The sequence below is a fragment of the Mobula hypostoma genome, chromosome 2 (genome assembly GCF_963921235.1).
Source record: "Mobula hypostoma chromosome 2, sMobHyp1.1, whole genome shotgun sequence".
Taxonomy (NCBI): Eukaryota; Metazoa; Chordata; class Chondrichthyes; order Myliobatiformes; family Myliobatidae; genus Mobula; species Mobula hypostoma.
Window position 1 is genome coordinate 155,652,630 of NC_086098.1, and position 61,399 is coordinate 155,714,028.

At 43.9% G+C, this 61,399-nt stretch overlaps 1 pseudogene; it reads right to left on the minus strand.

The window, feature by feature from the left end:
* Positions 1-24,481: 24,481 nt before the first annotated feature.
* Positions 24,482-54,763, minus strand: LOC134357573 (uncharacterized; annotated as a pseudogene).
* Positions 54,764-61,399: the final 6,636 nt, after the last annotated feature.

Genomic DNA, 61,399 nt, shown 5'->3' on the forward strand with positions numbered 1-61,399 from the left:
CAGAACAGCCCCCAGACCGTCGTGGCTGGCATCAGTGTGTAGAACATACGGCTTCCGGGGATCAGCAAAGGCCAACACTGGGGCCTGTGTCAGCGCCCTTTTCAGAGATTGGAACGCCTCCTCATATTGAGCATCCCACCTTAAAATCTTATCTCAATCCATCTTCACACCACTTACCACAACGACAAGTACAACTTTCCCGAAAAGTCCAAATCCCGGACGGTAGTCCCCACTTGTAATGTTCCGTTATACTGGCTCGTGTATGTCTAGGGGAAATCCAGCCCAGCAGCCGCCTCAACACTCCCCACAGGGTCGGTTGCCGTCCGAATCAATCCCAAACATCAATCATCAGCCAGCACACCCAGTAAATTTTAACAAATACACTTTATAGATATTACTAATTCTATGACATCAATATACATTTGATCCAGAGAGGAAAGTAATGAAAAGAAAAAGGCGCCAACACTTATCAAAGTCCAAGTTCTTTGCGCGCTCCGTTGGAGCTCAATTCGACTTCAGACGACCACCCGAATTCCGTCGACTCACGGCTCGGGACCACCCTGAGTGATCAACCGGAGCCTCTCCACACGTCCGCGGTCTTCAACTGCTAGCGCAAACTCTCTTCAGCGTTAAAGTACAACAAAGCCGCATTCCCCAGATTAACATAACAAAGTCGCCATTTTAAATGTAACAAAAGAAAGACCCCGTACATTTATATTAAATGAAATATATTTTTATATATTCATTATATTATATAGATATATAGTACTATCATGCTCCAATGCTCTGTAATTTTCTGAACTCACTGTTAAATTTACTAACAATATTCTAGCCATGTTAGGTAGTTTATATCAGGTTACATATATAACTGCCATGAAATCGTCCACCTTATTACAAATGCTGTGTGCATTCCAGTAAATAGTTTTGGCTTGCTACCATTTCTCCGTTTCTGGCTATGTTTCTATGTTCTGTTATCATTACCAAATTTGTTAACCTGAACCAGTGCCTGCTTTTCCATCTTATAAAGGTAAAAAAGGTAAAGTTTCTCCCCGCGTCTTGTTTGGCAGCAACCGTGCCGTTTCTTTAGCGGTTGTCTGCTTTATGGGGCCGAGTCGCTTGCTTGATGCTCAACTCTGCACGATGGAAAGCGCGGAAGGAGCCGGCCGATTTCCAACCCGGAGCCTAGTATTCTGAAGTCCGGGTGCGGATATCACTATACCACCGTCCCAGACCTGTTCCTTCAATACTTGCAGCAAAATAAGACCCACCTTCAAAAATTTATTGCCACTCACCCCATCCCCGCCACCAACACTACTCCAAGAATTTAATTTACAGCATAATCTAGAGTTCTTGTTAATTAATTTACTATGAAAAAGATCATAGCCCAATTCAAGCTCTTCATTTATCTGTCCATCTATCCATCTATCTATCTATCTCTGTCTGTCTATCTATTTATCCATCCATTCATTCATTCATTCAGCGCAGAACAGGCCCCTCTGGCCTTTCAAACCGTACCACCCAGTAACCTCCGACAATCTCGATTTAACCCCGGAGCACCCAGGGGATATCCACACATTCTTCGGGGAGGACGTAGAAACCTCTTACAGAGGACGCCGGCAGCTCTCTCCTTTCCTTGTACTGATACCAGTGACCCCGGAGATGAAAGCCACTGCTGTCTGTGTGGAGTTTGCAAGGTCTCCTTATGATCGCGTGAGTTTTCTCCGGGCACATCGGTTTCCCGCCATATAACAAAGACGTCCGTTACTTGTAGTTTACTAGGCCTCCGTAAATTGCCCCAAATGCGTTGGTGGATGGTAGTATGAACGGAAGCTGTGTGAAGAATGATCATTGGATCAATGTAGAATTAACAAAAGTGTGTGGTTGTAAGACGGCGGGGACTTGATGGGCCGACAGTTTGTTTATGTCTCCTTGACTCTTCAATACTCTTCAGACGGAGTAGACGCTTTTAACTTAGGCAACAGTTATGTGGGGACTTGCGTCTGTGTTGGAAATTCCTACAGCACTCATCCACATGCCTCTACACTTCCTGAAGTTGTATGAAGTCTGTGCCGTGTCCCGTTTGCTCATTCTTTCTACAGACCTATCTCCATAGATAGTAAGGATATCACAACTGTTAAATTTAATTGCAGGATGAATGCACCTGCCTCACAGATAGTCAAATATTCCTCTCCTTCTTGCAAGTCTATTTCTGCATCGCTAGAATCTAACAGCCGTGAGAGACTCTCGGTATAAAACACCCACCCGGAACTCTCCGCATTGGATTCCCTGGTTTCAGTTTCTCAGCTCTGAGCCCAAGTAAGCTGAACTGCAGTTACCTATCGGGGGTGTTGTAACCACAGGTCACAGTAGTTTTCGCCAACTCCCAGAAACGGTGGCCACGGCGTTTGAGCTATGGTACAATTGTATAGAAATGAAAAATAACAGAAGACAATTACAAACTGTGAATACAATTATGTTCATGTTATTATTAATCGGTTGGTAATCTGTGAGCTGAACATTAGCTATATGAAATTCACATAACTATCTTGTTCTCGAATACCATTTAGAGAGCAATATTACGGGTCAATCTGAAGGGCTGGGACAAAAAGTGCAAATCGATCAGCTCGATGCCCCTGAAAGAATTACAAAATGATCCATACTAACAGTGCAGATTCAATACCTATTTCAAAATTTCAACATGCCAAAAGGACGCCAATACAAAACAGTGCATTTATTTTTGTTTACAATTGATAGAACAAGACTCTATGGGAATGCTGAACAAATACAACACAACACCGCCATTTTAGGGCAGGAGTGAAAACTCTATTTTATTAGGCCATATTAGTGAAAATATAGTAATAACTATCCGTAGAAATTAACAGGGCAGAACATTCACTTTAAAGTAGTTCAATTACTTCAAAAATCCTTCTGTTTGTGTAGAATTAGTAGCACTCGGTGGAGTTATAGATACGTTCTGTCTTTTAAGGCTGATTCCGGTCGCGTTAGGCAAGATGCTGAGTTAATGGAAATAGTACCAAGGGAAGTATAATAGTGTCTCGTAATTTGGTGTTGTCTTCATGTACTATGGCTGCATAAATAGACGCTCTTTCTACCGCACATGTGGGCGAACATTTTGGAACCATTGTCTGAAGTAAAAGGATCCGCGATTCAGTATTGAAATGAAGACAATTTTCTTTAGTCAGAAGTTAGTGCATTTTAGGAATTCTCTATCCAAGACCGGTGCAGGTGCTCAGAAGTTGAGAATGTTCAAAACAGATGAATAGACATCAATAGAGCTGCATTTACTACTTTATCTTGAATGACAAGCGACTGAAACTTCTTGACCAACCTCCCAGAGGGATTTTGCCAAATCCCTTGCTAACTCCATGTAGACAAGATCTACTGGCTTGCCTTCATCAACGTTCCCAATAACTTCCTGGAGAAACTCGATAAGATTGATTAGGCCTGACCTATCACGCAGAAAGCCAAGCTGACTATCCTTATCCCGTCTCTGTCTATCCAAATTCTCATATATCCGGTTCCTCGGAGTACCTTCCAATAACTTTCCCACTACAAATGTCAGGCTCATCGGCCGATAATTTCCTTGTTAATTTTTAGAGACGTTCTTCAACAGTAGAACCATATTAGCTATTCTGCAATTCTCCAGTACCTCACCTGTCACTAAGGATGATTCAAATATTCCTGTTAAGCCTGTGTAGTTTCTGAAGTTGGTTCCCACAGGGTCCGAATGAATACATCGTCAGGCTCCGGGGATCTATTCACCCTAATTTGCCTCAAGACAGCAAAAACCTCCTCTTTTGTAATCTGTCTAAGGTCCAGGAACTCGCTGATGCTTTCCCTCACCCCCGTAGATTATGCGTCCGTTTTTCGAGTAAATACACATGCAAAAAATAGTCCATTTAAGATCTGCCTCATCCCTTTTCGATCAACGTATAGATTGCCATTCTGACTTTCCAGAGGACCAGCTGTAATCCCTTTGCTCATAACAGTTCTATAGAATACTGTAGGATTCTTCTTCACCTTGTCTGCTAGGACAACCATATGTCTTCTTTTAGCACTTCTGATTTCTTTCAAGTGTTCTCCTGCATTTCTTACACCACGTAAGCACCTCATATGTTTCCACCCGCCTATATCTGCTATGCACTTCCTTTTTGTTGTTAACCCGGGCCTCCCTATTTCTTGCAAGCCAAGGTTCCCTAGACCTGCTCCCTTTAACTTTTATCACGATAGGCACATACTCTCAAAATTTCACTTTTTTAAGACCTCACACTAACCAAGTACGCCTTTCCTAGAAAACAGCCTGTCTCATTCTACACTTGCCAGACCCTTTCTGATGCCATCAAAATTGGCCTTTCTCCAAATTAGGTACGCATGCTCAACAAACTGTAAAGATGTGAATAAGAGGAAGTAAGAAGAAACCAATGGGTGGACTGACTTCTCAAACTTCCGCTAATGCCCCAGCTCCCCCTCGTACACCATCTGTTATTTATTTATATACACATTGTTTCTCTCTCTCTCCTTTTTCTCCCTCTGTCCCTCTGACTATACCCCTTGACCATCCTCTGGGGTTTCCCCCCTCCCCCTTTTCTTTCTCCCTGGGCCTCCTGTCCCATGATCCTCTCATATCCTTTTTGTGAATCAACTGTCCAGCTCCTGGCTCCATCCCCTTTCCACTCCTGTCTTCTCCTATCATTTTGGATCTCCCCCTCCCCCTCCCACTTTCAGATCTCTTACTAGCTCTTCTTTCAGTTACTCCTGATGAAGCGTCTCGGCCCGAAACATCGACTGTTCTTCTTCCTAGAGATACTGCCTGGCCTGCTGCGTTCACCAGCAACTTTGATGTGTGTTGCTGGACTGCATGTCACTTTATGCTCACTTCGTCAATTGGCATGGATAATTCCACTTCAAGAGTGAATCAATAGTGTAAGTCTCTGTTACGTGGGGAATAGACTGAGATGAACAGTCAATCTTCTATGCAGATGATTCCGTGGTTTGGAGGATCATCGAGTTGCGAAGGCGTTTATAGCTTTACCTGTCTCAAATATGTTTCTGGCATTGAACGAAAAGTCTAGTTTCCAACGCCATCTCCCACAGAATGAAGTGCTGCAGTGTCGCTCCTTAATGCCGCCTTGCTTTGTCAGTGTCTAATGCGTACAAGTACTTATGCTATCAAAAATCACTTAAATAATTTCATAATAAGGGACATTTCTAGGTTTAATGTCTTTGACAAGCTTACTATTAAAGGTCTCTCTCTGAGCTAATTAATTGGTTTTTATCCAGTTTCTTTCAGCTAACGCGGGTATTAGTGTCAGGGGAATCAGACTGATTAACTCATGCTAATTTGAATATATTTAAGACCATGAGACCATAAGACAAAGGAGCAGAAGTCGGCCATTCGGCCATCGAGTCTGCTCCGCCATTTTATCATGAGCTGATCCATTTTATCCTATTTAGTCCCACTGCCCCACCTTCTCACCATAACCTTTGATGCCCTGGCTACTCAGATACCTATCAATCTCTGCCTTAAATACACACAATGACTTGTCCTCCACTGCTGCCCGTGGCAACAAATTCCATATATTCACCACCCTCCGTCTAAAAAGATTTCTTCGCATTTCTGTTCTGAATGGGCGCCCTTCAATCCTTAATTTGTGCCCTCTCGTACTAGACTCTCCCATCATGGGAAACAACTTTGCCACATCCACTCTATCCATGCCTTTCAACATTCGAAATGTTTCTGTGAGGTCTCCCCTCATTTTTCTAAACTCCAAGGAATACAGTCCAAGAGCGGACAAACGTTCCTCATATGTTAACCCGCTCATTTCCGGAATCATCCAGTGAATCTTCTCTGTGCCCTCTCCAACGTCAGCAAATCATTTCTTAAATAAGGACATCAAAACTGCCCACAGTACTCCAAGTGAGGTCTCACCAGCGCCTTATAGAGCCTCAACATCACATCCCTATACTCCTATACTCTATTCCTCTAGAAATGAATGCCAACATTGCATTCGCCTTCTTCACTACCGACTCAACCTGGAGGTTAACTTTAAGGGTATCCTGTACGAGGGCTCCCAAGTCCCGTTGCATCTCAGAACTTTGAATTCTTTCCCCATTTAAATAATAGTCTGCCCGTTTATTTCTTCTGCCAAAGTGCATAACCATACACTTTCCAACATTGTATTTCATTTGCCACTTCTTTGCCCATTCTTCCAATCTATCCAAGTCTCTCTGCAGACTCTCTGTTTCCTCAGCACTACCGGCCCCTCCACCTATCAAGGGCATACAAGGAAGCAAAAATTAGTGGGAAGGCAGAGGACTGGGAACTTTTTAAAACCTTACAAAAGGAAACCAAGAAGGTCATTAAGAGAGAAAAGATTAACTATGAAAGGAAGCTAGCAAATAATATCAAAGAGGATACTAAAAGCTTTTTCAAGTATATAAAGAGTAAAAGACAGGTGAGAGTAGATATAGGACCGATAGAAATGATGCTGGAGAAATTGTAATTGGAGATAAGCAGATGGCAGAGGAATTGAACGAGTATTTTGCATCAGTCTTCACTGAGGAAGACACCAGCAGTATACCGGACACTCAAGGGTGGCAGGGAAGAGAAGTGTGCACAGTCACAATTACGACAGAGAAATTACTCAGGAAGCTGAATAGTCTAAAGGTGGATAAATCTCCTGGACCAGATGGAATGCACCCTTGTGTTCTGAAGGAAGTAGCTGTGGAGACTGCGGAGGCATTAGCGATGATCTTTCAAAAGTCGATAGATTCTGGCATGGTTCCGGAGGACTGGAAGATTGCAAATGTCACTCCGCTATTTAAGAAGGGGGCAAGGAAGCAAAAAAGGAAATTATAGACCTGTTAGCTTGACATCGGTGGTTGGGAAGTTGTTGGAGTCGATTGTCAAGGATGAGGTTACAGAGTACCTGGAGGCATATGACAACTTAGGCAGAACTCAGCATGGATTCCTTAAAGGAAAATCCTGCCCGACAAACCTATTACAATTTTTTGAGGAAATTACCAGTAGGCTAGACAAAGGAGATGCTGTGGATGTTGTATATTTGGATTTTCAGAAGGCCTTTGACAAGGTGCCACACATGAGGCTACTTAACAAGATAAGAACCCATGGAATTACGGGAAAGTTGCATACGTGGATAGAGCATTGGCTGATTGGCAGGAAACAGAGAGTGGGAATAAAGGGTTCCTATTCTGGTTGGCTGCCGGTTACCAGTGGTGTTCCACAGGGGTCCGTGCTGGGGCCGCTTCTTTTTACATTGTACATCAAGGATTTAGATTATGGAATAGATGGCTTTGTGGCTAATTTTGCTGACGATACGAAGATAGGTGGAGGGGCCAGTAGTGCTGAGGAAACTGAGAGTCTGCAGAGATACTTGGATAGATTGGAAGAATGGGCAAAGAAGTGGCAAATGAAGTACAATGTTGGAAAGTGTTTGGTTATGCACTTTGGCAGAAAAAATAAACGGGCAGACTATTATTTAAATGGAGAAAGAATTCAAAGTTCTGAGATTCAACGGGACTTTGGAGTCCACGTACCGGATACCCTTAAAGTTAACCTCCAGGTTGAGTCGGCAGTGAAAAAGGCGAATGCAATGTTGACATTCATTTCTAGAGGAATAGAGTATAGGAGCAGGGATGTGATGTTGAGGCTCTATAAGGCGCTGGTGAGACCTCATTTGGAGTACTGTGGGCAGTTTTGGTCTCCTTATTTAAGAAAGGATGTGTTGGAGAGGGTACAGAGAAGATGCACTAGAATGATTCCGGGAATGAGAGGGTTAACATATGAGGAACGTTTGTCCGCTCTTGGACTGTATTCCTTGGATATAGAAGAATGAGGGGAGACCTCATAGAAACATTTCGAATGTTAAAAGGCATGGACAGAGTGGATGTGGCAAAGTTGTTTCCCATGATGGGGGAGTCTCGTACGAGAGGGCATGACTTTAGGATTGAAGGGCGCCCATTCAGAACAGAAATGCGAAGGAATTTTTTTAGTAAGAGGGTGGTGAATCTATGGAACTTGTTGCCACGGGCAGCAGTGGAGGCCAAATCATTGGGTGTATTTAAGGCAGAGATTGATAGGTATCCGAGTAGCCAGGGTATCAAAGGTTATGGTGAGAGGCGGGGGAGTGGAACTAAATAGGAGAATGGATCAGCTCATGATAAAATGTTGGAGCAGAGTCGATGGGCTGAATGGCCTACTTCTAATCCTTTCTCTTATGGTCTTATGGTCTTATGGTCTATCTTCGTATCGTCAGCAAAATTAGCCACAAAGCCATCTATTCCATAATCTAAATCCTTGATGTACAATGTAAAAAGAAGCGGCCCCAGCACGGACCCCTGTGGAGCACCACTGGTAACTGGCAGCCAACCAGAATAGGAACCCTTTATTCCCACTCTCTGTTTCCTGCCAATCAGCCAATGCTCTATCCACGTATGCAACTTTCCCGTAATTCCATGGGCTCTTATCTTGTTAAGTAGCCTCATGTGTGGCACCTTGTCAAAGGCCTTCTGAAAATCCAAATATACAACATCCACTGCATCTCCCTCGTCTAGCCTACTGGTAATTTCCTCAAAAAATTGTAATAGGTTTGTCAGGCAGGATTTTCCTTTAAGGAATCCATGCTGAGTTCTGCCTAAGTTGTCATATGCCTCCAGGTACTCTGTAACCTCATCCTTGACAATCGACTCCAACAACTTCCCAACCACCGATGTCAAGCTAACAGGTCTATAATTTCCTTTTTGCTTCCTTGCTCCCTTCTTAAATAGCGGAGTGACGTTTGCAATCTTCCAGTCTTCCGGAACCACGCCAGAATCTATCAACTTTTGAAAGATCATCACTAATGCCTCCGCAATCTCCACAGCTACTTCCTTCACAAGACGAGGGTGCATTACATATGGTCCGGGAGATTTATCTACCTTTAGACTATTCAGCTTCCTGAGTACTTTCTCTGTCGTAATTGTGACCGCGCGCACTTCTCTGCCCTGCCACCCTTGAGTGTCCGGTATACTGCTGATGTCTTCCTCAGTGAAGACTGATGCAAAATACTCGTTCAGTTCCTCCGCTATCTCCTTATCTCCCATTACAATTTCTCCAGCATCATTTTCTATCGGTCCTATATCTACTCTCACCTGTCTTTTACTCTTTATATACTTGAAAAAGCTTTTAGTATCCTCTTTGATATTATTTGCTAGCTTCCTTTCATAGTTAATCTTTTCCCTCTTAATGACCTTAGTTTCCTTTTGTAAGCTTTTAAAAACTTCCCAATCCTCTGTCTTCCCACTAATGTTTGCTTCCTTGTATGCCGTCTCCTTTGCTTTAACTTTGGCTTTGACTTCTCTTCTCAACCACGGTTGCATCCTTTTTCCATTCGAAAATTTCTTCATTTACCTGCCTTGCACCTTCCTCACTTCTCGCACAAACTCCAGCCACTGCTGCTCTGTCGTCTTTCCTGCCAGTGTCCCTTTCCAGTCAGCTTTGGCCAGTTCCTCTCTCATGGCACTGTAATTTCCTTTATTCCACTGAAATACCAACACATCAGATTTCGGCTTCTCTTTTTCTAATTTCACTGTGAATTCAATCATGTTATGATCACTGGCCCCTAAGGGTTCCTTCACCTCAATCTCTCTAATCACCTCCGGTTCATTACGCAATACCCAATCCAGTACAGCCGATCCCCTAGTGGGCTCAACAACAAGCTGTTCTAAAAAGCCATCTCGCAGACATTCTACAAACTCTCTCTTTTGAGATCCATTGCCGACCTGATTTTCCCAATCCACTCGCATGTTAAAATCCCGCACAATTATCATAACACTGCCCTTCTGACAAGCCTTTTCTATTTCCTGTTGTAATTTGTAGTCCACATCACTGCAGCTGTTTGGAGGCCTATAAATAACTGCCATCAGGGTCCTTTTACCCCTGTGATTTCTTAGCTCAACCCATAAAGATTCTGCACCTTCCGAACCTATATCACCTCTTTCTAATGATTTAATATCATTTCTTATCAATAAAACCACGCCTCCGTCTCTGCCTACCTTCCTATCCTTCCGATACACCGTGTATCCTTGGACGTTCAGCTCCCAGAGACATGCGTCCTTTAGCCACGTCTCAGTGATGGCCACAATATCATATCTGCCAATCTGTAGCTGTACAAAAAGATCATCCACCTTATTCCTTCTGCTGCGTGCATTTAAGTATAACACCTTAAGACCAGTATTTGGTACTTTTCGCTTTGATTTCACGGCAACTTTATTGCACTGCAACTCATCCCAATGGCTACAAATTTGCCCCATCAGCTGCCTGTCTTTCCTGACATCTTTACTGCTCACTATCTTAGATTTATTTCTGTTTTCCCCTTCCTCCGCTCTGTCATTCCGGTTCCCATCCCCCTGCCAAATTAGTTTAATCTCTCCCTAACAGCTCTATTAAACTTTCCCGCCAGGATATTGGTCCCCTTCGGGTTCAGATGCAACCCGTCCTTTTTATTTCATTTCTATGTTACATTGACTGTTCTATTTTAGAAACGTAGGAACATAGAAAACCTACAGCACAATACAGGCCCTTTGGCCTACAAAGTTGTGCCGAACATGCCCTCTATTTTTCTGAACACTGACAGGGCCAGGACAGCACGAGCTTGATAGAAATTAAAGCTCCTACCCTGCCCGTCAGTGAATATTCGTCCTCAACTGGCGATGGAGAATTCTGCGGCAGCACCCAAGCCTAAAAGTAAATATAGAATATGTTTAAGTGCTCCACTGTTTCTTTTCCAGCATCAGAATCGCTTTCCAATTAGAAAATGAGGCTTGGCAAGCAATTGAAGGGGCGCTTTGGGGCCATAATTCCATTAGATTTTAAAGGAATTTTGAAAAAGAGATAGGGGCAGTTCACAAGTTAAAGACCTAAATTGGAGCAGAGCAAAATTTGATGGGATTAGTCCGGAACTCTCTCAGAGAAGCTGTTAGCAAGTATAGCGAAGTTTAGCAAGTCGGAAGCTTTTGAAGGTGAGATACAGAGGATTCAGGGCAAACATGTTCTTGTCAGAGTGAAAGGCAAGGTGGGTGGGATTCACAAATGCTGCCTGATGGAGAAACATTGAGGTTCTGCTGATGAAGAATGTATAGCCAGCTGGGATCAATCAAATACTGTGTGGAAAATAAGGAGTGTAGCTCCAGTTAGTGAAGAAATCAAGAGCGAATAGAGGACATAAGATATCCTTACAGATAAGTTCATCCTAAAAGATCCTTTAAGTATATAAAGAACAGAAATGTAGCTGGGGAGATAAAAGGTCCACTTGAGGATTAATCTGATCATTAAGGTGTTGAGCCTCAGGTGACAGATGAGGACTTAAATGAATACTTCTACTCTACACTAAAGTGGAAAAGTCATGGAAGCAAGCAAAACCAAAGACGAGCACAGTGATGCCCTAAAGGATAAAATTATTGTACAAAATGGGCGGTTAGTGTTTTTGAGGAAGATAATGGTGACTAAATCCCGGGATCTTGCTATCTATGTCCCAAAACGTGTCGTAAGCTTGGGAACAACCTGCTGGGACCTTTGCAGAGTCTTTTGTATCTTCGTTCGCCACAAGTGTGGTTTCGGAAACCTAAGGTTGGCTGATGTTGCATCTTTTTATAAGGAAAACCACAAGGATAAGGTACGGAACAACACTAGCCGGCGAATTAGTGGTGGGAACGTTTCTGCAGGTGATTCTGCGAGACGAGATCTATATGCATTTCGAAAGGCAAGGAATGGATAGGAATAGTTATTATGTTTTCGTGCGTGAACAATCATGCCTACCGAACTTACATGGCTGTTTTGAAGAAATGACTAAAATTATTGACTTGGACAGTATTTGACCACATGGAACGGACTTTTGAATTATCATGAACGACTGGGATAAATTTGATCTGCTTTCCTTACACGCAACGGTATTGATGTAAGGTCAGACGGGAAAATTAAAGGGCATCTGTGGATAAATTTTAATCACAAAGGCTGTGAGTATGTGGATACACCTGCCAGAGAACGTGGTAGGCGCTACAAGTATTACAAAGTTTAAGAGACGTCTGGAAATTTTGCATCAATAGGAAGAGTTTGAAGAGATACAGGGCAAATATAGGTGAATGGGTCCGGCTCAAGAAGATACTTTATTCAGCATCGACGAAATGGGTCGAAGAATTTTAGAGTTGATCGCCATGGAGTGATAAATGCCTTCTGCATTGGTGGTTCTTAACGTAGGAATGCACACCAGAGTGCAATTGTTTGAAAGTCGCCTTTTCTGTCTTCATGGCATGGAATTGGGAGAGAGCTGAAGGTGGAAGGCCGAAGAAAGCGAATGCTCGTGTGTCTGATTGCGCACGAATTTCGAGGTGTGCGAACAGCACTCTGTCTTTGCTCAGGTATCCTGGGTCATCTTGTTAAAACCCACGCAGCAGAGTAACCTCCAGTCTTGTATGGTTATGTATTTAGATCACGCATCTGTCTGTGAAGACCACAAGGTAGTTGCTGCGCCACCGGTAATCCGGTAATAAATGTTATATAAGACGGACACAGAGTGAAACCAAACAGTAGTGTCTTCACAGACGTGCAGGTGCTTACTGGCAACGTAGAGTAGATGTATCCTCAGGGGCTGAAAAAGTGTTCTCGGAACTTGAGAAAGGCTAGTCAAGGAAGTGCAGGGGACCTAGCAAATATATTTAAAAGGTCCTCAGCCTCAGCCGCGGGTAGCTAATCTTGTTCCGTTGCACAATATGCTCTCCAAGAATATGATTGGCAATAATAGGCCGGTGAGCCTGACGTTATTTGTAGGCAGGTTGTTGCATTGGATTCTGAGGGATCAGATTTATAGGCATTTGGTGAAAAGCAGACACTAATTAGGAATAGTCAACATGGATTTGTGCTTGCTGGGTCAAACCTAACCAATCTTAGAGAGATTTTCGAGAACTTTATCAAGAGGTTTAACGAAGGAAAGACAGTGGATATTGCCTACATGGACTATGGCAAGGCCGATGACTAGGCTCCATATGGGAGGTTGTGATTAAGGTTAGGTCGCTTGGCAACCAGGTAGTAATCTGGATCAGACATTGGCTTCACTGGAAAAGCCAGAGAGTTCTAGTCGAAGTTTGCCTCTCTGAGTGGAGGCCTGTGACCAGTGGTGTACCACAGGGATGGGTGTTGTGTCCGTTGTTGTTTGTTATCTATATCAACGATCCGAATCATAACGTCATAAACTAGGCCATCAGATTTGTGGATAACAGCAAGACTGGGGACGTAGTGAACAGCGAGTAAGGCCATTGAAACTTGCAGCGGATTCTGGAGCCGCTGGAAAAAATAGGCTGAAAATGGCAGATGGTGATTATTGCAGACGATGTGAGGTGTTGTACTTTGTGAGAACAATCCAGGTAGGACTTTCAGGATGAGAGGTAGGCACTGAGGAGTACGGTAGAGCAGAAGGAATGCAGGTCCATCATGTCTTCAAAGTGGCGTCGTCGGTAAATAGGGCCGTAAAGAGAGATTTGGCATATTAGCCTTCGTAGATCAAAGTAATTATTGCATATAAGACGCAAACAAATTCACTACTGCGAAGCCTCTTCCGGTGAGGCCTACACCGAAGAAGTTTAGATCCTCTCTTCGACGGGAGTTCAGTGAAACCATCTCTCACTGCTCCCCATCTGTAATTTTTTCGGCTCTTCAACTTTTCGACCACACTTTTACTCAGACTCGCTATCGTTGCCATATATCCTTTCTTGGAACGTGCCTCCGTCGCCAACTTACTCCAGTTGGCTTTAGGATTCGTTTCCGATCCTCACAATTTGGACCTTCTGAGGATCCCAGGTACTCACATTTTATTGACTCTGCTTCTCGCCGCTTCTCCCGTCGAGCTCTGAAGGCGACTCTCTCCGCCATGAGGAGGTATTTGGTGTCCTTATCCCAGACCCTTCCACACCTTCGGGACACTTTCTTCGCCGTCTGTAATGGTCCTACCCGTTATTTCATCTTCCGTCGGATTCACGCCAGCAATCACCGTTTTTTTTGACTTTGTCATGTTAGGCAAAGATCGCAAGATCCTACATCTACGGACTCTAGAGCCTGCCGGCCCCGACGCTAGCAGGCATGAACTTCAGATTGCCTCTGCCATTGATCTCGCCGGCTCCAACACCTCAGGGCATATTCAAAACCCGGACTCTAGCAACGACCATCGATACCTTCAAAGTGATTGCGCAACCACCAACTGCGACTCCAGCTTTGAAATCCAGGCCGGGTCTTTATGTGCTGCTATTGTGACTCCCGTCTCCTCTTCCCCCACCAATACTCTGCAATCCCATCTCCTTCAGATCCCATCGTCAGCTCCTGGGTCCTCAGAGGCTCCATCTTCCTCTCACTCCAACCCTCCCCTCTCCATTGACACCCCCAGTCTCCCCCCTCCCCCCTCTGATCCCAGCTGTCATCCGTGCTGGGTCTTTACCATCCCCTCCGACCTTCAACTGTCGGAGGCAGAACGCTCTGTTCTCAGTAAGGGCCTCACCTTTGCCCTCCTTCGCCCACACCTCAGCGAGTTCCGGGTTCGCCATTATGCGGAACTCTTCTTCCGCCGTCTCCGTCTCCGAGCCTACTTCTTCGGCAAGGACTCTTCCACCCCCACCGATGACCCCTTCTCCCGTCTTCAACCCTCCTCTTCTTCATGGACACCCCGCTCTGGTCTTCTGCCTGCTCTGGATCTCTTTATCGCTAACTGCCGACGGGACATCAACCGTCTCGACTTCACCGCCCCTTGTCCTCATTCCAACCTCACTCTTTCGGAACGCTCTGCTCTTCACTCCCTCCGCACTAATCCTAACATTATTATTAAACCCGCCGATAAGGGGGCTGCTGTTGTAGTCTGGCGTACTGACCTCTACCTTGCCGATGCACAACGACAACTCGCGGATACCTCCTCTTATTTACCCCTCGATCGTGACCCCACTAAGGAGCACCAGGGCATTGTCTCCCACACCATCACCGACTTTATCCGCTCAGGGGATCTCCCATTCACTGCTACCAACCTTATAGTTCCCACACCCCGCACTTCCGTTTCTACCTCCTACCCAAGATCCACAAACCTGCCTGTCCTGGCCGACCTATTGTCTCAGCTTGCTCCTGCCCCACCGAACTCGTTTCTGCATACCTCGACACTGTTTTATCACCCCTTGTTCAATCCCTTCCGACCTATGTTCGTGACACTTCTCACGCTCTTAAACTTTTCGATGATTTTAAGTTCCCTGGCCCCCACCGCTTTATTTTCACCATGGATGTCCAGTCCTTATATACTTCCATCCCCCATCAGGAAGGTCTCAAAGCTCTACGCTTGTTTTTGGATTTCAGACCTAATCAGTGCCCCTCAACCACCACTCTGCTCCGTCTAGTGGAATTAGTCCTTACTCTTAATAATTTCTCCTTTGGCTCCTCCCACTTCCTCCAAGCTAAAGGTGTAGCTATGGTTACCCGTATGGGTGCTAGCTATGCCTGCCTTTTTGTTGGGTTTGTGGAACAATCTATGTTCCGTGCCTATTCTGGTATCTGTCCCCCACTTTTCCTTCGCTACATCGACGACTGCATTGGCGCTGCTTCCTACACGCATGCAGAGCTCGTTGACTTTGTTAACTTTGCCTCCAACTTTCACCCTGCCCTCAAGTTTACCTGGTCCATTTCCGACACCTCCCTCCTCTTTCTAGATCTTTCTGTCTATGTGTCTGGAGACAGCTTATCCACTGATGTCTACTATAAGCCGACTGACTCTCACAGCTATCTGGACTATTCCTCTTCTCACCCTGTCTCTTGCAAAAACGCCATCCCCTTCTCGCAATTCCTCCGTCTCCGCCGCATCTGCTCTCAGGATGAGGCTTTTCATTCTAGGACGAGGGAGAAACGATCGCTGTTTCGTGGTTCCATTTTTGATGCAATGGCAATCTTAATGATAGATTATTTCCACTGACTTACTGCCCGGTATGCCGCAGTCGTTCAGGCAACAGTAAAGATCGTCAGCCTCTGTCTATAAAAGCCGTGGCACGCAGATACAGAAGGATTCTTCAGTGCTATTTCGGTAACAAACTTTGACCTGCCAGGGTTGTTATCCCTGAGTTGAACCTCTGATCTTGGATGGCCGATGGACCACTGTTAGTCTGGCCTCTACCCTTTGAACTGCTGGGCATGGTTGACACTACCAAGCACCAAAGCACAAGCCCCGAACACTCGCTAATATAGCTCTCCAGCTCAATAAGCCATACATGTATTCAAACCTTACGATAAGTTTGTGGTCTTCTTGGAGGTTTATTTCCACATGGTGACCCAGATGCATCACGATCTTAAATTACCACAAAATTTCAGTATCACAATTGGCAGAAAGGTCTGTCTGCTATATTTGCACATATTGACATTCAAAAGTAAGAGAGAAAGAATACCAACAGTTGAGCACATAAAATACTAAAAGGCGTCTGCCAATAAAGATTGAGAATTTCCTTGTTAATATCTACGTTCTACTCTTCGAAGCCTGTTGTGGTCTTAGATGGCGCAAGTATGTTTCAGATTTCATTCAAGTTGAAATTTAATTCTGTACAGCAAAACACTCGAGGATTGTTTTAACATCGCTTGGCTGTTTAATTCAAACTTTTAACTGCTCAAACTGGCGATGAAAAGAAGTTAAATATAAAATACGCAGACTGGGAGACCGCTTTGCTGAACATCTACGCTCTGTCCGCCAGAGAAAGCAGGATCTCCCAGTGGCCACACATTTTAATTCTACATCCCATTCCCATTCTGACATGTCTATCCACGGCCTCCTCTACTGTAAAGATGAAGCCACACTCAGGTTGGAGGAACAACACCTTATATTCCGTCTGGGTAGCCTCCAACCTGATGGCATGAACATCGACTTCTCTAACTTCCGCTAAGGCCCCACCTCCCCCTCGTACCTCATCTGTTACTCATTTTTATGCACACATTCTTTCTCTCACTCTCCTTTTTCTCCCTCTGTCCCTCTGAATATACCTCTTGCCCATCCTCTGGGTCACCCCCCCCTTGTCTTTCTTCCCGGACCTCCTGTCCCATGATCCTCTCGTATCCCCTTTTGCCTATCACCTGTCCAGCTCTCGGCTCTATCCCTCCCCCTCCTGTCTTCTCCTATCATTTTGATCTCCCCCTCCCCCTCCAGCTTTCAAATTCCTTACTCACTCTTCCTTCAGTTAGTCCTGACGAAGGGTCTCGGCCTGAAACGTCGACTGCACCTCTTCCTATAGATGCTGCTTGGCCTGCTGCGTTCACCAGCAACTTTGATGTATGTTGCAATGATTAATCTAGCAGTTAGTCTTCCCAGTGAGATCTGAAAGCGTTTCTCCAGAATTGATGGACTAACTGATCCGTTGTTGCTGCCATGCTGTTTCTCCGGGCATTTAAACGTGGCAAATATGGCAGCAGCTCTGTAACTTTTAGGAAAATGTAAGGGAACACATAAATAACTTGCGCAGGATGGTGAATGATTAAAAATCATTTAAAATATGTTCAGCGTGACGGATATAATCAGATACAGTGGAAATTTTGGGAAGATTATACCTTATTGAAGGCGCAGTTTAGGAGGGATAACGGCGCCTACCAGCGACTCCTTTGCTTGCATCTTCGGAAACTGCTCTATTTCTACCTTCAATATAATTATTTTTCCCTTTCAGGGTTCTTTTCAAGACCCTGACCTGGAGTTACACTCAAGCTTCGATTCTTTGCGGGAATTGGGCCCGTTCTCGGTGTTCCACGAATGGACGTTATTCCACATGCCAAGGGTTTGGCCTAAGAGCCTCGATCGTGTTCGGAAGCCTAAGATCTCGGGGCTCTGGAGACCTGCGGATCGCGGGTCGGTATCACGACAGGAGACTCGTGTGTCATCGGGGAGGCCGGAAAATCTTTAGCTCTTGGCCCAAAGACCCGAAGTCTTTGCGATCTTCGGACACAGAGCTTGAAAAAAGCGATGAAATAGACTTTTAACATCGCAAACCAGCGGGTTGTTGTTATCTCTCCCGCTCGCTGTGAATATGGGGGACACCTCGCTTTCCCTTGCCAGGGTGAGCGAGAACCTGTGGTTTGTCGAATGTCGGATAAAATGTGAAGCCTTTGGGGTAAGATTAGTCTGGGTCTTTGCTATTGCTTAGCACACAATTTGGGCTCGGTGACAGTACCGATGCGCTTTTTTGCCGGTGTGGGGGGGGGGGGGGGGGGGCGGGATCGTTGTTTCTGCCTCTTACGCGCGGCAGGGGAGAACTGGGGAGGACTTCGGGGTTCTTACGTTTAACTGTCGTTTATTCTTTGGGGCACTTCTCTGTTCTTGCTGATGTTTGAGAAGAAAAAGCATTTCAGAATGCTAGGAGCCACACTTGTGTCCCCATCTACATCAACGGAGCTGTAGTGGAGCGTGTATCAAGCTTCAAATTCCTTGGTGTCCACATTTCCGATTATCTCACCTGGTCCCTGAACTCCTCCATCCTGATCAAAAAGGCGCAACAGCGCCTTTATTTCCTGCGGAGCATCAAGAAAGCTCACCTCTGTCCCAGAATACTGACAGACTTTTACTGCTGTACCATTGAGAGCATACTCACCAACTGCATCTCAGTGTGGTATGACATTTGTCTCGTATCGGACCGCAAAGCACTTCAGCGTGCGGTGAAAACTGCCCAGCGGATTATTGGCACCCAATTGCCCGCCATTGAGAACATCTACCATAAACGCTGCCTGGGCAGGGCGAAAAGCATTATCAAGGATGCATCTCACCCTAACCATGGACTTTTTACTCTCCTCCCATCCGGTAAGCGCTACAGGAGCTTCTGCTCCCGCACCAGCAGGCACGGGAAGAGCTTCTTCCCTGAGGCTGTGACCCTGCTGAACCTCACATCACAGCGCTAAGCAGTATTGCACCCATACTGGACCGTCTCAGTACTTCTATATTTGTATACTGTAGCACTTACTTTTTACTCGCAGTTATTTTGTAAATAACAGTATTCTTTGGCACTTCTCGTCAGATGCTAATTGCATTTCATTGGCTTAGTATCTGTACTCGGCACAATGACAATAAAGTTGAATCTAATCAAATCTAATATTGTATACATTTCTCTGATATTAAATTCGACCTTTGAACCTTTGAACCTTATTGCATTGGAACCAATCGCCTTACACTCATTAACTAGCGATCAGACAAATTCTTCACCTGGTTTGGCAATTATTAGTTCGGCTTCTACAAAACCAGCGCAAATTTAAAAAAAAAAATTAGAGGGACAGTTGGCGCATCGGACGCGCGAGTTCAACTAAACTGGCAAAGGAACGTTCCTCGTGTTTGGGTATTTGAAAAATGCTCTGTTTCGTTTCGAAGCAACCCTTAGACGTTAAAATTAACGTTTTAATTAAAATTAATTCTTGAAACAAATAAACAAAGGAAGGTGAAACAATAAATTGAAAATAAGCCATATTTGCACAGTTGATCCTTCCCTTTATACAGATCATTTTTTCCCTACACCGCACAAACAAATGTGTCTCCATAGTTTTCAATGTGTAAAGATAGAAGGCACATTCTACAGTGTAATGCTGTGTGACGTCCTTTCGGTTCTGCTATAGGTTTCTGGAGCGGTGTATTAAGTACTGCAAGGAAAACTGACGGTATGCAGATAGTTTTCAAAAAATTATTCATAAATTTTGAAAATCCGCACGTTAGAAAGAATTACCAATTGTATGTCGTCGAAAAAGATTTAATCTAAATCTATTAAAAACTAGCCTAATCCTAGGAAAATTTACGACGACCAATTAACCTTTAACGTGAACGTCTTTGAATTGTGGGAAGAACCCGGAGCACCCGCAAGAACCCCATGCGATTCACGGAAAGAACGAACAAACTCCTACAGACAGCGCCAGAAGTGAAGTCCGAACTAGAGAAAGCCCGGATTTGTTGTAGCGTTATACTCACCGCTACACTACATAGATGCCCAGGAAACACGGGTAAGGAGAGGTGTAAGTGAATACAAGAGCTTAGATTAAGCAAGGTCACATGTATGAATGGGAAATCGTTCGCGGATCATCCTCAAGATGAACATGACCCCTCATTGTCCAGATATTTGTCCAAATATTGTCAAGAGAGAGGATCAACCGCTGATCATTGCGAAATGCCGAAAGCATGTTCGGAACAGTAACGGTGCGGCTAAACGTAAAGACAAAAAATGCTGGCAGTATTCAGCATTCAGCATAGGCAGCCTATGTTTAAGAAGAGGCTTTGCTGACAATTCAATTCATCAGAATATCCTGAAGGCAAGTGCGGGATCTGAAAGGCAACCTTCTTCTTCCATAGATGCTGGTTGAACCAACGTGTCTCCAGCATGTTCTGTTTTTGATTTCGATTTCCAAAATTTGACGTTCATTGTCGTGAAGCTGGTGAAGGAAGCAAGATTACATGTCTGCAAAATTGCAAAAAGGAACTCATCTTTTCATGGTAATACAGTGCTGAGTGTACAAATACATCAGGGCATTTCGATGTTAAGAAGAAGGAGGTGCTCGGCCTCCTAATGAGTATTAAGGTAGATCGGTCCCCAGGGCCAGATGGGAGTTATCGTTGGTTATCGAAGGAGTCAGGAAACGAGATGGCTGCGGCCTTGACCAGTATCTTCATGGCCTATAGCCACAGGCGAGATTCCAGAGGACTGACGGGTGACTAATGATGCCCCTCTATTTACGAAGGGAACAAGGGAAAATCCCGGAACTATAGAGCAGCGAGCTCACCTCAGTTGTAGGAAATTGCGGAAGAAGATACTTCGGGATAGGATATATGAGCTTTTGGAAATTTACACCCTAACTAGGGAAAGCAACCACGGCTTTGTACGTTGCAGGCCGTGCCTTGCCAACTTGATTGAGTTTTTTGACAAGATTACGGGAGAGACTGATGAGGGTAGGGCAGTGGTGTTGGTTACATGGATTTTTGTAAGGCTTTTGACAAAGTCCCTCTCAGGAAACAAATCCGGAAGATTAGGAAGCATGGAGTCCGTGGCGATTTGGCTCTTTGTATTCAGAAACCACTTGCCAAAAGACGACAGGGGATAGGGTTGAAAGGACTCATTCTAGCCGGAAATCAGTAATTAGTGGAGTTATGCGAGTGGAGCTCGATTTCTGTTGTTTGTGATGTATATAAATGACCTGGAGTCTAAGAAATTTATTCTATGGAGCATAAAAGAGCACTTAAGAAGGAAATTAGGATGGCTGAAAGAAGGCATGAGGTTGCTCTAGTAGACAAAGCAAAGGAAACTCCAAGAGTTGCTATATGTATATTATATGGGTATCCGTTAGTCTCATGAGACCATGGATTTGCGCCTTGGAAGGTTTCCCGGGCGCAGGCCTGGGCAAGGTTGTATGGAAGACCGGCAGTTGCCCATGCTGCAAGTCTCCCCCCTCCACGCCACCGATGTTATCCAAGGGAAGGGCACTAGGGCCGATACAGCTTTGCACCGGTGTTGTCGCAGAGCAATGTGTGGTTAAGGCTCAAGGATACAACACGCTGCCTCAGCTGAGGCTCGAACGATCGACCTTCACTAGACCGACGCCTTAACCACTTCACCACGCGCCAATACACATGTATATTAAGAGTAACAGTAAAACCTGTGACTAGTTGGTGCTCTTTCCGATCAGAGTGGCCATGAAGCTGAAAGGGATTAAGGAGATCACAAATGGATTTTTTATATATGTATTTACTCGACACAGTGTGAGGCAATAAAAGAATTTCAGAGGAGGAGTTGCTTACTGTTTTGAAACAACGAAGGGTAGGTATATCCCCAGGGGTTGAAAAAGTGTCCTCGGACCTTGGAGGCTGGTGTCAGAAAGCGCAAGGGACCTAGCTAACATTTTAAAATGTCCTTAGCCTCAGCCGATGGTAGCTAATGTTGTTCCGCTGTTCAAGAAACTCTCCAGGAATAAGATTGGCAATTACAGGCAGGTGAGCCTGACGTTAGCTGTAGGCAGGTTATTGTACTGGTTTCTAAGGGATCAGATTAATAGGCATTTGGAGGAAAACAGAGACTAATTAGGAATAGCCAGCATGGTGTGCGTGGTGGGTCATGTCTAACCAATCGTTTTTCGAGAACATTTTCAAGAGATTTCATGAAGGAAAGACAGTGGATATTGCCTACATAGACTATAGCAAGGCTGATGACTGGGTCCCGTAAGGCAGGTTGTGATGAACGTTAAATCGCTTGTAATTCAGTATAATTTAGTAATCTGGATCAGACATTGGCTTCGCTGGAAAAGTCAGAGAGTGCTTGTCGATGTTTGCCTCTCTGAGTGCAGGCCTCTGTCTAGTGGTGTATCTCATGTACAGGTGTTATGTCCGTTGTTGTTTGTCATCTATATCAAGGATCCGAATCATAATGTGGTGATCTAGGTCATCAAAGTTGTGTGTAGCAGCAAGATCGGTGACGTAGTGAACTGCGGGTAAGGTCATTGAACTTTGCAGTGGGATCTGGAGCAGCTGGGAAAAAACAGGCTGAAAATGTCAGATGGTCATTATTCAAGGCAAAGTGAGGCCAAACCAGGTTGGACTTACTCGATGAGCTGTCGGACACTGAAGAGCACGGTAGAACAGAAGTAAGGCCGATCTATAATTTCTTCATAGCGGCGTCGTAGGTAAATAGCTTCGTAAACAAAGCTTTTGGCATATTTGCCTTCGTAGATCAAAGGAAATATTGATTACAAGAGTTGGGACGAAACTTTCAAGTTGTATAAGACTTTTGAGAAGCCTTATTTGTAGTTCTAGTCATCTGCCTACAGGAACGATATCAATACGATTGAAAGAGTGCAGAGAAAATTTACAGGGATGTTACTGGCATTTGACCTGAATTATAGGGAAAGGTTGAATAAGTTTGGATTCCATTCCCTGCAGCAAAGTAGAATGATTGTTGATTCTATGGAGATATACAAAATTATGAGATGTGTAGACAACGTAAATGCAAGCTGGACTTTTCCACTAAAATTGTGTGAAATTAGAACTAGAGATCATGGATTAAAGATGAAATGATTAATTGAAGCATGAGATGAAAGTCTTTACTCGGAGTGTAGTGGGAGTGTGGAACGAGCTGCCAGCGAGAGGATTGGGTGCGGGTTCTATTTCACCATTTATGAGCAATTTGGATAGGTACATGGACGGCACCGTATGGAGAACAACGCCCTGCTGACTAGTCCAGGTAATAGTTCAGCTAGATGGGATGAAGAGCCTGCTTCTGCGCAGTAGTGCTCTATAACAATACTGTATCTATATGTTTCGGAAACTTGAAAGTACTAACTGTAATGGTTTCAATTTGGATTCCGATGGGTATGAACAGTTCATGTATTTCACTGGAATTGAAAACGAAAAGCTTGGTAACCACGGTTATTTTTAAAAATATTAAAATGCCCCTTCGGTTTATATTAAATTAAACATGTGATTTTTAAAATAAAGGTCCAATGTAAAATGACTATCGCCTGTTCTCCTTATCAGCAAGTTCATGTCGTGGACATACGAAAGAATAACAATAGGAGCAAGCTGAGCAGATCTCCGATCTCTGGTCGCGTGTCGCGTCTCGACTCCGGTGAATCTCTTAAAGATCTTCCGATCGCAATCTACTTGGGCATCGATAAAATTTCTAAAGAAACTAAGGATTAAAGGCGCATCTAGAGAAGAATATTATCTTTTGTTTCAGTCCCCAATACCGAAACCTATTATATGAACACTGCAACTTTCAGCTCTCCACAGAAAACAAGCGAGACTCGGTTCGGAATTTAACCTGCTTGCCCATAAACATTTTTACATATTTCAATGGCGTTGCCTCCCTTTCATCCAAATGCCGTAGAAAATAGGCCGTATATATTCATTCACATAAATACGCACTTATTCTGCAAGCAAAATCTGCTGCACTTCACGCAATCTGATGATCGTCCCGGACCAACCAATTCCGCCCCGTCTATATTTATCAATTGTCCTCAGTTTAATGTGTTCCTTCATGACAGAGGACTGCGTATCTGTGTGTGCACGTGTGTGCGCTTACATAGCTCCTATTTTTTTTACATCAAGCCAATATCATTAAAGAGAGATTTAAAATATATTTTTGTTTCATTCTGCACTCGAAAGAGAAGTCATGAAAACATATTGCAAATCGGACTGGATTGTTAATGTTATTGTGGTCGAAATTATCAGCAGTCTGGCAAGAATCAAGAATGCAACCTTCCTACCACGGTCATTTGATGAACATTTGGGGATGCATTTAACTGAGATTAATTAACATTGGAGTTTGAATTAACGATTATACCGTTTTAATAGAATGGCATTTAAAACTGACAAAACTTAAATGACGACTCTGAACGCAAATACTTAACTGAAAAAGAATAACATTTTAAAATCATTTTAATGAAGGAAAAAACGGATAAGCTTTTCATCTTTAATAAGTTTGAAATATAGTCTCAGATACAGCTGGATCTCTCGATCGTTGCCACAAACGGATTTGCCAGAGCCTCGTGTTTAACCACACAGGAGTAAAGCTCGTGTGTGCTCCATTCTGCGGCTGGCAGAGTCAGGTAACTGCTCACACTGAACGTGTTGTCCGTGTCCTGCTGGACAGGGCTCGTTTCAACGCCATCGCTTTTCGTACGTCTGTCCACGGTCCATTCAATGTTCACAGCACCCGGATTAAAACGGCTCACCAAACAGACCAGTGTCGCTGTGCCTTTTCCCGTAATTTCTTCCGCTGACGGCCGGAGGACGGTGATGGCGGGGCTCCGAGGATCTGTTTAAAGCAAGGTGCCAGTTTAGTACAGGTTGAGAAACTGTTCCTGTTAAAACATCTCTTTTGTTTAAAGTGCATTTGGTATTTCATATAGTCCTTCATCTTAACGAATAAATACTTATTTTCCGTTTTCCCATTTCAATCTGTTAAATTAGACGTGAAAAGAATTGCCAGATAAAATCTCCCGTGATACTTGTTTTTTTTTCTGACACTGGGGCACAATATGTGCAGAGGCGTAAAATGAATGATTTCGGCCAGGCTTTTCATCGGCTTTGCATCCTTTGGATTCAGGTTGAATAAAAGTCTGATGTTATACCTGTCTGCTAATTGTGGCTTCCATTGGCACCTAAACTTCCACCGTCTTTATTTCAACCTTAGACATCTTCACTTCATTCAAATCTTCAGTAATCAAGACAAGGAGGAGAAGTCTAATACATATTTTGCTTAAAGTCAGGGATTATTACACGGGGTTCTCAACCTTTTTTATACCATGGACCCGTATTATTAGCAGAGGGATGTGCAGACCCCAGACTGGGAACCCCTAGAATAGTATATTTGATTCATGTTAGCCATCGGACTACATAGTTCGCTTTGCGCAATATTAAATTACAGGCAGCCTGTATAGGCGACACAAAGGTTGCTGGTGCTGTAGATAGTGTAGAGGATTGTCAAAGATTGCAGAGAGACATTGATAAGATGCAGAAGTGGGCTGAGAAGTGGCAGATGGAGTTCAACCCGGAGAAGTGTGAGACGGTACACTTTGGAAGGACAAACTCCAAGGAAGAGTACAAAGTAAATGGCAAGATACTTGGTAGTGTGGAGGAGCAGAGGGATCTGGGGGTACATGTCCACAGATCCCTGAAAGTTGCCTCACAGGTAGATAGGATAGTTAAGAAAGCTTATGGGGTGTTAGCTTTCATAAGTCGAGGGATAGAGTTTAAGAATCGAGATGTAATGATGCAGCTCTATAAAAATCTGGTTAGGCCACACTTGGAGTATTGTGTCCATTTCTGGTCGCCTCACTATAGGAAGTATGTGGAAGCATTGGAAACGGTACAGAGGAGATTTACCAGGATGCTGCCTGTGTTAGAGAGTATGCATTATGATCAGAGAATAAGGGAGCTAGGCCTTTACTCTTTGGAGAGGAGACATGATAGAGGTGTACAAGATAATAAGAGGAATAGATAGAGTGGATAGCCAGCTCCTCTTCCTCAGGGCACCACTGCTCAATACAAGAGGACATGGCTTTAAGGTCAGGGGTGGGAAGTTCAATGGGGATATTAGAGGAAGGTTTTTTACTCAGAGAGTGGTTGGTGCGTGGAAGGCACTGTCTGAGTCAGTGGTGGAGGCAGATATACTAGTGAAGTTTAAGAGACTACTAGACAGATATATGGAGGAATTTAAGGTGGGGGGTTATATGGGAAGCAGGGTTTGAGGGTCGGCACGATATTGTGGGCCGAAGGGCCTGTAATGTGCTGTACTATTCTATGTTCTATATTCTATATAGTAAATCACTTTTGGACAGTTGAACATACATGTTGAAACTTATACGCTTTGTTTCCGAAATATTATTTTTTTCCGCTTGAAGAAAGTAATTCAAATCTGGTTCGTGGAGTGTAGGGGATCTTTCTCCTGACACTCACCAGTGAGGAAACCACTTTCTTACAATGTTCACGACCTAAGTGGTAAAGAGAACGAATAGAACTGTGTTCATCTGATATAGTTCAGAACTACGGCTCAACGTGGTTTACTTTCATATTTCTAAGTAATTTTCGTGTAAAGTTGAAACGCTCGCTGTTCCGTGGTTCCATTTTTAGTAATGACAACTTTAATGATAGATCAATTCCACTGATTTACTGCCCGTTATACCGCTGTCGTTCAGGGCAGCAATAAAGATCCTCAATCTCTGTCTATAGAAGGCGTCGCACACAGATAGAGTGGGATGCTTCATTGCTATTTCCGCAACAAACTTTGACCTGCCAGGGTTGTTATCCCTGAGTTGAACCTCTGATCCTGCATGGCGTATGGATCACTCTTAGTCTGGCCTTTACCTTTTGATCTGATGGGCATGGTTGACACTATCAAGAACCAAAGCACAAGTCCCTTGACACTCGCCAACATAGCTCTCCGGGTCATTGAGCCACGCATGTCTTCGAACCATATGATAAGGTTGTGGTCCTCTTGGAAGTCGGTTTCCACATGGTGACCCAAATGCATAATGATTTTGAATTGCCAAATTTCAGTATCACAATTGGCAGAAAAGTCTGTCTGCTTTGTTTGCACATATTGACATTCCAAAGTAAGAGAGAAATAATACCAACAGTTGAAAACATAAAATACTAAAAGGCGTCTGCTAATAAAGATTGAGCATTTCCATTCTAATATCTGCGTGCCACTCCACGAAGCCCGTTCTGGTCCTAAATGGTGCAAGTTTGTTTCAGATTTCATTCAAATTCATATTTAACTCTATAAAGCAAAACATTCAAGGATTGTTTTAAAATCCCTTGGCGGTCTAATACAAACTTTTAACTGCTCAAACTGGCGATGAAAAAAAGATTAAATATAAACTAAGACAATGATTAATCTAGCAGAGACGTCTCAATGAGTTTCTCTAGTATTGATGGACTAATTGATCCGTTGTTTTTGATCGCAAACACGAGGAAATCTGCAGATGCTGGAATTTCAAGCAACACACACAAAAATTGCTGGTGAACACAGCAGGCCAGGCAGCATCTATAGGAAGGGGTACAGTCGACGTTTCGGGCCGAGGCCTTTCGTCAGGACTAATTGAAAGAAGAGATAGTAAGAGATTTGAAAGTTGGAGAGGGAGGGGGAGATCCGAAATGATAGAAGACAGGAGGGGGAGGGATGGAGTTAAGAGATGACCAAGAAAGGATTTATGGCTGTAATAGCGAGTCTGAGTCAAACTGTGGTCGAAAAGTTGAAGGGCCGAAGAAATTATAGATGGGGAGCAGTGAGAGATAGTTTCACTAATCTCCCCTGGAAGAGAACACTTAAATTTCTTCAGTGTAGGCAACACCGGAAGAGGCTTCGCAGTAGTGAGTTTAAAAACGCAAACACCAGGAAATCTGCAGATGCTGGAATTTCAAGCAACACACACAAAAATTGCTGGTGAATACAGCAGGCCAGGCAGCATCTATAGGAAGAGGCACAGTCGACATTTCGGGCCGAGACCCTTCGTCAGGACTAACTGAAAGAAGATTTAGTAAGAGATTTGTAAGTAGGATATTCTATTTCTCTGAGCACTTAAAGAATTCGCATTAACTGCCGTGTTATCGTCATCCATCTCTCTGATGGCAAATATGGTACGAGTTTTGTTATTGCTTTGGAAAATGTAAGGAGACACATGAACAACTTGAGCAGGGTGGCGAATGATTTTTAAAAACTCATTTTTTCAGCGTGCCGGAGATAACCAGATACTGCGGAAAATTTGAGAATGATTATAGCTTATTGCATTGGAGCCAATCGCCTTCGTCATCTATCTTTCTTAATCTATGCAAGATTATGTTTTTTAAAGAACCCTCCACGGTCCAGTAATCAGTAGCTAGCAGATAGATTAGGGTTCTGAGGGGCACCAGCACAAAATGGTGTCATCAGCAAAGAAGCATCCACCAACAGAATCATAGATGCAACCAAAATTCGGGAATTCAGGATTATACTTATTTACTATCGATCGAAACAATTCTTCACCTGGTTTGGCAATTATTAGTTCGGCTTCTACAAAGCCAGGTCAAACTAAAGAAACAACACAGGGGCATTTGGCGCTTCGGGCGCGCGAGTTCAATTAAATTGTCAAAGGACCGTTACTCCATAAGACCATAAGACAAAGGAACAGAAAGCGGCCATTCGGCCCATCGAGTCTGCTCCGCTATTTTATCATGAGCTGATCCATTATCCCGTTTAGTCCCACTCCCCCGCCTTCTCACCATAACCTTTGATGCCCTGGCTACTCAGATATCTATCAATCTCTGCCTTAAATGCACCCAATGACTTGACCTCTACTGCCGCCCGTGGCAACAAATTCCACAGATTCACCACCCCCTGGCTAAAAAAAAAATATTCGTATCCCTATTCTGAATGGGCGTCCTTCAATCCTTAAATCATGCCCTCTCGTACTAAACTCCCCCGTCATGGGAAACAACCTTGCTACATCCACTCTGTCCATGCCTTTCAAAATTCAAAACGTTTTTATGAGGTCCCCCCTCATTCTTCTAAACTCCAAGGAGTACAGACCAAGAGCTGTCAAACGTTCCTCATGTCTTAACCCTCTCATTCCCGGAATAATTCCAGTGAATCTTCTCTGAACCCTCTCCAACGATAGCACATATTTTCTTAAATAAGGAGCCCCAAACTGCACACAGTACTCTAAGTGACGTCTTACCAGTGTTTTATAGAGCCTCAACATCACATCCCTGCTCCTATACTCTATTCCTCTAGAAATGAATGCCAACATTGCGTTCGCCTATTTCACCACTGACTCAACCTGGAGGTTAACCTTAAGGGTATCCTGTACGAGGACTCCCAAGTCCCGTTGCATCTCAGAACTTTGAATTCTCTTCCCATTTAAATAACAGTGTTCCCGTTTATTTCTTCTACCAAGGTGCATAACCATACACTTTCCAACATTGTATTTCATTTGCCACTTCTTTGCCCATTCTCCCAATCTATCGAAGTCACTCTGCAGACTCTCCGTTTCCGCAGCACTACCAGACCCTCCACCTATCTTTGTATCATCAGCAAATTTAGCCACAAAGCTATTTATTCCATAATCCAAATCGTTGATGTACAACGTAAAAAGAAGCGCCCCCAACACGGACCCTTGTGCAACACCACTGGTAACCGGCAGCCAACCAGAATAGGATCCCTTTATTCCCACTCTCTGTTTCCTGCCAATCAGCCAACGCTCTATCCACGTATGTAACTTTCCTGTAATTCCATGGGCTCTTATCTTGTTAAGCAGCCTCATGTACGGCAGTTTGTTAAAGACCTTCTGAAAATCCAAATGCAGAACATCCACTGCATCTCCCTTGTCTAGCCTACTTGTAATTTCCTCAAAAAATTGTAATAGGTTTGTCAGGCACGATTTTCCTTTAAGAAAACCATGCTGAGTTCTGCCTATCTTGTCATATGCCTCCAGAAACTCCGTAACCACATCCTTGACAATCGACTCCAATAACTTCTCAACCACCAATGTCAAACTAACAGGTCTATAATTTTTTTTTGGTTCCTTGCCCCCTTCTTAAATAGCGGAGTGACATTTGCAATCTTCCAGTCCTCCGGAACCATGCCAGAATCTATTGACTTTTGAAAGATCATTGCTAATGCCTCCGCAATCTCCACAACTACTTCCTTCAGAACACGAGGGTGCTTTCCATCTGGTCCGGGAGATTTATCTACCCTCAGACTATTCAGCTTCCTGAGAACTTTCTCTGTCGTAATTGTGACTGCGCACACTTCTCTTCCCTGCCACCCTTGAGTGTCCGGTATACTGCTGTCTTCCTCAGTGAAGACTGATGCAAAATACTCGTTCAGTTCCTCCGCCGACCTGATTTTCCCAATCCGCTCGCATGTTAAAATCCCCCACAATTATCATAATACTGCCCTTCTGGCAAGCCTTTTCTATTTCCTGTTGTAATTTGTAATCCACATCACTGCAGCTGTTAGGAGTCCTGTATATAACTGCCATCAGTGTCCTTTTACCCGTGCGATTTCTTAGCTCAACCCATAAAGGTTCTGCACCTTCCGATCCTATGTCACCTCTTTCTAATGATTTAATATCATTTCTTACCAATAACGCCACTCCATCCCCTCTGCATACTTGCCTATACTTTCGATACACCGCGTATCGTGGCTGGATATTTGAAAAATGCCACTATTTGTTTCGAAGCCACTCTTAGACGACACAATTGTAATTATTGTTCACGTAAGTATCAAAAGGCCAAACGCATTGATTTGATATTTTACTTACTGCCGACTCCCAGCCTCGTTCCTTTGCCGAAGGTGCAAACATCTGATTTCCACAGAGCACAGTAATAGTCTGCCGCATCCTCCGACTGGACGCTCGATATTGTCAATGTTGCCGTGTTGCCTGATACTGAGCCGCCGAAACGGTTCGGAACTCCGGAGCCTCGGTAAATGCTGCTCCCCGAATAATAGGTGAACAGATACCGAGGAACTTTTCCGGGAACCTGCTGGTACCAGTAAATATTGCTACTTCCTAAAGAGGTTCCAGACAAGGTGCAGGGTATTTGAACGTTCTGCCCCGGGGATGTGGATTTCGAAGGTGGCTGATTCAGTGCAACTTCCGCGTTGATATCTGGAAAAGTTCAGAGGGAAGAAACAATGTACCGAGATTAATATTAGAGTAATACCAGAAGTGCGAGAAAAATATCATTGAATGGTGTTCGAGATTCAATATAATGTCCATAGAAAATACTCACAAATTGCAGTGAAAACCAGCGTACTGACCACATATACCCAGCAAGACATTGTAATTAATTGAGTGAAGCTCACACAAGGTGCGGCGGTTAAGTGGCGTCTCAACCTTTCAGCTCGCTTATGAATCCTGTGACGAGGTGGCACTGCGTGTTCCCTATTTATGCAAATCAGTTCAAACAGAATGGCACATTGACACCAATCACAAGTTGCCAACTTTTTCCTGTATTAAATTATTTTCATGTTGTTAGGCAGACAACATTTGGTTTCGAGTTGTGTATTTCGCCAATGTATTTTAGATAAAGAACTTCTCTTCTTGTCCCGACAGTTTGCACACTATACGCGAAGCTTACACCCTTTTTTAAGATGGTGTGTCCGAGATTTTTGATAGCAGGAGACTAGAAAAAATATTGGGAATTATTAATGGATCTGTAGGGTTGTTAATAAAGTCCAAGCCACTTGCCTGTACATTTTTAGAAAACTCACTGCGAAACAGATGTAAAGGGTTTGCAATGATTTTGAAAAGCTTATTTTCCAGCAGCACCCGAATCACTCTCTTTACTGAAGATATTCAGAAGGAAAATTGAGAATTGTATTGTATCAACCAGAGAGCTTTTTGCGTGTTATGAATAATTAAAAATAAATCAAATGATTCAGTTGGTGCCGAGGGTGGTTCACTATAAACTCTGCGAACCTTTGGTCAACATGGGGAGCTACATTTACATGTAACCACAGGTGCCTTATACCATATAATGTACGTAGCTGTGGCGGGGTGAAGATACGTCTTCACCAAAGGGGATGTGAGGCGCTCCATCCCACCGCTAACCTGCAGGTCACGCTAAGGTAACGTACGTTCCTGCTTAACCCCACGATCAGTGTCACGTGAAGCAGGCGAGCAGGCGGTGGATGGTCGTATGAGCAAATGATGCATATCACAAGTCCTGGTTATGTGACCACTGACGCCAGGCAGACAATCACTGAAGAGTATTGACAATGGCTGTGTTCACCCGACTTGTAAAGATACTGCCCAGGAGAAAGCAATGGCAACCACTTCTGTTCAAAAATTGTGAAGAATAATCATTTCATGGATAATGGCATGACCGCCCACGTCATACAACAGTGCAAATAAAGCTGATGATGTGTCTATATGAATTAAACAGACATTCTGGAACTGAACGTTTTAATTTCATTTGTCTCACAGATCAGGGAGAAAAAGTGAACAGGGAAAGAAATTCTTAGGTCTTAATAATATTCAAACCATCGAACATAGTAAATTTATAAGTATGTAATTCGGGACGTGAAGAGCTATTAGCAGGATAACGAATTTTAGATCAAGTATTTAAGCCGTGAGTGTTGTTATCCTATTTTTAAGTGCTTCCCTTATTCCTCAGAGAATAGGAGAACAAACTCTACAGTTCTGTGTCATTTTCAGGGGCATAAGAAGAGAGGACGTTTAACACAATGAAATTGAAAGGGACAGTTAGAATAGATTATGCCAGGCATCCCGAGTTCCTCCAGCATATCTCTCAATTCCTGTCGGGCCCCAGAATTGGAATCTGACAACCAGCAGCTACCCAAATATCACAAAACAACACAGAATTTAAAGGACCATTTCCGAACCCTAGAAGTTCATGTCCTCTTTGCAACAGATTTTTACATAAGAAAGCGAGTCAGCGCGCGAACTTATTCTATCAATAGATAAGCGGCAGAACTCTTTCCGAATAAGATATCGCCATCGCGTGGTCGCTATTCCAAACAGAAAACCACTGAGATTTGTTGCTTGCAAATTAAATCCATCTATATGCACGTTAACAAAACACCGGATGATATTAACTTGAAAGCAACAGCTGCACTTAAACTTTCGGCACACAACTCTAATGGAAATAAGTACATCGTTGTTACCAGATGGAGCGAGTCTTCTATCATGTACCGGGATGATGAACAACAGAAACGATCGTTTCCACGGAGGATTGTTTCACCTCACCATAGATTGCTGTGGTACAGGTGACATAAACCCTGCGAACATTGGAAAAAAAAACGTACATGATGCGAAGTCTATTTGTTGTTACAGTAACATTAATCAAAGTAGCCTGAAGGAACATTTAATCATTTGCAATAAACTAATTTGCATTGGCAGCAATCATCCAAGTTGTCTTGAAAGGGTAAATTACTGGATTCGGGCTATTATTTGGAGACATTAACTGATGCATAGGGTTGCATGGCTGACACATTCCTCCTCAACTTCATATAATCGATATGTTTCCACAGTAATCGATGCAGCACGTTTCGGGTTATTTTCCAATAGCTAAACCATGCTTTTCCTGACCTGGGAGTATTTGACAGAGTTGTGTGGAGGGTAATTTAGTTCACATCTGATTCTTGACGTACTATTTTGTAAATGTTTCAAAGGCCACGGAATAAGTTAGTGCACAAATTAGGTACGGTGTAAATCACCTTTACTTTCTCCAATTATTATCTCCTCGAGTTTGCAATAGTAAATTCATTTCTGTACATTTTCCTTTCACATACTGCAAGGATACGAGTATGGTGAGTTAAAAACAAAGACATTTCACTTACAATGTCGCGATAAACACTGACAGGGCCAGGACAGCACAAGGTAGATAGAAAGAAAAACTGCTACACTGCCCGTTAGTGAGTACCAATCTTCAACAGATGATGAGAGTTCTGCAGTAGCACCGTATCCTAAAACTAAATATAGAATTTAGTTAAAGAGACCCATTGTTTCGATTCCAGCATCAGAATCGACTTCCTCTTAGGAAGTGAGACTTGGCAAGCGTCTGGTGGGGGCCGCTTGGAGCCTGTCACCACAATTCTATTAGATTTTGCAGGAGTTTTCAAAAAGAGACACGGTTAGTTCTCAATTTCAAGGCCGAAATTGGGGCAAAGCAAAATTTGATGGGATTAGACCAAAACTCTCAAAGATCAATTCGGAGAAGGCGTTAGCAGGTATAGTGAAGTTAGGCAAGTCGGAAGCTTTTGAAAATGAAATACAGAGAATTCAGGGCCAATATAGCAGTGAACGGCAAGGTAGGTAGGAGCCGTAACTGATGGATGGAGATAGAGGTCGGCTGAAGAGAAATGAATAGCCAGCCGGGATGTAGCAAAAACTGTTGGGAAAATAAGGACTGCTGGAGTCCAGTTAATGACGAAATCGGGAGCGAAATGGGACAGAAGACATCTTGACCGGTAAATTGATCATAAGAGATTCTTTAAATATATAAAGAAGAAAAAAAAAGCAGCTAGGGAGAGAAAATGTCCACTTTGCAATTAATTTGATTGCCGAAACAAAGGAGGACCTAAATGAATGCTTCTATTCTACTTTAAAGAGGAAAAGTCATGGAAGCGGGTAAACTCAAGGACGAACACAGTGTTGACTTGAAAGGTAATGATATTATGTAAAATCGCTGTTTACGTTTTTGAAGAGGATAACGGTGAATAAATCCCGGGATCTTGCTATCTGTATCCCAAGACATGTAGCAAGCTTGGGTGCAGTTTGCTGGTTCCTTTGCAGAGACTTTTGTATCTTCGTTAACCACAGGTGTACAAGATAATGAGAAGCTGACACGATAATGAGAAGCATTGATCATGTGGATAGTCGAAGGCTTTTTGCCAGGACTGAAATGGATAGCACGAGAGGACACAGTTTTAACGTGCTTGAAAGTAGGTACAGAGGAGATGTCATGGGTAGGTTTGTTACACAGAGAGTGGTGACTACGTGGAATAGCCTGCCGGCGACGGTGGAGGCGGAAATGATAGGGTCTTTTAAGAGACTCCTAGATAGGTACATGGAGCTTAGAAAAATAAAGGGCTGTGGGTAAGCCTAGGTAGTTCTAAAGTAAGGATATGTTCGGCACAGCTTCGTGGGCCGAAGTGCCTGTACTGTGTTGTAGGTTTTCTGTGTCTCTCTGTTTCAAGGTATGGTTTGGAAATCTAAATTTGGCTGATGTTGCATCTTTATTTAAGTGAAACTTTAAGGATAAGATACGGAATTACAGCCTGGCGAGCCTAACAATACTGGTGGCTGTGTACATATAGAAACCATAGAAACCATAGAAACTATAGCACAGAAACAGGTCTTTTGGCCCTTCTTGGCTGTGCCAAACCATTTTCTGCCTAGTCCCACTGACCTGCACACGGACCATATCCCTCCATACACCTCCCATCCATGTATCTGTCCAATTTATTCTTAAATGCTAAAAAAGAACCCGCATTTACCACCTCGTCTGGCAGCTCATTCCATACTCCCACCACTCTCTGTGTGAAGAAGCCTCCCCCCCAATGTTCCCTTTAAACTTTCCCCCCTCACCCTTAACCCATGTCCTCTGGTTTTTTTCTCCCCTTGCCTCAGTGGAAAAAGCCTGCTTGCATCCACTCTATCTATACCCATCATAATTTTATATACCATTATCAAATCTCCCCTCATTCTTCTACGCTCCAGGGAATAAAGTCCTAACCTATTCAACCTTTCTCTGTAACTGAGTTTCTCAAGTCCCGGCAACATCCTTGTAAACCTTCTCTGCACTCTTTCAACCTTATTTATGTCCTTCCTGTAATTTGGTGACCAAAACTGAACACAATACTCTAGATTCGGCCTCACCAATGCCTTATACAACCTCATCATAACATTCCAGCTCTTATACTCAATACTTTGATTAAAAAAAGGCCAATGTACCAAAAGCTCGCTTTACGAACCTATCTACCTGTGACGCTACTTTTAGGGAATTTTGTATCTATATTCCCAGATCCCTCTGTTCCACTGCACTCCTCAGTGCCTTACCACTAACCCTGTATGTTCTACGTTGGTTTGTCCTTCCAATATCTACTGATGCCTCTGGGCATATCTTTAGTGATGTTCCTGGAATCATCGGAGGTTTCGGGTCTTTCAACATCACACACCCTCCTCCAGGTGATCCAGCCGGGGCTGATCAGACCCCAGCTTGTGTCCAGATGGCCAGCTACTTATGACTCCATAGTTCCCCTCTTTTGAGCCACAGCCATCTCGAGGCCCTCTCTGCCGCATCGGTGGTACTGCGGATGACTCTCCTCTTCCTCTCTCCCTCGATGCCTAAATTACTGAAGGCTCTAGATAAGGAACGGGCTGCGAATCCCCTCCAACCAATCTCCACTGGGAGGCACCTCGCTCTCCATCCAGCCTGCTGACAGTTGCTGACCAGTCCTGCGTACTTGCACAGCTTCCTTTCAAAGGCCTCTTCCAAGCGATCTTCCCATGGGACTGTCAGCTCCAGCAGCACCACTTGCTTAGTAGACTCAGACACTAGGACAATGTCTGGTCGCAGGGTGGTGGCTACGATATGGTTGGGGATCTTCAGCTGCCGTTCGAGGTCCACCAACAGCTGCCAGTCCCGATCTTCTTTCTTCTTCTGCCGATGTTCTTTTGGCGTATATTGGCTGCTTCCCAGCTTTGACAAAGGCAATGGTCTGCTTGGAGGGTCAGGACCGCTTCGCACACTCAACTCCTGCGCTGATGGCTTCAGCTATGGTCCTCAGAACCTGATCATGCCTCCATCGGTACCGTCCCTCACTTAGTGCCCTTGCGCAGCCGCTGAAGATGTGCTCCAGCGTTCCTCGCTTAGAGGACAGTGGGCACGCAGATGACTCTGCCTTGCCCCATGTGTGCAGGTTTGATGGGCTTGGAAGCACATCGTACACTGCCTGGATGAGAAATTGGATGCGGTGTGGTTCGGCTTTCCAAAGATCAGCCCAGGTTACTTTCCTCTCAACCGCATTCTCCCATCTTGTCCAAATTCCCTGTTGCTTCATTCCCACCACCTTGCAGGTTTTCGTCTCCTCCACTATTGCTCTCATCTCCTCCTCAACTAGGCGACGCCTTTCCTTCCCTCTGGTGTCCATTTGGGGAGTTGGAAAGGATCCTAGCCCAGCTCAGCCTCGTGTGACACTCCCACCAGCCTCTTGTGTCACAGCCTTGCCTCTGCTTCCTGACAGCTTCCTCCGCCCTCCATTTCCTGCCAGTACTTACTTGGATCCCTGCTCTTGCCACCTTCGGGTCACTTGAGTCCCTATACTGTAGCACTTCTCTGGCTCTTGTTACATTGAATTCTTCCTCCAAGGATTTGAAGGGCAGTTGCAGTTTATTGTGGTGTCCATAGAGTGCGATGCTGCTCAGGCTCTTTGGCAGCCCCAGACATCTCCTGAGGTGGTTGCTAACCCGCTTCTCTAAGGTTTTGACTATCGAGGTCGGAACTGCGGAGACGAGAAGGGGCTACAGGATTCTCGGAAGAATGCCATGCTGATGCACCCAGGCTTTAAACTTCCCAGGTAGGCTAGACTTGTCCACAGATTTCAGCCAGCCATCCAACGCGGTGCAGGTCGCCTGAATGGATATCGTGTCCCTTAAAGAGCTGTCAAAAATTTTGCCTAAGCTCTTGACCGGCTTTTCTGTGATGGTTGGGATGGCTGTGCCTGCGATGCTGAACCGGAACTTGTTCTCCACCTTCCCTTTCCTCAGCACCAGCGATCTTGATTTGGCTGGTTTGAAACGCATCCGGGCCCACTCCACCAGCTTTTCGAGTCCCGGCAGAATCCACCGGCAGCCTGGGACTGATTCTGTGGTGACTGTGAGGTCATCCATGAATGCCCTGATAGGTGGCTGCCATTGAGCGGAATTCATTCTGGGTCCTCTGCACTCTGGTTCAGCAGACTTAGTGAGCATGTTCATGGCTAGGGAGAACAGTGTCACTGAGATAGTGCACCCTGTGATGATGCCGATCTCCACCTAGTGCCAGCTTGATATAATTGCTCCTGAAGAGACCCTCATCCTGAAGTTGCTGTAATAATCAAAGATAAGGTTTCTGATTCTGCTGCGGACGTGATATTTGGTCAGTGTGAGCTACACTGAAGCTTTGCGGAATGGCGCCATATGCATTTGCCAGATAAAGCCACAACACTGACAGGTTGCCCTTGTTCTCTCTGGCCTCCCTGATGAGCTGTGTCACCACACTGATGTGCTCCGGACAGCCCGGCATCCCTGAAATGCCACCCTTCTCGACTGGTGTATCAATATAGGTGTTCTTTGCTAGGTAGGTGCACAGCCGATTAGAAACGGCACTGAAGAAGATCTTTGCCTCGACACACAGCAGGGAGATGATGCGAAACTGATCTATCTGGGTGGCATTTTCCTCCTTCGGGATCCACACCCCTTCAGCCTCTTTCCACTGTTCTCGGATCTTCCCCCTTCTCCAGAAGATTCCCAGGATCTTCCACAGACGCAGCAGGAGTTTGGGGCAGTTCTTGTACACTTTGTACGAGGTGTTGCTCGGTCCTGGAGCCGAGCTTGCCCTTGCTTTGCGGACGACCTCTCTGACTTCCTTTAGCTGCATCTCTGACATGTTGAACTGCACATCTGGTTCAGGTGGATCTATTAGGATGTCGCACTCTCCCAACTCCTGCTTTCTTTCAGGATCATTATATATCTTCTTCAGATGTTGATCTATGTCTTCCTGCGAACAGACCAGTTTCCCACAGCGCTTCTCCCCCAGCAACTCCTGGGTGAACTTGAAGGGGTTGGCGATAAAGGCAGCACGTTTTAGGGCCCTTTCACGCCGCCGCCTCCGATGCTACTCTGCCGGCGGAGGGCCTTGATCTTCTTTCGTAGTATGCACATCAGCCGGGCCAAGCCAATGCGCTCCTCTTCGTCTGCCTCCTTGTATTGGGACTTCAGCGCTTTCATTTCCTGCCTGATGTTGTGGATCCTCAATGCTCTTTGGTTCCTCGAGTAAGGTGTTTCGGAGCCTTCCTTCTCCTCTTCTCCGAACCGTTCAGCTGCATTGCTGACAATGATTGTTGTCATGGCTATCAGCTACCTATCGACCCCTCCCTTCGCCGTTGCCTCCAGAATTTGGTTGATATCTTCATTAAACTGCTTCCACACTGAAGTCATGTTAGCTGCAGGCCATTTGATCCGATTCCTGTTCGACTTGATTTTAGAGGGATTAGTTGCAACACTTGAAGGTTCCGGGCACTATGGCGTGACTCCAGGCCTGGCACCTCCTTCGTGTCACCAGGTTAGACACCTGCTCCTGCTCCCACCAAACACTTCATCCTTGCTTGGTGGATCTTCAAGCCGCGATCGTTCTTGCAGATTTTGCCACATGCACACTGCTTCCTCATAGTCGCTTGTTCATTGCCTGGGTCTGATGCCGTTGTGCCGCTAGGAAAGTTACTGCAGGTAATTCTGCGAGACAGCATCTATATGCATATGGAAAGGCAAGGAATGCTTAGAAGAGTAAAGTGGCTTTGTGCGTGAGAAGTCACGGCTCCCGAATTTACATACCAAAGTTGCTGGTGAACGCAGCAGGCTAGGCAGCATCTCTAGGAAGAGGTACAGTCGACGTTTCAGGCTGAGACCCTTCATCAGGACGAAGGGTCTCGGCCTGAAGCCGTCGACTGTACCTCTTCCTAGAGATGCTGCCTGGCCTGCTGCGTTCACCAGCAACTTTGATGTGTGTTGCTTGAATTTCCAGCATCTGCAGAATTCCTGTTGTTCCCGAATTTACATGGCTGTCTTGAAGATGTCACCAAAATGGTTGACGTGGGCATGGTAGTAGTTGACCTCATGGAATGGACGTCTTGAATTATAATGAAAGACTGGGGTAATTTCAGATCGATTTCCTTTTACGCATGTAGGCCGGTATTGATATTATAGAGCCTTACTAAATCGTGACGGGAATATATAGGGTGAAAGGTCAAAGTGCATTTCCCATTAACACGGAGCCGAAGAGTGGAGTGGATAGGCTTAAGGTGAGAGGAGAATATCAAAGATGAACTATGGATAAGTTTTCATCACAAAGGTGCTGACGATGTGGAAATACCTGCCAGAGGAAGGGGTAGGCCCTGCAAAAATTACGGAGTTTAAAATCCGTTTGGAGATATCCACAGATAGGAAATGTTTAAAGAGATAAGGGGAAAATGCAGGTGAATGGGTCCAGCTCAAGCGGACCCCTTTATCGGTATAGCCGAAGTGCGCCGAAGAATTCGGGAGTTGATCGCAATGCAGTGATAAATGATTTATCGATCAGCTACTGCACTGGTCGTTTCGAACAGATGGGGCTCATTAGCCGTGATTGGCAGTTAATCTCGGAGAAAGAAAACCCCGATCTCAATCCCTCGCCTCCTTGCGGCTATACCCACACATCGGGAAGGCCTCGGAGTAAACTCCGAGGGAACAATCCGGAGCTGGAGTCCCTACGGCAGTCCTACATTGAGTTCACTGTTGACTGGCAACTCCTGCGACGCTGCCGTTCATTTGGGTTCACCAGATGCGTGGAGAGGGGGAGCTTGCTAAATGGGCAACAGCTTGTTCTTCATATCGTATTGCACAGGCTTGCGTATTTAGACAGCTAGGATGCAATATCCATGGTCGACTATGACCGACGGAAGACCTCACTTCACCCCACTGCAAAGGTGGCCCTTATCGCAGGGATGGACATAGAGGGTGATTGTTGAATACCCTTCTTTTCTGGGTTCATAGCATGGGATAGGAAGGGAGCTGAAGGTGGAAGGCTGAAGAATAGCGAATGCTTGTCTCTGTGATCAGGCGCGAATTGGGAAGTGCTCGAGTAGCGCTCCATGTTTGCTTAGGTATCCAGGGTCATTTTGTTAAAACCCATGCAGCAGAGCGTCCTCTAGTCTTCTTGTATAGTCAAGCATTTAGGTGACGACATCTCTGTGTGAAGCTGATAGTTTCTGTGCAACTGGTAATCCACGTTAAAATAAATATTAGGTCATATTAATAAATAAATAAATAAATAAATAAATATACATTCATTCATTCATTCATTCATTCATCCATTCATTCATTTATTTATATATATATATATTCATTCGAATTGTAACTGCAACTGCGCAGCCAATTCTGTCACGGGAAGTTCTGAGTAATTGGAATGCAGCCAGTTAATTGTTCTTTTTTTTAAAAAAAAAATTACGGTTATACATATTGTCCAGAGGAATAATCTCTCTCGCTCCTGCTGCTCTTGACAATAACAGCCCCAAAGGTCGTGTACTGTCACCGCATGTACCTAATGCCGATTGTTTAACACGCATTCGGCACCGTTCTACAATGTCAGTCCACGTTTTTCAACCGTCTTCAGTGTGGGACTTGAACCCGCAACTTGCCATCTGAGAGGCCGCAGGTCAAGCCACCCAGTATTAAACGACTGACTCACGATTTGCTATCGTTCTTTAATATGGACATTTCTTTGTCATTCCAGGTGGAAATTATCCTGCCCCTCGATTGCTGTTCTTCCACACCCGACTGAAGGACAGATGACGACTCTGATGTGACTAGTCAACAACCTTTCCCCTGGACCGGTGTAGGTGTCCTGAGAAATGGACTGCAATGATGTGGTCTGGTGTACAGACAACCCGAGCCGTCCGGGATACCTACCAGACCTACACCCTCAGCAGCTATCTCACACTGACCGCCTCCGATGGAACTGACAAGAAAAGTACACTTGTGGGGTTCCACGATTGTTTCCTCTTATTTGCGAGCGGCTTTCCCACAGTCGTACTTTACATTATGGCGGAATAAAAAACTCTCACTTTGTAAATGTAACCTAGAATCTTTTGTTACGAAAATTAAAATTATATTGTTCTTGCATCCTGTATATCTTGCGTGCTAGCTGTTGAATTAAACCAGAGGAGGGGCAATTGATGCCGTACCCTGGTTGTATCGGTTATTAGCCATAAAGCTGGGAAAAGTAATAGGGCATTTTGTCCCCCTAACGCGTTCAGACATTCATCCAGTACTGGTTGATATTCGATCTCGGCAACATGTTCCTGCCCTTTGCCTTAATATTGAGAAATCCGTGATTTTATGAAGGAATCTAATGACAATGCCTCCAAAGGCTGCTGAATTACACCATCGAGAGCACATTAAGTGCGTGTGCGTGCGTGAGGAGCAGGCTGTGCCAAGATGCCATTTCTGGGAACATGACGGAGCGCCCCTAAGTCGGAATTCCGGCAAAGGCCGCGATCCCTTCTCACTTGTGTTCCCAGTTACAAACGCCTAATCTGAGACTGGAGCCATGGTTGTGGACTCCTCATCTAAGAAAGTATCTTCTCTTCATGAAGCACGTTAAGATCTGCTGGAATTTTAAATTTCATCGAGATCTCCCCTCATCCTCGGAAAGTTTAGAGAAAACAGGGCCAGACTACGCAATTTCTTCACAAATGGCGATTCTGGATAGCCTGATGAAATCCTTCCAGGTTTTTGCTGAAATCTGAATCCCTCCATTGGGCCAGATGTCTGATGGTCTTTTTAAGCAGCGATGCCTACACCATACAATGACGTCACCATTAGAGTACGCAAGTTCTGCAATGAGAAAGGGTTAAATAACATTTGTCTTCCTGAAGGTCTGTTGTCCTGGCATTTCGGCTTTCAGGAAGCCGACTCCCAGTTATCGTTAATACATTCGCGAATGCCCTGCGATTAAAGTAATTGACATATTTGTAAGATATATTAAAATTGGAGCATGCTACTAAACAAATAAACTAACGTTTTAATTAAAATTAGTTCCTGAAACAACAAACAAACGAATAGTTAAAACAATAAATGAAAATAAACCATATTTGAGCAGATTTTATTTACCTTTATACAACTCATCTTTTCCCTATATACAACTCATCTTTTCCCTACACCCCACAAACAATGGTGACCCCAATGTTTTGAAGGGGTGAACCTGGCCCAGGATACAAGGCACATTCTACAGTGTAATGCTGGGTGACGTCCTTTCGGTCCTGCTACAGGTTCTTGCAGAATTGCATTTGGTTCTCCAACGAGAACTGGCCGGTATGCAGATATTTTTCAAGATCTCAAAGTTTGAAAATGCGCACATTAGAAAGAAATACCAATTGCACATCGTCGAAAAATAATTAAACACAGCAAGAAATGCTGAACAAGGCAGACAGCTTTCCGTATAACCCTTAACATTTTATCTCAATACCCTTTCATTAGAAAGTATAAATGATTGAAGTATAGAGGATAGGGAGGCCAGAGAGAACAAAGTAAATGTCCGGCATAGGATGAATGGAAAACGAATGGCGCACCCCATCAAGGGAAAGGTGGTCAACCACAGGTTTTTATTTATTGAGAGATACAGCACGGAACAGGCCCTTCTGGTCCAACGAGCCACACTGTCGAGCAACCTACCTATTTCAAACTAGCCTAATCCCAGGAAAATTACGATGACCAATTAACCTAGTAACGGGAACGTCTTTGAACTGGGGGAGGAAACCGGAGCACCCGGAAGAAACTGACGCGGTTGACGAGAAGAACGAACAACCTCCCACACACAGCGCCAAAAGTGAAGTCCGAACTGTTGTTGTAGTGTTGCGCTAACTGCTACGCTACCCCGATTCCCGGGAGACACGGGCAAGGAGAAGGGTAAGTGAATACAAGTGCTTAGATTATGCACGGTCACGTGTATAAATAGGAATTCCTTCGCAGATCTTCCTCAAGATTAGCGTGTCCCTGCAATGTATAAATACCAATGGCATGTTGCCGAAAAAAAAATGCACTGCTTTTCATTGCGAAATGCCGAAGGGCATGCTCGGAACAGTTAAGGTGCAGCTAAACTTAAACACAGAAAATGTAGGGAATATAGGGAATACTCTGCAGGGCAGGTAGCCTATGTGTAAGAAGAGGCATTGCTGACAATTCAATTGATCAGAATATCCTGATGGCTGGTGGGGGATCAGTAAAGCAAACTCTGTTTCTTCTTCCACAGATGCTGCTTGAACCGCGTCTCCAGCATGTTCTGTTTTTGCTTTGGATTTCTAACATCTAACATTCATTGCCGTAAGAATATGACGTGTAAATTAGTGAAGGTGGAACGCAATATTACATGTATGCAAGATCTCAAAAAGGAAACCATCTTTTCAAGATAATACAGTGTTGACTGTCTAAATACGTCAGGACATGTAGAGGTTAAGGAGAAGGAAGGGCTGGGCCAACTAATGAGTATAAAGGTATATAGGTTCCCAGGTTGGGAGTTACTACTGGTTATTGAAGGAGTCAGGAAACGAGCTGGTTGGGGCCTTGACCAGTATCTTCGTGTCCTTTCTAGCCACCGGCGACGTCCAGAGATCTGGCGAGTAGCAACTGATTTACGCATGAGTGGCTCATGAGGTGCCTCTTTTTAAGAGGGAACAAGGGAAAATCCTCAGCACCATAGACCAGAGAGTCTCTCGTCTGTTGCAGAAAATTGAAGGAGGAAACGCTTAGGGATAAGATATATGAGCATTTGGAAACTTACACAATAACTAGGGAAAGCCAATATGCCTTTGTACGTGGCAGGTCGTGCCTTGCCAACTTGATTGAGTTTTTTGACAAAGTTACGAGAGAGATTGATGAGGGTAGGGCAGTAGATGTTGGTTGCATGGATTTTTGTAAGGCTTTTGACAAAGTCCCTCATGGGAAACCTAATCTGGAAGATTAGGAATCATGGAGACCGTGGCGAATTGGCTGCTTGTATTCAGGAGCTACTTGCGCAAAGAATACAGGGGGTAGTGGTTGAGAGGACTCATCCTCGCCGGAGTCTGTAATTAGTGGATTTACGCGGGGATCTGAGCTGCGACCTCTGTTGTTTGTGATGTATGTAAATGACTTGAAGTCTAAGAAATATATTTCGAAAGAGCATAAGAGAGCACTTAAAAAGGAAATTAGAATGGCTAAAGGAGGCATGAAGTTGCTCTATCAGGCAAAGCATAGGAAATCCCTAGAGTTTCTACATGTATATTAAGAGTAAGAGGATAGCAAGCGACTAATTGGTGCTCTTTCCGACCAGAGTGGCCATGAAGCCGAAAGAGTTTAGGCAGATCATAAGTGTTTTTTTTTAATATCTGTATTTAATCGGGAGACGGACTCAGAGTTAGGCAAAACAGCAATTTGTTCATGGACATAAAAGGATTACAGAGGAGGAGGTTTTTACTGTTTTGAGGCAACGTTGGGTGGATATATCCCCAGGGGTTAAAAAGTTTTCTCGGACCTTGTGGGAGGCTGGTGCAGAAAGTTTCGGGGACCTAACAAACATAGTTTAAAGGTCCATAGCCTTAGCTGAGGGTAATGTTGTTTCGTTGTTCAAGAAACTCTCCAAGTATAAGATTGGCAATTACAGGCAGGTGAGCCTGACGGTAGTTGTAGGCAGGTTATTGTACTGGATTTCAAGGGTCAGATTTATAGGCACTTGGAGAAAAACAGAGAATAATTAGGAATAGTCAATATGGATGTGTGCGTGGTGGGTCACGTCCAACCAGTCTTAAAGAATTTTTCGAGAGCGTTATTATGGACTACAGCAAGGCCGATGACTAGGCCCCATATGGGAGGTTGTGATGAAGGTTAGGTCGCTTGTCATTCAGTATCAGGTAGTAATCTGGATTAGACATCGGCTTCGCTGGAAAAGCCAGAGAGTGGTAGTCGATGTTTGCCTCTCTGAGTGGAGGCCTGTGCCCAGTGGGGTACCTCGGGGATGGGTGTTATGTCGGTTGTTGTTTGTCATCTTTATCAATGATCCGAATCATAATGCGGTAAACTAGGTCATGAAATGTGTGGGAAACCGCAAGATTGGGGACATAGGAACAGCGAGTAAGGCCATTTAAGTGGGTTCTGGAACAGCTGGGAAAATAGGTTGAAAATGCCAGATGGTGATTATTGCAGACGATGTGAGGTGTTGCACTTTGAGAGAACAACCCGGGTAACACATACACGATGAGCTGTAGGGCACTGTGGAGTACGGTAGTACAAAAGGAAAGCAGATCCGTAATTTCTTCAAAGTGTCATCGACGGTAAATAGGGCCGTAAAGGGAGCTTTTGGCATATTGGACTTCGTAGCTCAAAGTAAACATTGAGTACAAGAGTTTTGATAGATATTTGGATGGGAGAGTATCTAGAACAATGACCTGGTGACTATTCCCCGTAATAGTTCAACAAGGTTTAGATGGGCCGAAGGGCCTGCTTCTGTGCAGTAGTGTTCTATAACTGTATCTATACGTTTTGGACGCTTGAAAACACTCACAGTTATGGTTCCAATTTGCTCTCAGCTGGGAATGAACAGTTCATGTATTTCACTGGAATCGAAAAGGAAGGGCTTGGTAATCACGGCTTTTTTATTCTTCTGGGGCAGAAAATACTAACTTACTCCTTCGGTTTAAATAAAATTTAACGTCGACTCCCTTGAATCTCTGATATGTCTTTCGATCGCACTCTACTTCGGCATCGATAAAATTTCCAAAGAAACTGAAGGATTAAAGTTGCATCGAGATAAGAATATCAACTTTTTTTTTTCAGTCCTGAATACCCAAACCTATTATCTGAACACTACAATCTTCAGCCCTCCACAGAAAACATGCGGGATTCGGCTCGGCATCCAACCTATCAAGCCAACAAAGATTTTTATATATTTCAATGGCATTGCCTGCCTTTGAGCTAAATACCATAGAATATAGGCCCGATATATTCATTCACATGTAAATGCACGTATTCTGAAAAAAAATCTGCTGCATTTCAAACAAACTTAGTATCGTCCCAAACCCACCAAATTCGCCCCGTATTTATTTATCAATCATCCTCCGTTGAATGAGTTCCTACCTGACAGATGATTGTGTGTTTGTGTCTACATGTCTGTGCGCTTACATGTGGGTGCATGAACTATCAAATCGCAATACATATTTTTAAATGATATCACACACCTTTCATTGCTGATTTTTGCAACAAGGCAATATCATTAAAGAGAGATTAAATTTTATTTTTATTTTATTCTGTACTCGAAAGAAAAGTCTTAAAAATATATTGCAAATCGGCCTGGGTCGTGAATGTTACTGGGTAGCGCTGCTCGAAATTATCAGCAGTCTGGCAAGAATCAAGAATAAAATCTTCAGACCAGAATCCTTTTGATAAACATATGGGGATGCATTTAACTGAGATTAATTAACATTGGAGTTTGAGTTAACAATTATACCGGAGTTCAACCCAGGTAAGTGTGAGGTGGTTCATTTTGGTATGCCAAATATGATGGCAGAATATGATATTAATGGTAAGACTCTTGGCAGTGTGGAGGATCAGAGGGATCTTGGGGACCGACTCCATAGGACACTCAAAGCTACTGCTCAGGTTAACTCTGTGGGTAAGAAGGCGTACGGTGCATTGGCCTTCATCAACCGTGGGATTGAGTTTAAGAGCCCACAGGTAATTTTATAGGACCATGGTCAGACTCCACTTGGAGTACAAGGCTCAGTTCTGGTCACCTCACTACAGGAAGAATGTGGAAACTGTAGAAAGGGTGCAAAGGAGATCTATAAGGATGTTGCCTGGATTAGGGACATACCTTATCAGAATAGCTTCAGTGAACTCGGCCTTTTCTCCTTGAAGTGGCGGTGGACGAGAGGTGACCTGATCGAGGTGTATAAAATGATGAGAGGCATTGAACGTGTCGATAGTCAGAAGTTTTTCCCAGGGCTGAAATAGCTAACACGAGAGGGCACAATTTTAAGGTGCATGGAAGTAGGTACAGAGGGGAAGTTGTCAGGGGGAAGTGTTTTTTACGCAGCGCGAAGTGAATGCGTGGAATGGGCTGCCGGCGACGATAGTGGAGGTGGATACGATAGGGTCTTTTAAGATACTCCTGGATAGGTACATGGAGCATAGAAAAATAGGGGGCTATGGGAAACCCTAGGTAATTTATAAAGTAAGTACATGATCGGCACAGCATTGTGGGCTGAAGGGCCTGCATTGTGCTGTCGGTTTTCTATGTTTCTATGTTACTACTGTGTAGGTTATCGTAACGGATTCTAATGGATCAAATATAAAGGCATTTGTAGAAAAACAGAGAATGATTAGGAATAGTCAACATGTATTTGTGCGTGCTGGGACATGTCCAACCAATCTTTTAGAGTTTTTCGAGAACGTAATCAAAAGGGTTGATGAAGGAAAAGCAGAGGATATTGGCTACATGGACTATATAGAGCAATGCCGATGACTGGGCCCTGTAATGAATGTTAATGAAGGTTGTCATGAAGGTTAAGTCGTTTGGCATTCAGTATAAGGTAGAAATCTGGATTAGATATTGGCCTCGCCAGAGAGTGCTACTAGATGTTTGCCTCTCTGAGTGGAGGCCTGTGGCCAGTGGTGTACCTCAGGGATGGGTATTATGCCCGTTGTTGTTTATCATCTATATCAATGATCTGAATCATGATATGCTAAACTAGGTCATCAAATTTGTAGATAACACCGAGATTGGGAACGTAGTGGGCGCGAGTAAGGCCATTAAAGCTTGTAGCGGGATCTGGAGAAGATGGAAAAATGGGCTGAAAAAAGGCAGATGGTTATTATTGCACTTTGGGAGGGCAAACCAGGTTGGACTTACACGGTGAGAGGCAGGGCACTGAGGAGTACGGTAGAACAGAAGGAATGCAGGTCCATCATGTCTTCAAAGTATCGCCGTAGGTAAATAGGGCCTAAAGAGAGCTTTTGGCATATTGGCCTTCGCAGATCAAAGTAAATATTGTGCACAAGAGTTGGGATGAAACCTCGAGTTGCTTAAGACGGTCGCGAAGCCTTATTTGGAGTATTGTATGTTGTTCTAGTCACCCGCCCACAGGAACGATATCAATAAGATTGAAAGAATGCAGAGAAAATTTACAAGAATGTTACTGACACTTAACCTGAATTATACGGAATAGTTGAATAGATTCGGACTGTATTCCCTGGAGCAAAGGAGAATGAGTGACGTTTTGATGGAGGTATACAAAATTAAGAGAGTGTGACGAGAATACACATAAATTAAGATGTTAGCTGGCCTGTGCTGGCACCAGTGGGATCAGCAGTTGGTCGGCCACCTGTCTTCAGGAGAAAGAGAGATAAGGAAAACAATGGAGCAGCATTTGGAGATGTTAATGAAGGAACGGGAGAGTTTAACGGAAGGAGAGCTGTCAAGATCGGCTCCCCCTTTGAACCCTGAACTGTTTGAAGTGATGGACAGGCGATACCCCAGCAGGGGGATAAAAAGGGACAGGTTCGCTAAGGCAAGACACACACGACACCACGAGGTAACGAGACCCTGGAAGCGGTGCGCCTCCCATAAGTCGGTGGGAAGTTTTGGAGGGCTGGTCGCGGGACCAAGCCATAGACGCACAGGGTGGAAATACACGATCAACGGGAACCTGGCGTGTGTCCACCCTTTCCTGGGTGCCAGGTTCACCGCAGAGAAACGATCGTATCTGGAAAACGGAGGGGTCACGTTCGGTGACCTCAGATGACATCACAAAGGGTTCGCCCGAAAGCTGATTGCGAAGAATATCGAAGGTCTGTGTGGAGCCGTTTGAATATTCATTCGTTTTTGCTCTCTCTCTCCTTCCCCCACAGTGACCATCTCCCACGGCAGTGATTACTGCGAACTGAACTGAATTCAATTGAACTGAACTTTGCGTCACTTTGAAACTGGTCATTTGCCCTAGACGACGATAGAGCTTGACTGATCCTGTTATCTTAATTCTGTGTACATGTGTGTTTATCATTGCTGAACTGTTGCATTTATTATCCTTTTGATTAGAGTACTGTGTTACTTGTTTCTTTAATAAAACTTTCTTAGTTCTAGTAGTCCAGACTCCAACTGAGTGATCCATTTCTGCTGGTTTGTCAACCCAGATACGGGGTACGTAACAAGAGGCATGGAGAGGGTAAATGCAAGCTGGGCTTTTCCACTAAGGCTGGATGAAATTAGAACTAGAGATCATGGGTTATGGGTGAAAGATTAAAAGATAAATTTTAACATGAGGGGAATGTCTTTACCTGGAGTGTGGTGGGAGTGCGGAAGGAGCTTCCAACGAAAGGATTGGGTGGGGGATCTATTTTAACATTTAAGAGTAATTTGGATAGGTGCATGGATGGGACAGCATGGAGAACAATGGTCTGATGCCAGTCCGCGTAATAGTTCAGCACAGTTCATATGGACCAAAGTGCCTTCTTCTGTGCAGTAGTGTTCGAGAACTGTACCTATACGTTTTGAGCGTTTGAATGAACTGGCAGTTACAGTTCCAATTTGCTCTCAGGTGGGTATATACAGTTCGTGTATTTCACTGGAATTGAAAACGAAGAGCTTGATAACCATGGTTGTTTTACTTTATTCTTCTGGGTCAGAAAATATTAACTTGCTCCTTCAGTTTAAATGAAATTAAAATTGAGATTTTTTAAAAATACTCCAATGTAAAATAACTATCACGTGTTATACTTTTTAGAAAGTTCGAGTTGTGCACATACGAAAGAATAACATTAGAAGCAGTCTGACCAGATTTCCGGTCTCCTGTCATGTCTCGACTCCCTTGAATCTCTTAAAGATATTTCGATCGCAATCTACTTGGGCACCGATAAAATTTCTAAAGAAACTACAGATTAAAGGTACACCCTGAAAAGAATATTATCTTTTTTTTCAGCCCCGAATACCCAAACCTATTATTTGAAGACTACAACCATCAGCTCGGCATCTCACTTGTCAAGCCGAAAATGGTTTTTATGTATATCGATGGCATTGTCTCCCTTTGATTTCAGTGCCCTAGAATATGGGCGCAATATATTAATTCACATAAACACGCACTTATTCTGAAAAGAAAATCTGCTGCACTTCACACAATCTGAGGATCGTCCCAGACCCACCAATTCCGCCCCGTCTATATTTGTCAATCGTCATTAATTGAATGCGTTCCTTCATGACAGATGACTGTGTGTCTGTGAGTACACACAGACAATATCTTTAAAGGGAGATTTAAATTATATTTTTGTTTTATTCTGCACTTGAAAGAAAAGTCATGAAACCATGTTGCAAATCAGACTGGATCGTTAATGTTATTGGGTAGCTCTGCACGAAATTATCAGCAGTCGGTCAAGAATCAAGAATGCAATCTTCAGGCCAGAATCATTTTGATAAACATCTGGGGATGCATTTAACTGAGATTAATTACCATTGGAGATACACTTAACAATGCTACCAATCTAATGGAATGACATTTTGAAACTGATAAAAGTTAAATGACGACTCTGAGCTCAAATAATTATCTGCAAAATAATAATATTTCAAAATATTTTTTATTGAAGAAAAAGACGGAGAAAATAAGATTTTCATCTCGATTAATTTTGAAATATCTTCTTAGATGCAGCTGGATCTCTCGACCGTTGCCTCAAACGGGTTTGCTAGAGCCTCGTGTTTAACCACACAGGAGTAACGCTCGTGTGAGTTCCATTCTGAGGCTGGCAGAGTCAGGTAACTGCTCACACTGAACTGTTGTCCGTGTCCTGCCGGACAAGGCTCGATTCAACGCCATCGCTTTTCGTACGTCTGTCCACGGTCCACTCAATGTTCACAGCGCCTGGATTGAAACGGCTCACCAAACACACCAGTGTCGCTGTGCCCTTTCCCGTGATTTCTTCCGTTGACGGCCGGAGGACGGTGACGGCGGGGCTCCGAGGATCTGTTTAAAACAAGGTGCCAGTTTAGTACAGGTTGAGAAATCGTTTCTGTTAAAACATACCTTTGCTTTAAAATACATTTGGTACTTCATGCATTTATTCACCTTGATGAACAAATACCTCTCTTCCGTTTTCCTGTTTCAATATGTTAAATTGGCCTTGAAAAAAAATGCCAGCTGAAATCTCACGTGATAACTGTTTTTGTGACCCTGGGCGGAATATGTGCAGTGTCGTAAAATGAACGATCTCGGCCCGGGTTTTAATTGGTTTCCCAAGCATTGCATTATTAGATTCAGGTTGACTAAAAATCTGAGGTTATATCTGACTAAGAATTTTGGCTTCCATTGGCACCTAAGCCAACTGTCCCTACTTCTACCTTAGACAGATTCTCTTCATTCAAATCTTCAGTCATCATGACAAGAGACAGAAGTCTAATTCATGTTTTGCTTACACTCGGGGATTAGTACAGGGGGTTCTCAACCTTTTTATGCCATGGACCCCTGCCATTAGCAGAGGGATGTGTAGACCCCAGGTTGGGAATCCCTGGAATAGTATATTTAATGCATCTTAGCCATCCGAATACAGCGTTCGCTTTGCGTAATATTAAATTACAGGCTGCTTGTATAGTAAATGACTTTTGGAAAGTTTAACATACATGTTGAACCTTATACGCTTTGTTTCGGAAATATTATTTTTCCGCTGGAAGAAAGTAATTCAAATCTGGTTTGTGGAGTGTAGCGGATCTTTCTTCTGACACTCACCAGTGAGGAAACCACTTTCCTACAATGTTCACGACCTACGTGGTAAAGAGGTGGTATTCATCTGATATGGCTCCGAATATTGCTCAACGTGGTTAACTTTTCATATTTTTAAGTCATTTCTCGTGTAAAGTTGACACGCTCGCTGTTCCATGGTTCCATTTTTGGTGCAATGACAACTTGAATGATAGATTAATTCCACTGACTTAATGGCCGTTATTTCGCTGTCGTATAGGTCAGCAATAAAGATCCTCAATCTCTGCCTATAAAAGCCATCGCAAACAGATATAGAAGGATTCTTCACTGCTATTTCCGCAACAAACTTTGACCTGCCATGGTTGTTAGCTCTGAACTGAACCCCGGATCCTGCATGTCCAATGGGCCACTCTTTGTCTGGCCTTTACCCTTTCACCTACCGGGCATGGTTTGACACTACCAAGTACCAAAGCACAAGGCCCTAACACTCGCCAATATAACTCTCCGATCATTGAGCGACGCATGTCTTCAAAACCTACGATAAAGTTCTGGTTGTCTTGAAGGTTTATTTCCACACGCATTTTAAATTACCACACAATTTCAGTTTCACAATTGGCAGAAAAGACTGTCTTCTATATTTCCACATATTGACATTGCAAAGTAAGACAGAAGTAATACCAACAGCTGAAAACATAAAATACTATAAGATGTCTGCTAATAAATTTGCGTTCTAGTATCTACGTGCTAATTTTCGAACTTTGTTGTGGTGTTACATGGCGCAAGTTTGTTTCAGATTTCAATCAAATGCAAATTTAATTCTAAACAGCAAAACACTCAAGGATTGTTTTACTATCTCTTGGCGGTTTAATACATACCTTTAACATCTCAAACAGGCGATGCGAAACAGTTAAATATACAACGATTAATCTAGCAGTTAGTCTACTCAGTAACATCTCAATGAGTTTCCCTAGAATTGATGGACTAATTGATCCGTTGTTGTTGCCATTCGGTTTCTCCTGCACTTAAAGGATTTCCATTAACTGCCGTGTTTATCATCATCCATGTGCCAGGTTGTAAATATGGTAGCAGTTCTGTTATTTTTAGGAAATGTAAGGAGACAAACAAATAACTTGCGCAGGGTGTCGGATGATTAAAAAAATCAGTTAACAAATGTTCAGCGAGACGGAGCTAACCAGATACTGTGGAAATTTCATAAAGATTATAGCTTCTTGCTTTGGAACCAATCGCCTTCATCATCTATCTTTCTTCATCTATTCAAGTTAATGATTTTAAAGAACCCTCAAGGGTTCAGTGATCAGTGGCTAGCAGTTATCCTATGGTTCTGATGGGCATCAGCAGCAAGTGGTGTCAAAGCAAAGGTGGATCCCCCAACAAAATCATTGATGTAGTCAAAATTCGGCAATGCAGGATTAAGCTCATTTAATAACGTTTGGACTAATTCTACACCTGGTTGAACAATTATCAGTTCATCTTCTACAAAGCCAGCGCCAATTAAAAAAAAACAGAGGGGCATTTAGCGCTTCAGGCGCGCATGTTCAACTAAATAGTCAAAGGTGCGTTACTCGTGGTTGGATATTTGAAAAATGCCACCTTTTGTTTCAAAGCAACCATGAGACGACACAAATTTAATTCTTGTTCAGGTAAGTACCAAGAAGCTAAGCGCATTGAATTGATATTTTACTTACTGCCAATTGCCAGCCTCGTTCCTTTGCCGAAGATGTAAACATCTGATTTCCACATAGCACAGTAATAGTCTGCCGCATCCTCCGACTGGACGCTCGATATTGTCAATGTTGCCGTGTTGCCTGATATCGAGCCGCCGAAACGGTTCGGAACTCCGGAGCCTCTGTTAACGCTGCTCCCCGAATAATAGTAGAACAGATACCGAGGAACTTTTCCGGGAATCTGCTGGTACCAGGAAACAGTGCTACTTCCTAAAGAGGTTCCAGACAAGGTGCAGGGTATTTGCACGTTCTGCCCCGGAGACGTGGATTTCGAAAGTGGCTGATTCACTGCAATTTCCGCGTTGATATCTGGAAACATTCAGAAGGAAGAAACAATGTGCCGAGATTAATATTCGAGTAATACCAGAAGTGCGAGTAGAATATTATTGAATGGTATTCGAGATTCAATATAATATCCATAGAAAGTACTCACATATTGCAGTGAACACCAGCGTACTGACCACACGAACCCACCAAGACATTGTAAGGCTCACACAGGGTGCCGCAGTTAAGTGGCGTCTCAATCTTTCAGCTCGCTTACGAATCCTGTGACGAGGTGTCAGCGCGTTTTCCCTGTTTATGCAAATCAGTTCAAACAGAATGGCACATTGACAGCAATCACAAGTTGCTAATGTTTTCCTGTCTCAAATTAATTTCAAGTAGTTAGCCAGATAAGCTATGTATTTCGAATCGTGTGTTTCGCCAATGTGTTTTAGGTAAAGAACACGTCTTCTTGTCTATTCAGTTGCACACTGTATTTCAAATATGCGAAGCTCGCACCATCATTAAAGATGGTGTGTCCGAGATTTTCGAAAGCAAGAGATGAACAAAAAAATATTGGCAGTCATTAACTGATCTGTAGGGTTTTTAATAAAGTCCAAGCCAATTGTCTGTATATTTTTAGAAAACTCACTGCCAAACAGTTGTAAAGGGTTTACAATGATTTTGGAAAGCCTATTTTCCAGAAACACCCAAATCACTCACTTTACTGAAGATATTCAGCAGGAAAATTGATAAAGGTATTGAACCGACCAGAGAACTTATTGCGTGTTGTGAATAATGGAAAGTGAATCAGATGATTAAGCTGGTGCTGAGGCCGGTTCATTGTAAATTCTGCCAACCTTCGGTCAGTATGGTGTATTATATGTTTTTGTAACCACAGGTGCCTGATACTATATAATGTATATAGCCGTGGCGGGGTGAAGATACGTCTGTACCTAAGGAGGTGTAAGGCGCTCCATCCCACCGCCAGCCGGTGGGTCACCCTAAGGTAGTGTGTCACAGCTGCGTAGCCCAGGATCGATGTCACTTGAAGCAGGCGAGCAGGCGGTGTATGGTCGTATGAGAAGCTGGTGCATAACACAATCCCTGGCTATGCGACCACTGACGACAGGCAGACAATCTTTGAAGAGTATTGACAATGGTTGTGTTTACTCGACTTGAAAAGATACTGTCCAGGAGAAGTTAATGTCAAACCACTTCTGTGGGAAAAAAATTGAGGAGAACATTCATATCATAGATAATACCATGATCGCTCACGTCATACAGCATTGCACATAATGCTGATGTAACACACATCAAAGTTGCTGGTGAACGCAGCAGGTCAGGCAGCATCTCTAGGAAGAGGTAGAGTCGACGTTTCGGGTCGAGATCCTTCGTCAGGACTAACTGAAGGAAGAGCTGGTAAGAGATTTCAAACAACTAGCTCTTCCTTCAGTTAGTCCTGACGAAGGGTCTCGGCCCGAAACGTCGACTCTACCTCTTCCTAGAGATGCTGCCTGGCCTGCTGCGTTCACCAGCAACTTTGATGTGTGTTGCTTGAATTTCCAGCATCCTGCAGAATTTCTCGTGTTTACGTAATGCTGATGATGTGTTTATATCAATTAAGCAGACATTCTGGAAGTGAATGCTTATTTTTATTAGTCTCACCGATCAGGCTGAAGTAGTGAACAGCAAAATAATTCCTAGGTGTTAATAATAGTCGAAAATAGTAAACTAACAATATATATGTTTGGGACATGAGCAGCTATTAGCAGGATAATGAATTTAAGAGCAATTATTTAAGCAATGAGTGTTGTTATCCTATTTTCAGGGGATTCCCTTATTCCTCCAAGAATGTCCGAACAAACTCTATAGTTTTGTGTCATTGACAGTGGTATAAAAAGAGAGGACGTTTAACACAATGAAATTGAAAGGAACTGTTAAAATAGATTATGCCTGCGGTGCTGAGTTCCTCCACCATTTCGTCGATATATTCCCCTAATAGAAAAGGGGAGTGAAACTGGGATACGGGGATATCTCTCAATTCCTGTCGGGCCGCACAATCAGAATCTGATAATCAGAAGCTGCCCAGATATCACAAAACAAACAGAATTTAAAGGGCGAGTTTCGAACCCTAGAAATTCCTGTCTTCTTTGCAACATAAGAAAGCGAGTCAGTGAACTTATTCTATCAATAGACAAGTGGCAGATCTCCTCCCGAATAATATATCACCATCATGTGTCCAACTTAAATCCATCTATATCGACATTAACAAAACACCGGATGAGATTAATTTGAAGGCAACGTTGCATTTAAACCTTGAGCACACAACTCTAATGGAAATAAGTACATCGCTATTACCAAATGGAGCGAACAATTGCAAGTCTTCTGTCATGTATTAGGATTATAAGCACAGAAACGACATTTAGTCTACATGATGCGATTTCTATTTGTTGTTACAATAACATTAATCAAAACAGCCTGAAGGAACATTTAGTCTTTTTGCATTAAACTAATTTGCATCAATCATCCTACAGTTATCTTGAAAGGGTAAGATACTGGATTTGGGCTATTATTTGGGGGCATTAACTGCTGCATAGGGTTGCATTGCTAGCACATCCCTTCTCACCTTTATATAATCGATATGTTTCTACAGTAATCGATTACCGAAGGTTTCAAGTTATTTCCCAATAGCTAAACCGCGCGGTTTCTGACCTGGGAGCACTTGAGAAAGTTATGTGGAGGGAAATTTAGTTTGTATCGGATTCTTGAGATACTTTTCTGTGACTGTTTCACGGAATAAGTTAGCGCACGTATTAGATACAGAGTAGATCTCCTTTACATTCTCCAAGTATTATCTCCTCGAGTTTGCAATAGTAAAATTCATTCCTGTACGTTTTCCATTCAAGCACTCCAAGGATACGAGTATGGTGCGTTAAAAAGAATTTAATTTCACTTACAATATCGCGATAAACACTGGCATGGGCAGGGCAGCTCGAGGTAGATAGAAGGAAAAGCTGCGACACTGCCCGTCAGTGAGTACCAATCTTCAACAGATGATGAGAATTCTGCAGGAGCACCGTACCCTAAAACTAAAAGTAGAATTTAGTTAAAGAGGTCCATTATTTCTTTTCCAGCTTCAGAATCGACTTCCTCTTGGGCAATGAGACCTGGCAGGCGACTGATGGAAGCGTTTTGGAGCCAGAGACCATAATTCCATTGGATTTTAAAGGAGTTTTGGAAAGGAAGCAGGGTTAGTACTCAAGTTAAAGGCTTAAATCGGAGTAAAGCAAAATTTAGATTTAGATTATGAGAATACTCAGTCCTCTTTTATTGTCACTTAGAAATGCATACACGCATTAAGGAATGATACCATGTTTCTCCGGAATGATATCACAGAAAACAGGACAGACCAAAGACTAACGCTGACAGAACCGCATAATTATAACATATAGTTACAGCAGTGCAAAGCAATACCATAATTTGATAAAGAACAGACCATGGGCACAGTAAAAAAAAGTCTCAAAATCCCGAGTCGATCGACTCCCGAGTGCCCGATAGCAGGCGGCAAAAGGGAGAAACTCCCTGCCGTAAACCTCCAGGCACCGTCAACTTGCCGATACCTTGGAAGCAGCCGACCCCAGCCGGCACTGAGTCCATCCGTCCGAAAACTTCGAGCTTCCGACCAGCCTCTCCGATATAGCCTCCCGAGCGCCATCCTCTGCCGAGTGCTTTCGACCTCTCCCCGGCCGCTGAAACACACAAAGCCGAGTATTTCGGGCCTTCAGCTCCGGAGATTCCGGTTACCACACGGTAGCAGCAGCAGCGAAGCGGGAATTTCAGAAGTTTTCCAGATGTTCCGCTGTGCTCTCACGTCTGTATCCATCAAATCAGAATTGGGCACGGTCCCCTACTTGACAAATAACACATATTCATCACCGAAGTGGCCGCGCGCGCTGCCGTCGCGCCGCCATCTACTCCCCCCTTCCGGGAGAATTTAATGGGATTAGACCGCAAATCTCACGGATCAATTCAGAGAAGCTGTCAGCAGGCATAGTGAAGCTTGGCAAGTCGGAAGCTTTTGAAAATGAGACACAGTGAATTTAGGGAAAATATATTCCTGTCTGCGTGAACGGCAAGGTAGGTAGGACTCAGGAGTGCTGGCTGACGGAGGGAGATTGTCGTCTGCTGAAGAGAAAGGAATCGCCAGCTGGGATGTAGCAAAAAAAAACTAGGAAAACGAGAACTTCTGGAGTCCAGATAATGCCGAAATCAGGAGCGAAAAGGGACAGAAGACATCCTTGGCAGATAAGTTGATCCTAAGAGATTTTTCACATATATAAAGAACAAAAAGGGAGCTGAGGAAAGAAAAACTCCACTTTAGAAATAATTTGATCGTCGAGACAAAGGAGGACCTAATTGAATACTCCTACTCTATTTTAAAGAGGAAAAATCATGGAAGCTGGCAACCTCGAGGTCGAGCACAGTGATGCCCTGATATTATGCAAAATCGCTTTTTGTGTTTTTGAAGTGGCTGACTACCGGGATCTAACTATCTATTTCCGAAAACGTGTAGCAAGCTTAGGTGTAGTTTGTTGGATCCTTTCAGAGACTTTTGTATCTTTGTTAGCCAGACTTGAGCTTTCGGAAAACTAAAGGTTGGCTGATGTTGCATCTTTATTTTGGAGAAACTTTAAGGATAAACCACGGAATAACAGGGTGGCGAGCCGAACACTAGTGGTGGGAAAATTTCGGCAGGTGATTCTGCGAGACAGGATCCATATGCATATGGAAAAGCAAGGAATGATTAGGAATACTAGGATTGAATTGAAATAGAATGATAGGATTGGGCCGAGTCAGCATGGATTTACCAAGGGCAAATCATGCTTGTCTAATCTATTGGAGTTTTTCGAGGATGTAACCAGGAAGATAGACGCGGGAGATCCAGTGGATGTGGTGTACCTTGACTTTCAGAAGGCATTTGATAAGGTACCACATAGGAGATTGGTGGGTAAAATCAGAGCTCATGGCATTGGGGGGAGGATGTTGACATGGATAGAAAACTGGTTGGCAGATAGAAAGCAAAGGGTGGCAGTGAATGGGTGTTTCTCAGAATGGCAGGTGGTGACTAGTGGGGTGCCACAGGGCTCGGTATTGGGACCACAGCTGTTTACGATTTACGTCAATGATTTAGAGGAAGGCATTGTGAATAGCATCAGCAAGTTTGCTGATGATACTAAGCTGGGTGGCAGTGTGACATGTGATGAGGATGTTAGGAGAATTCAAGGTGACTTGGATAGGCTGGGCGAGTGGGCAGAAACTTGGCAAATGGTGTTTAATGTGAATAACTGTGAGGTTATTCACTTTGGGAGCAAGAACAGGAAGGCAGATTATTATCTGAACGATGTAGAGTTAGGTAAGGGTGAAATACAAAGAGATCTAGGAATACTTGTTCATTAGTCTCTGAAGGTGAATGAGCAAGTGCAGCAGGCAGTGAAGAAGGCTAATGGAATGTTGGCCTTTATTACAAAGGGAATTGAGTACAAGAGCAAGGAAATCCTTTTGCATTTGTACAGGGCCCTGGTGAGACCACACCTGGAGTATTGTGCGCAGTTTTGGTCTCCAGGGTTAAGGAAGGACATCCTGGCTGTGGAGGAGGTGCAGCGTAGGTTCACTAGGTTAATTCCTGGGATGTCCGGACTGTCTTACGCAGAGAGGTTAGAGAGACTGGGCTTGTACACGCTGGAATTAAGGAGATTGAGGGGGGATCTGATTGAGACATGTAAGATTATTAAGGGATTGGACAAGATAGAGGCAGGAAATATGTTCCAGATGCTGGGAGAGTCCAGTACCAGAGGGCATGGTTTAAGAATAAGGGGTAGGTCGTTTAGGACAGAGTTGAGGAGGAACTTCTTCTCCCAGAGAGTTGTGAAGGTGTGGAACGGGCTGCCTCAGAAGACAGTGGAGGCCAATTGTCTGGATGCTTTCAAGAAGGAGTTAGATAGGTATCTTATGTATAGGGGAATCAAGGGTTATGGGGACAAGGCAGAAACCGGGTATTGATAGTAGATGATCAGCCATGATCTCAGAATGGCGGTGCAGGCTCGAAGGGCCGAATGGTCTACTTCTGCACCTATTGTCTATTGAATAGCAAAGTGGTTTTGTGCGTGAGAAATCACGGCTACCGAATTTACACGGCTGTTTTGAAGATGTCACCAAAATGGTTGATGTGGGCAGCGCTGTAGCTGACCACATGGAATGGACGTCTTGAATTATAATGAACGACTGGGATAATCTGGGATTAGACACAAGTAGGTTGGTGTGACAATATAGACGTATATTAAATCGTGACGGGAATATATAGAGTGAAAGGTCAAAGTCCATTTCCCACCAACGCGGTGGTTTAAGGTTTAAGGTTTAAGGTGAGAGGGTAATAGCAAAGGGGACCTATGGATAAGTTTTCATCACAAAGTTGCTGTCGATGTGGATATACCTGCCAGAGCAAGTAGTAGGCGCTGCAACAATGACGAATTTAAAAAGCCATTTGGAGATGTGCACTGATGGGGAATACGCGGAAATTTCTGGTGTATGCGTCCAGCTCAAGAAGCCTCCTTATTCAGTGTAGGACTCCTTATTCGGTGGTCCGAATAATTCGGGAGTTGATCGCAAAGCAGTGATAAATACCTTTATCTATCAGCTACTGCATTGATCGTTTCGGGCAGATGGGTCTCATTAGCCGTGGTTGGCAGCTCATCTCAGAGAAGGAAAACTCTGATCTCAAACCTACGCTGCCTTGCGTCTATACCCACTCATTGGGAAAGATTCGGAGTAAACTCCGAGGAAACAATCCGGAGTAA